Raw genomic sequence first — 72,089 nt, 5'->3', positions numbered from 1 at the left:
GTTCCCGGTGCCCGGTGGAGTCGGACTCATCGTCCGATGACTCTGAGGCGCACTCCTCCCACGAAGACGAGGAGGAGGAAAGAGAGGTTTCTTCCCCAGCAGGGGGAGAAAAGAAAAGGAAGGCCGCCCCAACTGGGGAGGTCGGAGGGTCCAAGAAAGGGAGGACCCTCCCTACGGACTACTCCACCAACGCCAACGATGGCGAAGAGGAGTGGCCGCTCAGGGCCAAGCCCCTGGCAAAATCGTAAGTATTCAGATACCTGAGTGACTCATGGCGTTCCTTTATTGCACAGCTTCTCCTGATGCCGAATATAATTATGCAGTCCTCCCAAAGCCCGACTCGACGTGTCGTCCAGCGGCTCCCTGGATTCATTGGATGTGAATAGTTTTTCACTTCCGACCGCTACCTCCCCCCGCCCTACGAACAACGCCGAGGTGTTGTCCCAAAAGGTCCCAAGCCAGGAGGAGGGGGTCCTGGAGGCGCCGCAAGGCGACCTCCCGGACTCCAGGCGCAAAGGGGAAAAACCCCCAAGGGCTCCAAGTCCGGCCCTGGGCCGGACACCGCACCGGAACCTTCAATGGTTCCGGAGTCCGGCAGGCAGCCCCCTAGTAAGAAGGGCAAGCCTACGACACCGGTGACCTCCGTCCAACCGGAGGCACCGGATAATTTGCTGGAGGTGCTTCACGGCGCCTCCATCGATGAGGAGCACCGCACTATTATGAGTGCGGTGATCCAGAAGGTTCAGTCCGCCAAAAGCAGGCTGACTGAAGCCTGTGCCAGCCTCCTAACGGGCTTTGAGGTATGTGAAAAATATGTGAAAATATTACCACATAGACAGTAGCCCCTGATGCTCTGTTTGGCGTTCGGAAAGAAAAGCCGAATAGAGGATCTAACAACATTCGCAGGAGTCTAACATAATTAAGTCAATATGCGTATGCAGGCTTCGCTGCTGGCCTCTGCCGCACTGACTGTGGAGGTGGATGCGCTGAAGCAGAGCCTCGAGCGGTCCGAGCAAGAGCTCGGCCTTGCTAAAAAGGAGCTCGAGGAAAAAGAAGGTAAGTAATACCTTGTGGAGTATATTTAAAAAGATGCAGTTGCAAAAAATGACAGGATCGCTATTGGTGTCCTAGGGGCCACGACTGAGGTGGCGACCCTTAAGCAAGCGCTTTCCAAGGCCGAAAAGAAGGCGGCCACGGAGCACACCGAGCGGGAGAAACATGAGGCGCGGGTTGGCGAGGTGCAGCAAGAGCTCCAGGCTCTCATGAAAAAACATGAGAGTTTGGAGTTTGACTCAAAGACGCGAGAGTCCGAGCTTGCGGCGGCCCTTGAAAGCGCCAAGTCTGCCAAGGCCGGAGCCCAGAAAGCCCTCCGGGAAGTTGAGGCGATGAAGAAGATAGCGGCGGGTAAGGCATTCTTTATGTAAAGTAAGCACGTGAAAGTGAATTACTTGTTACTTACCCGAATCCGGAGCTCTCCAGGAGCATTCGCAGATTTGTCCCGTAGCGTGTCAAATGCCGCCGCCTTCTACCGGGCCGAGGATGGCAGCTCGACGGAGAAGGTGTTCTGGTCTCAGTATACTGAGGCCGGACACTCGGTGCCCTTGAGCGACCAGCTGAAGCAACTGGTCGAGCTCCATAAGGTGGCCGAACAAGCCATGAAGGGCCTTATAGTTCGGTTGTGGCCTGGAGAGGCCCTGCCTTGGAGCTACTTCGGGCTGGTGAGGCGGCTGGTGGATGCCTGTCCGTGGCTTGAAGTCGTCAAGCGCTCCGTCTGCATCGAAGGTGCCCGTAGGGTGCTTGCCCGTGCTAAAGTGCACTGGGGCAAGATGGATGCGTAGAAGCTTGTGAAGGATGGGCCACCGCAGGGCAAGGAGCATCGCCACCCCGAGATGTATTATGAGGGCGTCCTGAAGGGTGCCCGCCTTGTGGCGGACGAATGTTCCAAAGATGTAAAATTTGAGTGAACTTGTTCGTTTTATCCTATGCGCTGAAAACTTGTTCATATGCGCTATGCAACACTTGTTTTAATTTAAAATATTACCTTCTATGCGGCCGTTTATCGAGTCCGAGAGATGGCGAGTCATCGGCTTCTGCCCCCATGCCACGAGTGCTGGGGTGTTCGGGATAAACCTAAGCACTCTTTTCCCCATTCTTGGGTCCTTCGAGGGAGGTGCTCAGCACAACGAACAAGGCAATCGGACTATAATGCGTTATCACTCTCACTTAGCCAGAGAATTCTATAATTTTAAATTTCGGCGAAGCCCCTAGTGTTTGGAAGACCAAGTTCGGGGCGCTATACACGCCTAGGCCGGACAAAGCCGACTCCTCGCTCTAAGAGGCATAAGTCTTTAGGGACTCAAAACCTCCCGAACAGCGACCAGCTCTCGCCCTATCATGACAGTCAGTTTTAGCTTTCTCTACTGAGGTGCTTAGCCCAGCTCAACCGGGGCACAATCACAGTAGTTCTCCCAGCGCTACCTTAGCCGATATAGCGGAACGTAAGGTACCAAAACATGGGAGCCGGGCAAACCCAACTATTGACCAAAGACATGATTCGGAGCTGGCGCATATAATGCTATAAGTTCGGAGGGCTGCACTTTGTGAAAGTGTTCGGACTTCTCACGCCGTATTATGGGGTGCTTGAGCCCCTGACGTATGGACCGTACCAAAGTGTACGGGTGCTAAATGCCATAACTGAACATATGTATTGAAAAAGAAATGAATAGAGAATGCAATAATAAGCTGAAGCTAAGCATTGTTTATTTTAAAAGGTTGTTGTGAAAGCAGAACGATACAAATAGTGTGATAATCAAGAGATGGGACTATTTGACATGTCCCCCTCCAGGGGCGAGCTGTGAGACGGTATGTAATACAGGTATTTTGCTCGTTATAGAGACCACCTGGGAATTCGACGTAGCTTTCTGCCTCCTTGGTTGTTGCATCGTGTGTTCGACGGTTGTACTGCCAGACAGGCCTTCCAAAGAGTGGAGTCCTGAAAGTAGGAAATAATGACAAAATCAGGAGCCCCTAGTGCGGTTGAGCCGCATTTTTGGGCGTGCCGTGGTCGTGCCCCTCCCCCTGTGCCCATGGTATTTTCAGAGCGTAGTTATGTACGCGTAGTACTGATTTCGCAGTTTCACGAGGGCTGGGGTTGGGGCCGTATTGCTATGCTTGCTCGGAACGTGCCAGGCGGTCTTGTTGTAGGTTACTCCGGACGCGCTTGATGTGTCCGGACGTTTAATAGCCGGACTGGAGAATTGCCTTGAGAGGCTGCTTTGTACTTCCGCTGCGAGGGCCGCCGTGTGCTCCTCCGTTCGGAGAGAGCGTTCGGTGTTTCCATTGACCGTAATGACTCCTCGAGGTCCTAGCATCTTGAGCTTGAGATATGCGTAGTGCAGCATCGCATTGAACTTTGCAAATGCGGTTCGTCCGAGCAGTGCGTGATAGCCACTGCGGAACGGGACTATGTCGAAGATTAACTCCTCGCTTCGGAAATTATCCGGGGATCCAAAGACCACTTCAAGTGCAACTGAGCCTGTACAGTTGGCCTCTACACCTGGTATGACCCCTTTAAAGGTTGTTTTTGTGGGTTTAATCCTTGAGGGATCTATGCCCATTTTCCGCACTGTATCCTGATAAAGCAGGTTCAGGCTGCTGCCACCGTCCATAAGGACTCTAGTGAGGTGAAATCCGTCAATGATTGGGTCTAGAACCAATGTGGCGAATCCGCCATGGTGGATGCTAGTGGGGTGGTCCCTTCGATCAAAAGTGAACGGGCAAGAGGACCATGGGTTGAACTTTGGGGTGACTGGCTCCAACGCATATACGTCCCTGAGTGCACGCTTCCGCTCCCTTTTGGGGATGTGGGTTGTGTATATCATGTTCACCGTCCATACTTGTGGGGGGAAGCCGTTCTGTCCACTATTGTTCGGCGGCCGGGGCTCTTCGTCCTCGTCACTGTGCAGCCCCTTGTCTCTATTTTCGGCATTTAACTTGCCGGCCTGCTTGAACACCCAACAATCCCTGTTGGTGTGATTGGCTGGTTTTTCGGGGGTGCCATGTATCTGGCACGAGCGATCGAGTATACGGTCCAAACTGGACGGGCCCGGAGTGTTCCTCTTAAATGGCTTTTTCCACTGACCGGGCTTAGAGCCTCTGAATCCGACATTAACTATTGTATCTTCAGCGTTGTCGCTGTTAATGCGGCGCTTGTGCTTGTTGCGATGCGACCTGCCATTGTTGTCCTTGGTATCCGAATTACCAGGGCTCTTGGTCATGTTATTGCTACGAGCCAGCCAGTTGTCTTCTCCCGCGCAAAAGCGGGTCATGAGTGTCGTGAGGGCTGCCATAGATTTCGGCTTTTCTTGTCCAAGGTGCCGGGCAAGCCACTCGTCATGGATGTTATGCTTGAAGGCTACTAGGGCCTCTGCGTCCTGACAGTCGATGATTTGATTTTTCTTGGTTAGGAACCGTGTGCAGAATTGTCTGGAAGATTCTTCTGGCTGCTGAATTATGTGGCTCGGGTCATCAGCGTCTGGTGGTCGCACATAAGTGCCCTGGAAATTGTCGAGGAATGCGGCTTCCAGGTCCTCCCAACAACCAATTGATTCTGTTGGCAGGCTGTTAAGCCAATGCCGAGCTGGTCCTTTAAGCTTGAGTGGGAGGTATTTGATGGCGTGTAGATCATCGCCACGGGCCATGTGGATATGAAGGAGATAGTCCTCGATCCATACCGCGGGATCTGTTGTGCCATCGTATGATTCAATGTTTACGGTTTTGAAACCCTCTGGGATTTGATGATCCATTACTTCATCTGTGAAGCATAGTGGGTGTGCGGCGCCTCTGTACTGGGCTATATCACGACGTAGCTCAAATGAGCTTTGTCTGCTGTGTTCGGCCCGGCCGGATTTACCGTATCCGGCGTGACGGTTATCGTCTCGTGTCGTGGGGCGCCCGCGTGATCCGTAGATCAATCTTGTTTGCCTTGCCCTGTCTTCCAACATGTCTTGCGGGTCTAGCGCATTTCCCCATGCCTTGGTATTTTTTGAGCGACGCCGGGGTGCGGCTTGAGTGGGGGGCCGGGAGGACTCTCTGTCGCGGCCGTGAGGTGGCCGGTCAGCCACATCATGCGCTGGTGATGTAGGCTTAAGTGCTTCCTCCTCTAAACGGGGTAGCAACCTGCACTTTGGGTAGCTCTTGGAGGGGCGTTCGAGTTCGTATTCCTCGGCCGCAAGGACTTCTGTCCATCTGTCGGCTAGCAAGTCTTGATCAGCTCTAAGCTGTTGCTGTTTTTTCTTAAGGCTACTCGCCGTGGCCATAAGCCTGCGCTAAAAGTGCTCTTGTTCGACGGGATCCTTAGGCACGACAAATTCGTCGTCGCCGAGGCTTGCCTCGTCTTCAGAGGGAGGCATGTAATTATCATCCTCTTCTTCTCTGTCTGCCGCTCTCTCAGGGGGGCTGGCTTCTCCATCCTCCTGCGCTGAATCTTGCTGGAGGGAATTGTCTTCGGCACTGTCCGGGGTGTTATTATCTCCCGTGCCGGCATCACCGTTTTTGCTTTGGCGGGACTTAGAGCGGCGCCGCTGACGCCGGCGCTTGGGTTGCTCCTTGGAGGGGTCATCCCCCGTTGTTCCGTCGCCATTGCTTTCTTTAGGTGTATCCACCATATATATGTCATATGACGAGGTGGCTTTCCAGTGCCCTATAGGCGCTGGTTCATGTTCGTCTCCTACATCGTCGTCCATACCGTCGATGTCTTCGGAGTCAAAGTCGAGCATGTCGGTTAAATCATCGACAGTGGCTATGAAGTGGGTGGTGGGTGGGCGTTGAATTTCTTCATCGTCCGCATCCCAATCATGTTGGCCATAGTCTGGCCAGGGCTCTCCTGACAAAGAGAGAGAGACCTTAGTGAATTCAGAATGTCGCCGAAGGGCGAGTGCTAAAAGATATCCGCGGCGGTGAATTCCATGATTGGCGCTCAATCGGATTCGATTGGTAGGGGCGCGGAAGGTTCGGAGTCCGGAAAAGAGTTCGGCACCTTGGAGTCACGGGCTTCGGAGGATGAGGCTGGTGTTCGGCTCGATCGCCGTTGAGACTGCAGCCCCCGAGGCGGTGTCTAGCCACCCGTCCTCGATCGGCGCAGTTGGCTCTGACCTAAGGGTCGGAGCTGATGCGGGCGCGGCCTCTAGGGTACTGTTTGGCGGCAGAGCTAGGTCATACCCACCGTGACAGTGCGGCGCGCCTGGCTGTGGCTCGAATCCGTCGAAGATCAAGTCTCCGCGGATGTCGGCTGTGTAGTTCAAACTTCCAAATCAGACCTGATGGCCAGGGGCGTAGCTTTCAGTCTGCTCCAGATGGCCAAGCGAATTAGCCCGCAATGCAAAGCCGCCGAACACGAAGATCTGTCTGGGGAGAAAGGTCTCACCCTGGACCGCATCGGTGTTGATGATCGGAGGAGCCATCGGGCCTAAAGGTGACGACACAGAGGAACTCTCAACGAAAGCAACAATGTCGGTGTCAAAACAGGCGGATCTCGGGTAGGGGGTCCCGAACTATGCGTCTAGGCGGATGGTAACAGGAGACAAGGGACACAATGTTTTCACCCAGGTTCGGGCCCTCTCGATGGAGGTAAAACCCTACTCCTGCTTGATTAATATTGATGATATGGGTAGTACAAGAGTAGATCTGCCACGAGATCAAAGAGGCTAAACCCTAGAAGCTAGCCTGTGGTATGATTGTTGTTCGTCCTATGGACTAAAACCCTCCGATTTATATAGACACCGGAGAGGGCTAGGGTTACACAGAGTCGGTTACAATGGGAGGAGATCTACATATCCGTATTGCCAAGCTTGCCTTCCACGCCAAGGAAAGTCCCATCCGGACACGGGACAAAGTCTTCAATCTTGTATCTTCATAGTCCGAGAGTCCAGCCAAAGGTTATAGTCCGGCTATCCGGACACCCCCTAATCCAGGACTCCCTCAACGAGTCTCGTGTCTCTTGGTTGAAGAAGGGTAGAAAGGCATGACAACGCAATAGAGAATGACCAGGTCGATCGGTTTGTTGTCCTCACATAGGAAAAAGGTGGCTAAAGAGAACAAAAATGGGACGTAGTCCACATATGCTGCCTGGATATTTGTTGCTCTGGGCAACCATACCTCCCTCACCACTCTATGCGTCCATGGAGGTACATCGTACTGGTGCGCCCACTGTCCGAATGGGTCTCCCATGCTCTTATTGCCACTTTTTTGCTGTTAGTATAACGCCACCGGTAAAGTCAACCAATGCTACTGCTAAAGTGATGCCACATTTAAATAATGTCGCACTCAGTCCAATGCCACCGATAAATTTAAGCAATGCCATTTAATGTCTCCGGACTATTTCAGGGTTAGCTATTGACTGTGGATGTATTAAAGATTTTTCAGCTAAGGCATTCTAATGTTGTTGCATAGCCAGTATACCAACGATGAAACTTGTTACTACCTTCAGATTTTTGCACTGTTAATGCTTATAGATTACATACCTCACTTTCATGAGATAAGTCAATTTTTTTGTATAGTGTCACCTAAATGCCAAGGTGCTAATGTCATTTTATTTTGGTTAAACTGCACACAAAATTATGAAGACAAGAGGAAAGGTCAAGAGTGCGAACCTCCTCCTTTGGCTATTATATTGATTCTTTCGATCAAGTTTTTATGTTTGATCGATTATCAAGATTGGGATAGCAATTTTTCATGTCCACTCAAATTCGAAATGATATTTACCTTGAAGGTACATGGTTTGTAATTTTTTAATACTGTCATTAGTTAATAATGCTAGTTACCATTAGACTTTTGTATTTGGTTTAATGCTCTTGCACAGCTAGTATACCAATGTTGAAACTTCTTACCTTTACATTTTGTATTTTTAATTCTTATAGAAATCTTCCAGTGCTAGAGCTTATGGAAATCTGTTCAGTAAAGCCATTGTACTGTACCCTGTAATAAAATAACTACTCTACTGTTTCACTAGCCACTGGATTAGTGTATATTTGTACTATTCGAATGGTGTTGCATTAGTATATGGACATATATAAAGTGTGGCAAGCTTTCCCAGATATGTGCTCAAGAAAACTACTACCTGTTTTTCTAAATACTGGACGTTTGGGTACTTTAAATTGAACTGCGAAAATGTATTATATAAACGAACAGAGGGTGTAGAGTTCACTCAAATTATCCCGGTAAAGCTAGTCACACCTTTGTTAAAATTAATGTTCATTATGTTATCGGAGGAGGTCTGTATGTTTGTCGCTAATGCTTGTCGACTACAAACCTGACATCACGATGTAATGTTAAGTCATTTCCTTTTGTACAGTGTCACTGAATTGTCAAGGCGGTGATGGCATTTTATTGTAGTTGAACTGCACAAAATATGCTTAAAAGAATAGGAAAGGTCAGGAATCGATCATTCTTTCAGAAATAACTATATATGCCTTTCTGACATCAGCCGTTGTTTCCTTATTTATTCCTTCAAACAGGTGGTTAGAAACAATCATGCTACCTTTTCCCATTAAGAAATTGGAATGCTTATATTTGTGAGTCTATGCTTCAACTAGTGCCACTTTTATAGTAATCACACTTTCAATATGTATGCAAACAGGGATGCTCGATTTTAGTGGAACTGCACAAAAAGTCCAACTGGTTCAACATTAGGAGCATGTTTTCTTCCAAACCTTTATATCCAATTGGTGGCACTATGAGCTGTTCATTATGAAGGTACATGGTTTGCTACTATCTTGCTACTCTTTTGTATTGTCATTAGATAGTAATACTAGTGGTTTGCATGTGAATTTATTGGCAGGGTGGACCTACATTGGAGGTGCAGGACAGGATTCAATGATTGGATGCTCAATTTCGGTTATATCAATTTCACCTCTTCCATCACTGCAAACATGGATATCCTTGGTTTGATGAAAAATAGGCGCTATATTTCTGCTCAGAACTAGCAAATCAATTCAGTATGAAATTGTCCAGGGCAAAACATGACTGTATCAAATTGTCCAGTGCAAAACATGATAGATGCTAAGCGGAAGAGACATGTTTAAACCGAAAATACAAGGTGGGTATATGTTTACTAGCTGCTTGATATTTGTGCAGACAGAGATGCCTGCCCGTTGCTATTTGGCAAACACACAAAGTGACCGCAATTTTGGTTGAACTGCACAAGAGAATAGTATAGTCACTGCATGTAGTGCCATTTGAAAATAGACACAGAAAGATTGGATAGTCACTTCATGGACTGCAGAAAAGTAGTACTATACTATTTATTGGCCAACACTAGGTGCTTTATTGCTTTGGTGTTATTATACAATGGGCATCATTTTGCCTAAGTTAAAGTTTGTATTCCGAAAATAGTCTCGCCGTGTGATCGAGAGAAGACCAAATCATATTGCAGTGGATGTTCCTCCATCATGTGTGGTTCATTCTCATGGTTCCAGCTATTGGTGAAACCACTTACGTTTGCAAGAGGAATTGTAGACTTCACAAAAAAATTTGTCTTTCGGTTTGTACTGAATGTTGGCCAAGAGAAGCATCCATGTTAGTAGGAAGAACAGATGTTTTTTCTAGATCATTGCTTTTGGAGCTACATATTTATATATGATCTGTGAATCATTGAGATGCATTAACATGTTGATCTTATGTATGGGAATCGTACTAGTTGGTTTTGAATTTGGGCTACTAATGTGAACATATTACAATGCCAGGCCTGTGAGTCTCGTGTGAACATTTTGAACGGATCGGCTCTTACTGTTGTGCACAGCATGATCCTTATTTCTGTGTTCTCGGTGTTTACAAGTTACTAGCAGTTCCTTATTTCTGTTCGCTCAATGTTTACAAGTTCCTAGTCGATCACTAGCTAGCCTACTAATGCACTCCTGGCAGTTTTAGTTCTGATGCAAGATCCGAAGTGGTAGTTTTTTGAATAAAAATGCCTACCTCTGAAGAAATTGACAAGCTAGTCTGAAGAAAATGCCATGCGAATCTGAAGAAATTGCCAGCAAAAACGTTCGCAAATGCCTTATCTCCCAGGAACGTTCATCGGCTAATGTGATCGTACATGTACACCATCCAACCTACTCGATCCTACATGTACACTATCCGACCTACTCGATCCTACACGGATAAATAGTGGATCACGCACGTACTACCTCCTTTCCGATTTGCAGAGCTCAATTCAAAAAACGACCTACTCGATCTTACACGAATAAATAGCGGATCACGCACGTACTACCTCCTTTCCGGTTTGCAGGGCTTAATTCAAAAATCTAACCAACCAAGGTAGATGATGAGTGGTGGAATCATTTTTGACAAGGAGGGAGTACCTCATCTGGATGATTCGAGTGCACTCGTTTCACCGTCATGCCGGCGTGTGACCCAGCACGGATGGGACGCACCACTGACGGGACAGGACGCACAGTCATAATTTCAGTTTTTCTAGTTTTCCACGGCAAGCTGGCGCGCTAAGCCATGCCTGCTTATGCATTGTATTCCGATGACCGCGATGACCGTCGCGTTTCCCGCGACACGCTGGTTTGCCTACCTTCCGCCTATAATTACTGTTTCCCGGACTTCTCCGGTGGCACCATCACCCAAATCACCCTATCCTCATAAGCCCCCACCGGCCCAATGTCACTCGCCACTTATCCTTGCTCTCGCCACGTCCGCCATGCCCCCGCCCGTCTGTGATAGGCGACACCTGAGGCGGTCACCGCCGGAACTAGTGTTCGGTTTTTCACCGGAAGGCAGACGGAGGGAGGAGGCATTCTATCAGTGTGATAGCCTGGCTTATTAGGGATGATAGACTACTCATATCAATAAGGAATTCCTTCTTTTCTGGGAGCCAGTTGGGACAACTTGTAACGCTCCGGACACACCCGCCGGTGGTCATTACTCCTGGAGGGATCTAGACTGGCCCCACAAATCAATACTAGTCTTTTCTGCGCACTTTTTCCTCACTCGTGCGCACCCGGGAGCTACTTCCCGGTCGGTCACCCATCCTGAAACTACTCCAAGCTGAGCATGCTTAACTTTGGAGTTCTATCCGAATGGGCTCCTAGAAAAGAAGGAATTCCTTATTGATATGAGTAGTCTATCATCCCTAATAAGCCAGGCTATCACATACACCCCACTCAGAGGAACCGACGTCCTCGTCGGGCCACAGGAACGTTCCCTCTTAGCACATACGTCTGTGCATCCAGTCCGGTACATGTGTCATGCCGTGTGCCATGATGGGTCACAAACGTCATGAACAACATGACTGCACACCTATCCGCAAACATCCATGTAACCATGAGAACCTGGCTCTGATACCAACTTGTAACGCCCCGGACACACCTACCGATGGTCGTTACTCCTGGCGGGATCTAGACTGGCCCCACAAATCAATACTAGTCTTTTCTATGCACTTTTTCCTCACTCGTGCGCACCCGGGAGCTACTTCCCGGTCGGTCACCCATCCTGAAACTACTCCAAGATGAGCATGCTTAACTTTGGAGTTCTATCCAAATGGGCTCCTAGAAAAGAAGGAATTCCTTATTGATATGAGTAGTCTATCATCCCTAATAAGCCAGGCTATCACATATACCAAGTATGTGTGATAGAACTCCAAAGTTAAGCATGCTCAGCTTGGAGTAGTTTCAGGATGGGTGACCGACCGGGAAGTAGCTCCCGGGTGCGCACGAGTGAGGAAAAAGTGCATAGAAAAGACTAGTATTGATTTGTGGGGCCAGTCTAGATCCCGCCAGGAGTAACGACCATCGGTAGGTGTGTCCGGGGCGTTACAAGTTGGTATCAGAGCCAGGTTCTCATGGTTACATGGATGTTTGCGGATAGGTGTGCAGTCATGTTGTTCATGACGTTTGTGACCCATCATGGCACACGGCATGACACATGTACCGGACTGGATGCACAGACGTATGTGCTAAGAGGGAACGTTCCTGTGGCCCGACGAGGACGTCGGTTCCTCTGAGTGGGGTGTATGTGATAGCCTGGCTTATTAGGGATGATAGACTACTCATATCAATAAGGAATTCCTTCTTTTCTAGGAGCCCATTCGGATAGAACTCCAAAGTTAAGCATGCTCAGCTTGGAGTAGTTTCAGGATGGGTGACCGACCGGGAAGTAGCTCCCGGGTGCGCACGAGTGAGGAAAAAGTGCGTAGAAAAGACTAATATTGATTTGTGGGGCCAGTCTAGATCCCGCCAGGAGTAACGACCACCGGCGGGTGTGTCCAGGGCGTTACAATCGGTCTTTAGATGGCAATGCGGACTATGAGGAGTTGTTGGAGCGCGACCGCCTGGCAGAGGAGCAGCGTATTGGATTTGCGCCACCAGCGGGACATGGAGCAGTAGCGCACCGACGCTCTGAGTCGTGAGCAGAGCGCCCGCAACTGGGCCGACTACGTGGAGGCTGGCGCCCGGCAAATAGCCCTGGAGGCTATCGGGCATGCACGCGTTCGCAACGCTGATTTTTTACTACCAGCTCGTCAAGTGGGTTTCCCTCTTAGAAGCCGAAGCTTCGGTGGACCACGCTGGCATGGAAAGGGCCAACGCACGCGAGCAACGCGCCCTATCGCACCTCTGGCAAGTCCGGTGAGGCGGAGGACGCCGGTGCCGGCGTTTAGCGTGTACCGCAGATGGCGGCCGGCATCGTCTAGTTAGCTAAGAGTAAGTTAGTACTTGTACGCTACTAGAGTATTAGTGGGAGTAGATAGTTAACTTGGGTATGATGGTTGTCAACGTGGAAGTTCAGTACTCTATATGTGGATCAGGCCTGTTACTTTGCTCTGAATGTTGAACTTTCCATTTGAATGTATGGAATGGGCTGTTATTTTTTTATATAAATGGGTTGTATTTGTCCTCCACGGGTTTAGAGGCTGACTTGTGGGCCTACCAAGTTGACGCGTACACAATTAGGAGATGATTATATGTGGAGAGGATGACAGCAGGGGCCCGTCAAGGTCATGGCAGTACGTAAGCAAGTGCCTCCTTATTTCAAGCCAATAAGAAAATGGCTCCTCCTAATAGATTTCTGACATCTGGGTCCCATGCCATTGTCAACGTAGTCAATAAACGAGAGAATTGCACAACGAGCGGCTGACACCAGGGACACAGTAGCTCACCCAGTTATTTTTGTTTTAGGTTAATTTGATAAATACCACTCCAAATCTGGTGTTTCCGAGAAATGCCACTGCAATTTCCAAACTTTGAAAAATGCCATTTCATGCCATTTCCAGTGGCATTTTTCGAAGTCTGGAGTGGCGTTTTCAAAGTTTGCAAATTACAGTGGCATTTTCCAAAGTTTGCAAAAATTGCAGTGGCATTTTTCAAAGTTTGGAAAATGCAGTGGCATTTTTATGAATCGCCATAATTGGAGTGGCATTTATCTAATTTGTTTTTGAGACGGAAGCAGGGTGTCAACTGGGCCGTGCGGGGCACTCTGGCCAGTCTAGACAGCCTTCTCTTTTATGTTTACCATAGACCAACCCAGTAGTTTTTTTCTTTCTGAAAATGGCTAGCCCGGGTTTTTTGTGATTTGCCAAGTAAGTCGCTTTGTCAGGCCTGTTGGGCTACAAATCTTTCAAGACGAGGAGAGCTTCATTCGGCTGGCCGAGAAAATTGCCTATCAGTAATGAGAAATGGGATGTACATTTTTAAAACACATCAAACCGGTAATTAGTTTCAAATTTCTTTTTTTCATCTCGATATTTTAAATTGCATTGATTTTTATGCGTGGACAATTTGTTGGATTTTATACTGATATACATTATTTTTTAAATCAGTTTGTATGTGACTCGAAATTTCGGGATTAAAAACAATTCGGACCGCACCAAAATATGCAAATTTTCGTATAATTTTTTAACCGTGGCCACAATATGGGTTGTAATGCTAACAAAAAGAATATGGGCTTCAAAAAAACCTTAAGAATTAGCAACTGAGCTGTAAATTATTAGAAATAATGGCAGATGGGTTGTATGTTGTTTTCCATAGATTTGAGGCTTTCCTAAAGAAAAGGTTGACACACAAGCACTAACTGTTGGATGTCCATCCAACGGCCGTCGTGCTTCTTCAATCTTTGCTCTTCCTGCTCCAGCCGCTCAAACAAGCGCCGGCGGGACTGCCTACTCCCTCCTCCCCGCGGTCGGCTGTGCTGTCCCGCAGGCCTCACCGCCCCACCGTACCCCCATCACTGACCTAGCCATCCCTCTACTCACCCACACCTGCTGTTATTCTTCGGCGACGACAGACGAACCAGTAAACCCTCGTACAGTCGTACTCCCCTCCGCGTGGGAAACAACTGCCGAGTCTTCCTTGGCTCCATGTTGTTCCCTTCCTAGGCCTCGCCGTCGTCCATCGCCCTGGTGCTCTCGGCGCGGTCTGGTCAACGTGGTCAGCGACCGACATGCATCTGAAGTGGACTGTACATGGAGAGGCTGATAGCTGGGTCCACGGCCGCACGCAAGGAAATGCCTCCTTATTACGCACAAAATAATGATTCCTCCACCTGACATCTGGGACCCACCAAAAGGGCCTTTGTATTTCACGAAAAAACTTTATCGCCGCTGACAGCTCGAACCCACCAGCTATATCTTCGCACGCAATGAAGTGCCTCCTTATTACACACAAAAAATGAATACTCCCCCTGCTAGCTGGGACCCAGTATAGTGGGAGGCTGACTTGTGGGCCTAGTAAGTTGACGGGTACGAAGGGCTTTGTCAACTTAGTCAATATGCATGATTCTAGCTCCAGTGACCGTACGATGTCCATCCAACGGCTGTAGTGCTTCTTCAACATCTGGTCTTCTTGCTCTAGCCGCCCAAACCAGCGCTGGTCGTGCCTCGTGCTCCTGCCTCCCGTGGTCGACTGCGATGCAGCGGAGGCCTCACCGCCCCCTACTACTCCCACGCTGGCCAGGCCATCACTCTACTCACCCACACCCCTTGTTATTCTGTGGCGACGACAGCCTCACACCGCAGCGAACCAGTGAACCCTCATACTCCTCTACGCATGGGCATCCACTACCGCGTCTTCCCTGGCTCCATGTCGTCCCCTTCCTAGGCCTCATTGTAAGCCACCGCCGTGGTGCTCTCGGCGCGGCGTGGTCAACGTGGTCAAGGAACGGCTTCCATCGGACGTGGACTGTATGTGGAGAGGCTGACAGCTGGGTCCACGGCCGAAGCAAGGAAGTGCCTCCTTATTACACAAAAATAATGATTCCTCCACCTGTCAGCAGGGACCCACCGGACGGGCAATCGTATTTCGCGAAAAAATGTTTCCCCCTGACTGCTGGGACCTACCAACGACATCTTCGCACGCAAGGAAGTGCGTCCGAGCAAAAAAACCGATTTGCCCCCCTGACTACTGGGACCCACCAGCTACATCTTCACACGCAAGGAAGTGCCTAACAGTCGGGACCCACTTGGTCGAAGCGTACGTAGCGTTGTCATTCTGGTCACGAACGTGTATGTACATACTGGTCCATGTAGAGGCGCGCACGTGTCGTAGTAGAGGCGCGCATGTAGTATGTACACGTACGTACAGCGGCCAGTGTGCAAGAAAGAAAATACGGCCACGTACGTACATACGGGCAGGGTCTCGAACGCCTACTCATGCATACGTACGGCCAGGGCTCGTTACATGGCTGGGCCGGAACGGAGAAACAGTGTCGTCGTCATGTTCATGGGGAGCCAACCGGCTGGGTCGGAACGGAATGCGTCGTCGTGTTCATCGGGAGGGCTTGGACGGAACAGCCGATGGAAACGAGGCCTGGCGTACCGTACAACGAAGGAAACGGCCTTGTGTTCGACCGGCCACGGTCGAAATGGGATCATGTTCATCGGGAGGGGTCTGGCGTACCGCAAAACGGAGGAAACGGACCTCCTATGGTCGAAACGGGGGTCCTGTTCATCAGGAATGGTGTGGAGTACCGCAAAATGGAGGAAACGGACTTGTGCTGGAGTGCTACGGTCGAAACGGGGGTCCTGTTCATCGGGAGGGGTGTGGCGTACCGCAAAACGGGACACCACGGGATACTGTTCATCTCCACCGTCGACCCCCTCCAGCCTCCACGGGCTACTGTTCATCCACCGTCGACCTCCTCCGGCCTCCACCTGCGACTGTTCATCCACGGGATCCTGTTCATCAAGCCTCCACCGCGCGCTACTCCACCGGCTACTGTTCAACCATCCCTCTCCATGGGCTCCTGTTCAACCACCCCTTCACGGGCTACTGTTCATCCAGCCCTCCGCCGTCTACTGTTCATCCAGCCCTCTACGGGGTGGTCCTGTTCATCCAGCCCTCCATGGGGTCCTGTTCATCCAGCCCCAACCGGCTCGATCGATCGGTGTCATGTTCATCCAGAGGCAACACCATGGGGTCCTGTTCATCCACCCCCACCGGGAACTGTTCATCCAAACCCCTCACTGTTCATCTAGAGGGAGCATCGATCGGCTTCAGTTAGCAGCAGTAGCGAAGGAATCGCTCGATCGGGTTCAGTTAATAGCCATCGATCGATCGCTCGGGTTCAGTAACGCGTAGCCTGCAGTGCAATCGCTCAGGTTCAGTAGGCGAACGCCTCGCTCGGTTCAGTTAGAGCCCAACGCCTCGCACCCACGCGCATGCTTGTACGAGAGAAACGCGCATCGCTCGGCCCCGGCCACCCACCGTAACCGGGAACACCCCGATATTTTCCTCACCCTCGCTTCTACCATGGTTTTTTCCGTCATGGACGGCCCAAAGAATGTCATGCAGCTGCGTCTCCGGCCCGCCCAGGACAAAAAGCCCATTTTCTGTCATAATTTTTTGTCATAGTAGGAGCCCACCACATCTATGATGATACCGGGTTTTGTCACAATTATCGTCATAGAAGTGTCATAAGTATGACAGAAAAAAATTTCGTTCGACCCAAAATGTCATGGATGTGTCTTTTTTTATAGTGTAACTAATGATAAAAGTGAGCACAAACGGTATTGCAATGCGTTGAAACAACGCCTAGGGTTCATACTTTCGCTAGTGCAAGTTCTCTCAACAAGGATAACATAATTAGATCATATAACAATCCCTCAACATGCAACAAAGAGTCACTCCAAAGTCACTAATAGCGGAGAACAAACGAAGAGATTATTGTAGGGTACGAAACCACCTCAAAGTTATTCTTTCCGATCAATCCATTGGGCTATTCCTATAAGTGTCACAAACAACCCTAGAGTTCATAGTAAAATAACACCTTAAGACACGAATCAACCAAAACCCTAATGTCACCTAGATACTCCAATGTCACAACAAGTATCCGTGGGTATGATTATACGATATGCATCACACAATCTCAGATTCATCTATTCAACCAACACAAAGAATTTCAAAGAGTGCCCCAAAGTTTCTACCAGAGAGTCAAGACGAAAACGTGTGCCAACCCCTATGCATAAGTTCACAAGGTCACGGAACTCACAAGTTGATCACCAAAACATACATCAAGTGGATCATGTGAATATCCCATTGTCATCACAGATAAGCACATGCAAGACATACATCAAGTGTTCTCAAATCCTTAAAGAATCAATCCGATAAGCTAACTTCAAAGGGAAAACTCAATCCATTACAAGAGAGTAGAGGGGGAGAAACATCATAAGATCCAACTATAATAGCAAAGCTCGCGATACATCAAGATCGTGTCATATTAAGAACACGAGAGAGAGAGAGAGAGATCAAACACATAGCTACTGGTACATACCCTCAGCCCTGAGGGTGAACTACTCCCTCCTCGTCATGGAGAGGGGCCGGGATGATGAAGATGGCCACCGGTGATGGATCCCCCCTCCGACAGGCTGCCGGAACAGGGTCCCAATTGGTTTTTGGTGGCTATAGAGGCTTGCGGCGGCAGAACTCCCGATCTAGGTTTCTTTTCGGGTTTTTTGTATTTATAGGAATTTTTGGCGTCGGTCTCATGTCAGGGGGGGTCTCCGAGTCATCCACGAGACAGGGGGCGAGCCCAGGGGGTAGGGCGCGCCCGCCACCCTCGTGAATGCCTCGGGACTCTTCTGGCCCAACTCTTTTACTTCGGGGGCTTCTTTTGGTCCATAAAAAATCATCAAAAATTGGCACATCAATTGGACTCCGTTTGGTATTCCTTTTCTGTAAAACTCAAAAACAAGGAAAAACAAAAATTGGCACTGGGCTCTAGGTTAATAGGTTAGTCCCAACAATCATATAAAATAGCATATAAATGCATATAAAACATCCAAGATGAATAATATAATAGCATGGAACAGTCAAAAATTATAGATACGTCGGAGACGTATCACTACTTGATGGTTTAGTGCACCATGCTTTACGGCTTAGAACCAGGACTTTAAAAACGTTTTGAAAGCCACGGAGCATATAAGATGTTCCAAGAGTTGAAATATGTATTTCAGACTCATGCCCATGTCAAGAGGTTTGAGACCTCTGACAAGTACTTTGCCTACAAGATGGAGGAGAATGGCTCAGCCGGTGAGCATATACTCAGAATGTCTGGGTAGTACAATCGCTTGAATCAAGTGGGAGTTAATCTTCCAGATAAGATAGTGATTGACAGAGTTCTCTAGTCACTATCACCAAGCTACTATAACTTCGTGGTAAACTACAATATGCAAGGGATGACGAAAATGATTCCCGAGCTCTTCGCGATGTTGAAATCAGCGAAGATAGAAATCAAGAAAAGGCATCAAGTGTTGATGGTTGACAAGACCACTAGTTTTAAGAAAAAGGGCAAAGGAAAAGAAAGGGAACTTCAAGAAGAATGATGAAAGTGCAACTATCCCTGGGTGGTTTTGGTAATTCCTAACAACATATAGCTCATTGAGCTAATGCTATTTCAAGATAAATATTTTAGGAAAGCTCAATGATTGGCATGGCATGGATTAGAAACTCGACCCCTCACAATGCTAAGCACAAAAGGATTGGCTCAAGCTCAAATCATAAGACTCTACATTTTTCATTTCAGTGATCCAAGATCACATTGAGTCCATAGGAAAAGCCAATACTATCAAGAGGGGGTGAGGTGTTTCTTAATGAGTTTCTTGCTCAAAATGCTTAGTGATATGCTTCAAAGCCCTCAACTACTTTCTAATATCCACATATGTCCCAAACCAAAAGTCAAACTCGGCCCTACCAAAACTTTCTATCTGGCGCCACCGAGTTATCTTGACATAGCCACTGCCAGAAACCCTAGTCTTTTCAGTCTCACCGATAGGGATCTCGGTCTCACCGAGATGGGATTGTAATCTCTCTGTCTCCCTTCGTAACGTTTCGGTCAAACTGAGATGAGCGATCATTCCCATCAAGATTGCAATGCAAACACTCTGTTTCCCTTTCATAACGTTTCGGTCCAACCGAGATGAGCGACTCGGTCCCACTGAGTTTGCCTGACCAACTCTCTGGTTAGTCTATTACCAAAATCGGTCTCACCAAGTTTGTGTAGTCGGTCTCACCGAGATTACGTTATGCCCTAACCATAAAGAAATCGGTCCCACCGAGTTGACATGTCGGTCCCACCGAAAATCCTAACGTTCACATTTTGAACTAAATCAGTCTGACCGAGTTTCATGATTCGGTCCTAGCGAGTTTGGTAAATTGTGTGTAACGGTTAGATTTTGTGTGGAGGCTATATATACCCCTCAACCCACTCTTCATTCATGGAGAGAGCCATCAGAACATGCCTACACTTCCAACATACATTTTCTGAGAGAGAACCACCTACATTTGTGTTGAGGTCAAGATATTCCATTCCTACCACATAAATCTTGATCTCTAGCCTTCCCCAAGTTGCTTTCCACTCAAATCTTCTTTCCACCAAATCCAATCCTATGAGAGAGAGTTGAGTGTTGGGGAGACTATCATTTGAAGAACAAGAGCAAGGAGTTCATCATCAACACACCATTTGTTACCTCTTGGAGAGTGGTGTCTCCTAGATTGGCTAGGTGTCACTTGGGAGCCTCCGTCAAGATTGTGGAGTTGAACCAAGGAGTTTGTAAGGGCAAGGAGATTGCCTACTTCATGAAGATCTACCTGAGTGAGGCAAGTCCTTCATGGGCGACGGCCATGGTGGGATAGACAAGGTTGCTTCTTCGTTGACCCTTCGTGGGTGGAGCCCTCCGTGGATTTGCGCAACCATTACCCTTCATGGATTGAAGTCTCCATCAACGTGGATGTACGATAGCACCACCTATCGGAACCACGGATAAAAAATCTCCGTGTCAACATTGTGTTTGCTCTCTCAAACTCCTCCCTTTACCTTCATATGCAATTGTTTTACTTTCCGCTGTTATACTCTTAGAATTGCATGTGTAGGTTGATTGCTTGACTTGTGCAAAGTTGCTAAAATTTGCCAAGAACTAAAATTGGGAAAAGGCTAGATTTTTATTTGGTCAAGTAGTCTAATCACCCCCCTCTAGACATACTTTCGATCCTACAAGTGGTATCAGAGCTTTGGTCTCCATTTGCTTTGATTTCCATAGCTTTTGGTGGTCATAGCCTTGGTTTCACAACCTAGGAGAGTATGGCGTCTAGCGAGGGAAATTACCACCATAGAGGTCCTTACTTTGATGGTACAAATTTTGCTAGTTGGAAGCATAAGATGAAAATGCATATTCCTGGAAATAACCCCGCCGTTTGGGCTATTGTGTGTATTGGCTTGCAAGGTGAATTCTTTGATGGGAGAGAACCAAACCGTGAAGCTACCGCGGAAGAGTTGAAGAGGCTGCAATACAATGCTCAAGCTTGTGATATTCTCTTCAACGGATTGTGCCCCGAAGAATTCAACAAAATCAGCCGTCTTGAGAATGCAAAGGAAATTTGGGATACTTTGATTGATATGCACGAAGGTACCGACTCCGTCAAGGAATCCAAATTGGATGTGCTTCAAAGTCAACTTGACAAGTTTAAAATGGAGGATGGTGAAGGCGTCGCTGAAATGTACTCTAGGCTTGCTCTCATCACAAATGAGATTGTCGGCTTAGGAAGTGAATATATGACCGATAGATTCATCATCAAGAAGATCTTAAGAGCCTTGGATGGAAAATATGATACCATGTGCACATTGATCCAAATGATGCCCAATTACAAAGATCTCAAGCCAACAGAAGCCATTGGAAGAATTGTTGCTCATGAGATTTCACTCAAGGATAAGGAAGAGCTCCACAACAAGTCAAGTGGTGCTTTACAAAGCCTCATGTGAAACTCCCACATCATCAAGTGAGAAGCAAACCTTCAATGAAGAATTGAGTCTAATGGTGAAGAACTTCAAAAAATTCTACAAGAGAAGGAGCAAGGAAAGAAGCTCCAAGTCAAGATCCTACAATGACAAGAGATCTTCAAGTCGCGAAAGAAATTGCTACAATTGTGGAAGACCCGGACACTACTCCAATGAGTGTATGGCTCCCTATAAAAGAAGAGAAGATTCTCCCAAAAGAAGGAGTAGAAGAGAAGAATCACCACCAAGAGAAAGAAGGAGTAGGGATGATCGTTATGAACGAAGGCCCTCTCGGAGAAGCAAGGATTCGGAAAGGAAGGATATGTCATCAAGGAGCTACACAAAAGGAAGACATCAAGCTCATGTTGGTGAATGGGTATCCGGTTCCGACTCTGATCATCTCTCCGAAATAAGTTATCACTCCGACTCTGAATATACTCAAGATGATGGTGTTGCCGGACTAGCACTTGTGACAACCAACTCCTACGACATATTTGACTCACCAAATGAAGGAATTGGAAGATGCTTCATGGCTAAAGGTCCAAAGGTAACACACCCCGAGTATGTTGATTTCAATAGTGATGAAGATGATTTGCTAGGAGATGATGATTTACTTGTTGACAACTCTAGTTATGAGAAGTATGAGGAACTTGCTATTAATCATGCTAATCAAGATAAAATGAATGACGATGATAAGAAGGAGATTGAGCGTCTAAATAAAGAACTAAACACTCTTAAGTTAGCTCATGAAACTACCTTGGAAGATCATCGAGAACTTTTAAAGACTCATGAGAAGCTACGCTTTGAAAAGCTTAACCTTGAGCAAGAGCATGAGTTTTTAAAGGCAATCAATGATGATCTTCGCAAGAAAAGTTCTTCTTACATTGCCAAGCATTTACTCTTGTCTACTTACATGCCACAAGTTAAATCTAGCAACAAGAACAAGAAAGATTCTTTGTCTAGTAGTAACAACAATCATGCTAAATCCAATGCTGTTGCTTCTAGAAGTTCTCTTGATTCCACTAATGATTCTCTTAGCCAAGTTACACTTGAGAAAGAAAATAGCTTATTGAAGGGAATTATAGAGAAAGGTGTGTACAAGAGCTTTGCCAGAAGTAAACAATTTGAGGAAATTGTATGCAAGCAAGGAAAGCACCGGAAGAATCAAGGTGTTCGTTTTGAACGAAAGTTCAATGCCAATGGAGTTGAGTGGGAAGAAGATCAATACCCCAAGACGAAGTTTGTTCCTCAACAAGAGAAGTAGGATCCTAATTCTTTCAAAGGAACACAAGCTCAAGATGATCTTCCACCACAAGACCACAAGAAAAAAGGCAGGGACAAGCTTCAAGAGGAGATTGATGCATTTGAAGAAGCACCTAAGGCCTTGGTCAAGTGGGTTCCCAAGACTACACCAAGTTCTACTTCATCAAGTACAACTAAAACTCCAAGGATTCCCATCAAGATGGTGTGAATCCCGAAGAAGAAGAACTAGAGAGTTCTTGAGGGTGACTCCGCCAACATACTTCACTCTTATCATTTTGGCGAGGACAAGTGCAAACAACTTCCATATCTTGCACTAGTTCAAGGAGTCACAAACCCTCTTGTTGGTAAGACAAGGGACAAGGTAACCTAATGCTTTCATGGACATCATCTTGTGTATACATCACTCTATGTCTATGGATATCCTTGCTTGTTCCTTGTGGGACTAACCCGTGTGGGTATTGAAAGTGCAACTCACTCCAAAGGATTGCTCCAAATGATCTACATCAACATTGAGCATCCACATCTTCATTACCTACATGAAGTCATCATTGACAAAACCCAAGGTTAGTTCATCCCTCTTAGGGGGACATCACATCTAGGGGGAGCTTTACTCTAAAATTGAGCTAAAGCAACTCTAATGGTGTGAGCACTACAATGCTTTATGTAAAAGTGGTAACCCCACTTGTGCTTAAACGATGAGTATGACCTATGATCAAATGTTCTCATTTGACTCCTAAGCCAATATACTCATATATAGATGACCTAGTCATCGCCAATTGCTTGATAGATGCTAGAGTGTCTGTGCATGCTTTGTCACATATTTCATTTGCCATTTTATTGTGTGAGCATGTTGGATGCATATTTCTCTCATTCGAGGACATCCATTTGTTGCTTTGATTGTTTGGCTTTTTCTCTTTTGCCAAATGGATGGACAAGAATGCCTAAGAACTCCCTCTAGCTATCTACGCTTTCCTCATCTCAAACTCTATTCATGCTACATCACAAAGTTTGATCAAGTCAGATTCGAACCACTCTGCGTGAGGAGCACTCGGAGTCCCTGATTCGTCATAGACTTAAACTTCCAAAACCTCTTTGTGCATTTCGGTTTGACCGATTCATCCTTTTCGGTCCTACTGAGATCGCTTAGTTGATCTAGGTTTTCAATCTCGGTGCAACCGATTAGAACCTTTCGGTCACACCGAGTTGCAGTAACTGCCTGCAGTTTTGCATCTCGGTGCCACCGAGTTGTTCCACTCGGTCACGCCTACAGGGTCAGGTTATATATACTGATGGGTCAAATTTTGGAATTTTTTCCAAAACCCTTCACCCGCGCGTAACCTGATCTGCCTATTCGGGTCTCCGGATCGTCCTCTCGGCGCCAGTGACCTCCCGCGCCGTCAACGGTAATCTGCCCCACAGTTGCCGCCGTAGCGAACACTCGCCGCTCTAGGGGTCTGCTGATAGTTTGCCTGAAGATGTCTGATCAAAGTGATAGTCAGAACAAGTCTGAAGAGCAGGTTCAGATGAGTAAGGGCACTAGTCCCTTAGGCAGCTATGATGAGGGCAGCAGGAGCACACCTAGTAACCTGCCAAAGGCAGCTACCAGGACAAGGAAGAAGAAAACCTCGGATTTTGAGGATGAGGATTATGTGGCTGTTGAGGATGAAGCCACTTCAAGAAAAAGGTGCTGAAAAGGAGTATGGCACAGCTGCTGCAAGTAAGCCAGGACTGAAAACAAAGGCTGCAGCAAGAAGAGTTCCAATGACAAAAGTCAGAGCCTCCACTCAAGAAACAATGGAGTTCACTCTTGAACCCAAAGAAGGAGGTGAAGGCAAGAAGAGGAAAGAAAGGGTCAAGAAGACCATTGCCAGAGTTATTGGCAAGCCATCAATGATGAGAGATGATGAAGAAGAGGAAGAGGATGCTGCTCCAGCACCCAAAGCTCAGAAGCTTATGGGAGATGCTATAAAGTCAGGGGCTGCTCCATCAAAGCCCAAGTCTGCTCCCAAAGCTCCAGCTCAGAAGTCTGCTCCAAAGAGAAGCACTAGAAACATTCCAGCTGCAGAAAAGAACAAGGCCCCAGTGCCTGAGACTGTTGATGAAGAAGATGATGAAGCCCAAGTGCTAAGGAAGCTCAAGCCCAAGATCCCTGACCACAATGATGCACACCCTGTTGCAGAAAATATGAAGATCAGGAAGGATTCAGGACTGAGATTATGGAGACAGTCTGATCGATATGCTGTCGGGAGGAGAACTGTTGTGGATTACAGGTTCCACACAAAGGAACAACAAGACTTTTATGAGACTGTCCTACTTGACAAGAAGCCCATAGGGTGTGACATGAGATGGGTTGACTGGGAGTACATCAAAGAGAATGAAGATCACTATCCAGGAGTATATGACAGCTTCAAAGCATGTGGAATTGATACATTTGTTGCCCAGAAGCTCACCAAGTGGAATGATGAGCTCATCATGCAGTTTTACTCCATAGCCCACTTCTATCCAGATGGAAGGATAGTTTGGATGTCTGAAGGTACTAGGTACCAATCCACTGCTGAAGAATGGGCTCAGTTGATCAATGTCCCAGAAGAACATGAGGATGACTTGGATGTTTATGCCGAGAAGAAGAAAGACCACAACAATATGGCACACATGTACAAAGAGATCCCAGATGATGCTTTAGAGACTCATAAGTTTGGATCTGTCCACTTCTTGTTGTCTGGTCTGCCTACCATCAACTGGATCCTAAGGCACACATTGCTACCCAAGTCAGGTGATCACAAGATGATCAGAGGACATGCTATCAATTTGCTACATTTGTTTGATGTGCCTCAAAAGTTCAAAGTCATGAGTCTAATTCTAGAGACAATCAAAAGGACAGCAGCTGATCAAAAGAGAAGATGTGGGTATGCCCCACAAATTCAGGAGCTCATCAACTCCAAGATGGGCACATGCAAATATCTATTGGATAAGGAGCACCTGGCCATATACCATGAATTTGAAGACAACACAGTTGTGATGGATGAGAATGAACCATCATCAGTTCAAGCACAGGAGAAGAAAGCCAAAGCTAAAGCTGAGAAAGCTGTAAGGATGCCAACTGTTGAAGAGGCATCTCAAGTGTACTTGAAGACCAAGAAAGATCAGCTTGGATATCCGATCCAATCCACTTTGAGGATTGAGAAGGGCTTGTCCACCCTGACTCAAAACCAGGAGAGTTTGGAGAGGATCATTGAGCAGAAATTCTATGATCTTGATGTCAAAGTAACTGAGATTCAGTCAGCAGTTGAGCAACTTCAGGAGGAAGTGGAGGAGAAGAAGGGCAAGTCACTACAGATGCTTTTGCTAGAGTGCCCCGAAGCCAGAGGTCTGCTGCAGTGCCAGTCACAGATACTAGAGCTACAGCATCAGCACCAGCAGCTACAGCTCCAGTTCCAGTTCCACCACCAGCATCCACTCCATCAGCTCCAGCTACTTTAATTGATGCCTTCGTCCTTGCAGTCCTCTCTACACCACCTCCCGAAGATCAAGCCTGAGAGACGTTTAGCACTATGCATTTTTGAACTTTTTGGTAACTTGTTGCCAAAGGGGGAGAAAAATGTATAGATCATAGGCTTCGAGAGAGAGTGTTGCTTTTTATCTCTCTTGTTTTTGGTTGAACTTCTTTATTGTGTGCTTGTGTGAGATACTTTATGTTCTTGTGAGATACTTGTTTGATCATGTGCTTGATCATATGCTACCCTTAATGCTTGTTGGATGATATTATCTCTTATATCCTATATGATCATTCACTTGCTTGGTGATGAGTGCATGCTTTTAATTTCTATCATTTTGAGCGCTCTACCAAAATGTATGTGACATGGAAGAGTAACCCATGATCCTAATCGATTGTGCATTTGCATTCAAAAGCAAATTTTAAATAATGCACAAATTTAGGGGGAGCTCTTGCTTATCACATACTTCTCAAAGCGGCGATGTTTTTCAATCTTATTATCATTTGTCGAAGCTTTGATCCATATGTTGTCATCAATTACCAAAAAGGGGGAGATTGAAAGTGCAACTATCCCTGGGTGGTTTTGGTAATTCCTAACAACATATAGCTCATTGAGCTAATCCTATTTCAAGATAAATATTTCAGGAAAGCTCAATGATTGGCATGGCATGGATTAGAAAGTGGACCCCTCACAATGCTAAGGACAAAAGGATTGGCTCAAGCTCAAAGCACAAGACTCTACATTTTTCATTTTAGTGATCCAAGATCACATTGAGTCCATATGAAAAGCCAATACTATCAAGAGGGGGTGAGGTGTTTCTTAATGAGTTTCTTGCTCAAAATGCTTAGTGATATGCTCCAAAGCCCTCAACTACTTTCTCATATCCACATATGTCCCAAACCAAAAGTCAAACTCGGCCGTACGGAAACTTTCTATCCGGAGCCACCGAGTTCTCTTGACATAGCCACTGCCAGAAACCCTAGTCTTTTCGGTCTCACCGATAGGGATCTCGGTCTCACCGAGATGGGATTGTAATCTCTATGTCTCCCTTCGTAATGTTTCGGTCAAACCGAGATGACCGATCGGTTCCAGCGAGATTGCAATGCAAACTCTCTGTTTCCCTTTCGTAACATTTTGGTCCAACCGAGATGAGCGAATCGGTCCCACTAAGTTTGCCTGACCAACTCTCTAGTTAGTCTATTACCAAAATCAGTCTCACCGAGTTTGTGTAATCGGTCTCACCGAGATTACGTTATGCCCTAACCCTAAAGAAATCGGGCCCACCGAGTTGACGTGTCGGTCCCATCGAAAATCCTAACGTTCACATTTTGAACTAAATCGTCCGACCGAGTTTCATGATTCAGTCCTACCGAGTTTGGTAAATTGTGTGTAACGGTTAGATTTTGTGTGGAGGCTATATATACCCCTCCACCCACTCTTCATTCGTGGAGAGAGCCATCAGAACATGCCTACACTTCCAACATACTTTTTCTGAGAGAGAACCACCTACACTTGTGTTGAGGTCAAGATATTCTATTCCTACCACATAAATCTTGATCTCTAGCCTTCCCCAAGTTGCTTTCCACTCAAATCTTCTTTCCACCAAATCCAATCCTATGAGAGAGATTTGAGTGTTGGGGAGACTATCATTTGAAGCATAAGAGCAAGGAGTTCATCATCAACACACCATTTGTTACCTCTTGGAGAGTGGTGTCTCCTAGATTGGCTAGGTGTCACTTGGGAGCCTCCGTCAAGATTGTGGAGTTGACCCAAGGAGTTTGTAAGGGCAAGGAGATCTCCTACTTCGTGAAGATCTACCCGAGTGAGGCAAGTCCTTCGTGGGCGACGGCCATGGTGGGATAGACAAGGTTGCTTTTTCGTGGACCCTTCATGGTGGAGCCCTCCATGGACTCGCGCAACCGTTAACCTTCATGGGTTGAAGTCTCCATCAACGTGGATGTATGATAGCACCACCTATCGGAACCACGGATAAAAAATCTCCGTGTCAACATTGTGTTTGCTCTCTCAAACTCCTCCCTTTACCTTCATATGCAATTGTTTTACTTTCCGCTACTATACTCTTAGAATTGCATGTGTAGGTTGATTGCTTGACTTGTGTGAAGTTGCTAAAATCTGCCAAGAACTAAAATTGGGAAAATGCTAGATTTTTATTTGGTCAAGCAGTCTAATCACCCCCCTCTAGACATACTTTCGATCCTACAAGTGACAAGCAAGTTGCCACTCCCGTGAAGAAGCCCAAAGCTAGACCTAAGCCTAAAACTGAGTGCTTCTACTGCAAAGGGAATGGTCACTGGAAGCAGAACTACCCCAAATACTTGGCGGATAAGAAGGATGGCAAAGTGAATAAAGGTATATTTTATATACATGTTATTGATGTGTATTTTACTAGTGTTCATAGTAACCCCAGGGTATTTGATACCGGTTCAGTTGCTAAGATTAGTAACTCAAAACAGGAGTTATAGAATGAACAAAGACTATTTAAGGGTGAGGTGACGATGTGTGTTGGAAGTGATTCCAAGGTTGATAAGATCACCATCGCACACTCCCTCTACCTTCGGGATTAGTGTTGGACCTAAATAAATGTTATTGGTGTTTGCATTGAGCATGAATATAATTGGATCATGTTTATTGCAATATGGTTATTCATTTAAGTCAGAGAATAATTGTTATTTTGTTTACATGAATAAAACCTTCTATGGTCATACACCCGATGTAAATGGTTTATTGAATCTCAATCGCAGTGATACACATATTCATAATATTGATGCCAAAAGATGCAAATTTGATAATGATAGTGCAACATAGTTGTGGCATTGCCATTTAGGTCATATTGGTGGAAAGCGCATGAAGAAACTCCATGCAGACGGGATTTTGGAATCACTTGATTATGAATCATTTGATACTTGTGAACCATGCCTCATGGGCAAGATTACTAAAACTCCGTTCTCCGTAACAAAGGAGCGAGCCAATGACTTATTGGAAATAATACATACCGATGTCACGCGGCGGGTATCGTTATTTTCTGACCTTCACAGATGATTTGAGCAGATATGACTATATCTACTTGATGAAACACAGGTCTGAAACATTTGAAAAGTTCAAAGAATTTCAGAGTGAAGTGGAGAATCATCGTAACAAGAAAATAAAGTTTCTACCATCTGATCGCGGAGGCAGATATTTGAGTTACGAGTTTGGCCTTCATTTAAACCAATGTGGAATAGTTTCACAACTCACGCCACCTGGAACGCCACAGCGTAATGCTGTGTCCGATCATCTTAACCGTACTTTATTAGATATGGTGCAATCTATGATGTCTCTTATTGATTTACCACTATCATTTTGGAGTTATGCATTAGAGATAGCTGCATTCACGTTAAATAGGGCACCATCTAAATCCGTTGAGATGACACCATATGAAATGTGGTTTCACAAGAAACACAAGCTGTCGTTTCTTAAAGTTTGGGGTTGCGATGCTTATGTGAAAAAGCTTCAGCCTGATAAGCTTGAACCCAAATCGGAGAAATGTGTCTTCATAGGATACCCAAAAGAAACTTTTGGGTACACCTTCTATCACAGATCCGAAGGCAAGATCTTTGTTGCTAAGAATGGATCCTTTCTTGAGAAGGAGTTTCTCTCGAAAGAAGTGAGTGGGAGGAAAGTAGAACTTGATGAGGTAATTGTACCTTCTCTCGAATTGGAAAGTAACTCATCAGAGAAATCCGTTCTCGTGATGCCTACACCAACTAGAGAGGAAGATAATGATGATGATCATGAAACTTCAGATCAAGTTACTAGTGGAACTCGTAGGTCGAACAGAGCATGTTCCACACCAGAGTGGTACGGTAATCATGTTCTGGAAGTCATGTTACTAGACCATGACAAACCTATGAACTATGAAGAAGCTATGATGAGCCCAGATTCTAATAAATGGCTTGAGGCCAAGAAATCTGAGATAGGATCCATGTATGAGAACAAAGTGTGGACTTTGGTGGACTTGCCCAATGATCGGCAAGACATTGAGAATAAATGGACCTTTGAGAGGAAGACGGACGCTTATGTTAGTGTTACTATCTACAAAGCTCGACTTGTCGCAAAAGGTTTTCGACAAGTTCAAGGTGTTGACTACTATGAGATTTTCTCACTCATAGTGGTGCTTAAGTCTGTCCGAATCATGTTAGCAATTGCCACATTTTATGAAATCTGGCAAACGGATGTCAAAACTGCATTCCTTAATGGATTTCTTAAAGAAGAGTTGTATATGATGCAACCAGAAGGTTTTGTCGATCCTAAAGGTGCTAACAAAGTGTGCAAACTCCAGCGATCCATCTATGGACTGGTGCAAGCATCTCAGAGTTGGAATTTACGCTTTGATGAGGTGATCAAAGCATATGGTTTTATACAGACTTATGGTGAAGCCTGTATTTACAAGAAAGTGAGTGGGAGCCCCGTAGGATTTCTGATATTATATGTGGATGCCATATTGTTGATCGGGAATGGTATAGAATTTCTGGATAGCATAAAAGGATACTTGAATAAGAAATTTTCAATGAAAGACCTCGGTGAAGCTGCTTATATATTGGGCATCAAGATCTATAGAGATAGATCAAGACACTTGATAGGACTTTCACAAAGCACATACCTTGATAAAGTTTTGAAGCAGTTCAAAATGGATCAGTCAAAGAAAGGGTTCTTGCCTGTGCAAGGTGTGAAGTTGAGTAAGACTCAAAACCTGACCACGGCAGAATATATAGAGAGAATGGAAGTCATTCCCTATGCCTCAGTCATAGGTTCTATAAAGTATGCCATGCTTTGTACCAGACCTGTTGTGTGCCTTGCCATGAGTATGTCCAGGAGTAGATCACTAGACAACGATCAAAATTATCCTTAGGTACCTAAAGAGGACTAAGGAAATGTTTCTCGGTTATGGAGGTGATAAAGAGTTCGTCGTAAAGAGTTATGTCGATGCAAGCTTTGACACCAATCTAGATGACTCTAAGTCTTGATCTGGATAAATATTGAAAGTGGGAGCAATTAGCTAGAGTAGCTCCATGCAGAGCATTGTAGATATAGAAATTTGCAAAATACATACGGATCTGAATGTGGCAGAATCGTTGACTAAACTTCTCTCACAAGCAAAACATGATCACACCTTAGTGCTCTTTGGGTGTTAATCACATAGCGTTGTGAACTAGATTATTGACTCTATTAAACCCTTTGGGTGTTGGTCACATTACAATGTCAACTATGAGTGTTAATCACATAAAGATGTGAACTATTGGTGTTAAATCACATGGCGATGTGAACTAGATTATTGACTCTAGTGCAAGTGAGAGACTGAAGGAAATATGCCCTAGAGGCAATAATAAAGTTGTTATTTTATATTTCCTTATATCATGATAAATGTTTATTATTCATGCTAGAATTGTATTAATTGGAAACTTGATACATGTGTGGATACATAGACAAAACACCGTGTCCCTAGTAAGCCTCTACTAGACTAGCTCGTTAATCAAAGATGGTTAAGTTTCCTAACCATAGACATGTGTTGTCATTTGATGAATGAGATCACATCATTAGGAGAATCATGTGGTGGAAAAGACCCATCCGTTAGCTTAGCATATTGATCGTTTAGTTTTATTGCTATTGCTTTCTTCATGTCATATACATATTCCTTCGACTATGAGATTATACAACTCCCGGATACCGGAGGAATACCTTGTATTGATCAGATCATCGATGCTACGGCGGGTTGCGCACGGTTGAGTTTCTTGGATGCTTATTCAGGTTATCATCAGATCAAGATGGCAGTCAAAGATCAGGAGAAGACGGCTTTTACCACTCCTTTTGGAGCTTTCTGCTATGTGTCTATGCCTTTTGGGCTTAAGAGTGCCCAGGCGACTTACCAACGGTGTGTGCAGAATTGTCTTCATGATCAGATTGGGTGTAATGTTCATGCTTATGTGGATGATATAGTGGTAAAATCCAGAAAAGAGGAAACCTTGGTCGCAGATCTGAAAGAGACCTTTGATAATCTCCGGGTCTACAAAATGATGCTCAACCCGACTAAGTGTGTTTTTGGAGTCCCAGTCGGCAAGCTCTTGGGTTTTCTGGTGTCCAACCGAGGTATTGAAGCTAACTCGGAGAAAATCAACGCAATTACATCCCTGGCCAAACCAACGTGCATCAATGGCGTTCAACGGCTGGCAGGTCGTGTTGCTGCTTTGAGCCGGTTCATAAGCCGGTTAGGGGAGAAGGCGATGCCTTTGTATCAGATGATGAATAAAACAGATGATTTTGTTTGGAGCGATGCTGCAAACTCTGCTTTTGAAGATCTGAAGACACAGCTTGCTGAGCCGCCGGTCCTTGCTGCTCCAGTTGAGAAAGAGCCGCTGTTATTATACGTAGCCACCAACTCACGAGTTGTTAGTGTGGCGATTGTGGTGGAGCGCAAGGAGGTTGGCAAGGAACACCTGTTTTACTATGTCAGTGAGGTGTTGATTGAATCCAAACAACGATATCCACATTGGCAGAAGCTTGTATATGGGGTGTTCATGGCGAGCCGGAAGCTTAAACATTATTTTCAGGGTCACCCAATCATTGTGGTTAGCTCCGCTCCTTTGGGAGACATCATTCAAAACAGAGAAGCCACTAGACGAGTCACCAAGTGGGCCATTGAGCTTGGGTCTTATGGGTTGAAGTATGTACCACGTACTGCGATCAAGTCTCAAGCAGTGGTTGATTTTATTAATGACTAGACAGAGATGTAGATGCCGGAAGAGAAACCAGACAACACATATTGGACTATTCACTTTGATGGATCCAGACAACTGGAAGGCTCGGGGGCTGGAGTTGTTTTAACCTTCCCTCGAGGTGACAAGTTTTGCTATGTGTTGCGGCTGATGTTTCCGTGCACTAACAACGCAGCGGAATATGAAGCTTTACTCCATGGTCTTCGGGTGGCCAGAGAGATGAGCCCGAGCCGGGTCCGGTGTCTTGGCGACTCAGATTTAGTGGCTCAACAAGTCTTAGGTAAGTGGGATTCCAAAGATCCTGTCATGGTAGCTTATCAACATGAAGTTGATGCTGTTGCAGGGCATTTTAAAGGTTATCAGGTGGAGCACATTGACCGTAGGAAGAATGAAGCACCTGATGCTTTAAGCCGGTTGGGATCTCAGCGTAAGCCGGTGCCACCTAACACCTTTTTGGATGTTTTGCATAACCCGTCTGTTAAGTTACCCACAGAAGAAGATCTAGCCGTTCCTGACCCGGAGGCACAGTTGGTGGCGGCTCTTCATGTCATCCTAGATTGGGCAGTGCCGTTCTTGGCTTACATGACCCGGGGAGAGTTGCCAGCGGATGAGACCCTAGCTCGACAGATAACCCGGCGGTCTAAGTCAATGACGATTTCTGATGGAGAATTATACCATCGCAACATTTCTGGAGCGTTTCAGCGGTGTGTTTCCCCTGAAGAAGGCCAAGAAATACTTCGTGAGATCCATGAAGGCGATTGTGGTCATCACGTCGGGTCAAAATCTCTGGTGGCCAAGGCTTTTCGTCACGGTTTTTACTGGTTGACGGCTCATGCCGATGCACAGGATCTGGTCAGCAGATGTGAGGGATGTCAAAAGTTTGCATGAAGAGCACATGTGCCGGCTCAAGAGCTCCGGATGATTCCAATCACTTGGCCGTTTGCGGTCTGAGGGCTTGACATGGTGGGACCTTTTAAAAGGTCTAAGGATAAAAAGACACCTCTTTTAGTGGCAGTTAATAAATTCACAAAGTGGGTTGAGGCAGAGCCGGTGAGTAAGTGTGATGCGGCCACGGCGGTTTAGTTCATGAAAAAGGTGATCTTCTGTTTTGGTTTTCCACACAGCATTATCACTGACAATGGCACTAATCTATCCCAAGGGGCTATGGAGGAGTTTTATCGACATGAGCATATTCGGCTTAATGTTTCTTCTGTAGCTCATCCTCAATCCAATGGTCAAGCTGAGAGAGCAAATCAGGAAATTTTAAAAGGTCTCAAACCCTAGCTTATGGTTCCTTTATAGCGAACGCCGGGTTGTTGGGTAGAGGAATTACCCTCGGTGCTGTGGAGTATGAACACCACACCTAACAGGTCTACAGGTTACACACCTTTCTTCATGGTGTATGGAGCAGAAGCAGTGTTGCCTAGTGACATCCGTCATGACTCGCCCCGTGTGGCGGCTTATGTTGAAGCTAATAATGAACAGGCTAGATAGGATGCACTTGACTTGTTAGATGAGGAAAGAGACTTAGCAGCGGCTAGATCAGCAATTTATCAACAGGACCTACGCCGTTATCACAGCCGCCGGGTTAAATCCAGGACTTTTTAGGAAGGTGACCTGGTGCTCCGGCTCATCCAGGATATGTCCGATGCACACAAGTTATCCCCACCTTGGGAAGGACCCTTTGTGGTCAGCAAGAACTTAAACAACGGGTCATATTACCTCATTGACGTTTGAGAGCACAAAGACTCACGTAAGTCGGAAGAGGAGACCCGCCGGCCGTGGAACATTGCTCAAATTCGGCCATACTACACCTGAGCCACCGGCTCTCATCATGTACATACTTTAACATTGTATATACCATGATAAGTAATAAAGCAGGACCATCGGTCTCTTTTTTTCAAAGATTGCGCATCTTTGTTATTTTCAAATGACTATTAAGGAGCTGATCATATTTGAATCAAGTCTAACCCTTTTTCAGTCCGGCTTATGATCGTATCCGAATCTAGCTACAACTATCATGGTCACTTGGGGGCTTCCTGTTCAAACATAGGTCGTATTCAAACCAAAGAGAACATAGCTGTCGTAACCCTCTTGATCGGCTCAAGGCCAAACTCACTAGGGGGCTTCTTGATCATATTCGAATCATAGCTTAACCCCTTTTGGGTCCGACTTGGATCGTATTCGAATCAGGGTCGTTAAAAACCTCTCAAGGTCATTTGGGGGCTTCCTGTTCAAACATAGGTCATATTCGAACCAAAGAGAACATAGCTGTCGGTACCCTCTTGATCGGCACAACGCCAAAGCCACTGGGGGCTATATGGTCGTACTCGAACCTTAGCTTAACCCCTTTGGTCTGGTTTACTGATCGTATTCGAATCAGAAACCCCCAACCTTCAAATACAAGGTTAAATCATATTTATTACCTATTATTTGCCTTTTAGTTCTTTGTTGTCTTAATTTCACAAATAATTAGCATGGTCTTTTCCGTCGGCTGGACTATTCGACAACGAAGCCACCAAGGTATGATGATCATTAAGTATTCAGAAGTATTGACTTCTCACAAAGATGGAGTTATCAACTTCATTACCCGGGTTATTTAAACCGGTGGTCTAAGGATCAAAGGTACAAGTATGACTATTGTTTATACGCAATTGCCTGCTGCGTTAACCAAAGGGTTAGCTTCGTCCTTGTTCTCTTTTTATATCTCTTTCTGTTTTCTGTTATGGTAAACATATTGGCTATAAGCCGGGTGTTTTAACTCGTTCGGTACTAAGCCGCCAAGCCAGTTTTTTCTCTTGTATTTATAGGAGCAGAGCTGAAGTATTACATGGACAACCATAAATATGATGCATATATTGACATCAGGAAACGCAGAATCACATACAAGTGTTTTATGCGCGATGGCATAAGCAAAGCATGCAGTGTTTTCATGGCTAAACTATTACAAGGCTTTTATAAGCCCATGAAGATGGTTATTGCTCCTCCCTCGCCGGTTCACCACCCTCTATTGACTGGAAGCTGGGTTTTGACCAGTCAAAACCATTCACGGCGACAAATTCTGCTTCTTCATCAATCAGGCCGACCGGGTCAACTTCCGGGCAAATGTATTTTCACGAACAGGCGGGATTAAATATGTCACCTTGTACGAGGGAGTTGCCATCCTCTTATTTTCAACATCAAAACCTGGCTGATACTTGTCGATGTTGGTTTCATCTCCAAGAATAGTCGCCTGAGGTCGCACCTCCCTCACGCAAGCAACGAAGTCGTCCTGTTCAAACAGTGACCCGTCTTCCTTTACCGTGGGGTACCCTCTGGCTACATCAGCCGGGTCTAGATCTGGCACCCAAGCCTTGGAGCGACTCAGGACAGTCAAAGCTCTGGCTCTGGCACAGGAGCGCTTAACCTCTTGGAACCTGGCGGGCATAATTGACAATTTCTTTAAAACATCGCTGAGCCGGTTGGGTCCTTGATTGGCAGGAGAGATGGCAGCAAGTGCCCGTTGTGCGCCAATATACAGTTGCTCCACTAAGGTATACACTGCCTTCAGTTTAATCACATGATCTTGGCTTAGATTCTTACTTCGTGGGCCTGCACATATTTTGTAAACAAAGTCAGCTGGCGGGTTATATTCTGGATCAGCAAACAGTACACAAGATTAAAGACAGACGGCTTACCAAAGATGGCAGCCACCATTTGAGACACCTGGCCCTTTAAACTGTTCAACTCTGTTGAAACTTCTTCAAGGGTTGCTTCGGCCTTCTCGGCGCGTTGTGTCAGAAGCGTTTTTTCCTTTGCCCATGTTTTCTTATTGGCAGTGAAGCTAGTCTTCAAATTTTCCGTCTCAGAGAGATTTATTTGCAATTTGGAGTTAGCAGACTGGATTTCTGCCTCCTGACCTGCTAGCCGGGTCTTCGCCTCAGTCAATTGTGAGTTCAGTTCAGATAAGGCATCCTACAAAAAATGTACCCGGATGAGTCAAGATTTCGCTTAAAGTTCAAAAATCAAGATTCAAGTCTCAAGTACTTTACAAAAAACCACTTGACACTTGGGGGCTAATGTATGCCAAAACAATTTATTATGACTCTAAAGACATACTTTAAGTCCCAAGTACTTTACAAAGTAACAACACTTGGCACTTGGGGGCTAATGTAAGCCAGCACAGTAAGCCGCCATGACTACAGATATTTGAGAAAAGCAAATTCAGCTAAGTGTTGAGACAAACAAATTTCCTAAACTGCTTGGTATTATTTCAGATCAAATGGCTATTCAAAAATGGGAAAAATTCTAGACCTAAAAAGTTTAGCGCAGATAAGTCTGTGAGTTCTAATGAGATCTTTGAACCAGAGAAAGGGATTTGTGGGCATCAAGAGTAGGCACAAAAACGCTACCGCACAAGCGTATATATCTTTTTTGGATCAAGAAAAGGCCTGCGGTGGAAGAACTACGAAGAACTGTGATGAACTATGAAGAACACGAAGAAGTCTGGAAATCCTAATGCGGATCTGAGAATTGAAAAGGAGAACACTTACAACCACGGATCTCCTGCGGAGGTCGCCGCCGTTCTCTAGACCGATTCGGGTTGATGCAGCGGCCAAGGTCGACGGAGACGGAGGAGAAGCGCGACGGCGGTGAGGCTCGAGCGGCAGGAGGGTTGCAAGAGGAAGAAGACGGAGAGAGAGAGAGAGAAGAATGAGGAAGGCCGAGGCGTGCCTATTTATAAGGAAAAATATGAACAGACGGGCACAAAAATCGAGGGGGAGTCGAATAATGGTTATCCAACTACACAGACGCCTCGATTCTCGAAAGACATTAAAGATGAAGATCCGTTGATGACGTCATGGTGGGTTACAAAAACTTCTGTGAGGATAAGAAGATGGACTTTGTCTAAGTGTTGAAGATTGACAAAGAACGAAGTTCAATGTCAACCTGGGGCCTAATGTTGGGGATGTAGCTATCAGTTATGACCCGCCCAGGAGGGGCCGGGTCAGCCCCAATGGCGGGTTACACAAGAAGCCCAGTAAACATTAAGATGATAGTTTATCAAATCTTATAGAAGGCCCAAAGGCCTAGAGGTGGCTTAAGGCCCAATATTGCAAACCATCGTATTTAAGGAAAGACTTGTAAAGAAAGGCATGTAAAGGAAGTCACCGAGCCGGACACGATTATGAGCCGGCTGGGACTCTGTAGGCTACCAAGCGTCAACCCGTGTATATAAGGGGATGACCCGGTGGCGGCTTAGGGCAAGAAACAAGAGATCGATAACCAAGCCGGCGAGTTAAGCCTCTTGGTGATCGAAACCCCTGAAGGAAATATGCCCTAGAGGCAATGATAAAGTTATTATTTATTTCCTTATATCATGATAAATGTTTATTATTCATGCTAGAATTGTATTAACCGGAAACATAATACATGTGTGAATACATAGACAAACAGAGTGTCACTAGTATGCCTTTACTTGACTAGCTCGTTGATCAAAGATGGTTATGTTTCCTAACCATAGACATGAGTTGTCATTTGATTAACGGGATCACATCATTAGGAGAATGATGTGATTGACTTGACTCATTCCGTTAGCATAGCACTTGATCGTTTAGTTTGTTGCTATTGCTTTCTTCATAACTTATACATGTTCCTATGACTATGAGATTATGCAACTCCCGTTTACCGGAGGAACACTTTGTGTGCTACCAAACGTCACAACGTAACTGGGTGATTATAAAGGTGCTCTACAGGTGTCTCCGAAGGTACTTGTTGGGTTGGCGTATTTCGAGATTAGGATTTGTCACTCCAACTGTCGGAGAGGTATCTCCAGGCCCTCTCGGTAATGCACATCACTTAAGCCTTGCAAGCATTGCAACTAATGAGTTAGTTGCGGGATGATGTATTACGGAACGAGTAAAGAGACTTGCCGGTAACGAGATTCAACTAGGTATTGAGATACCGACGATCAAATCTCGGGCAAGTAACATACCGATGACAAAGGGAACAACGTATGTTGTTATGCGGTCTGACTGATAAAGATCTTCGTAGAATATGTGGGAGCCAATATGAGCATCCAAGTTCTGTTATTGGTTATTGACCAGAGACGTGTCTCGGTCATGTCTACATTGTTCTCGAACCCGTAGGGTCCGCACACTTAAGGTTTCGATGACAGTTATATTATGAGTTTATGAGTTTTGATGTACCGAAGGAGTTCGGAGTCCCGGATGAGATCGGGGACATGACGAGGCATCTCGAAATAGTTGAGACGTAAAGATCGATATATTGGACGACTATATTCGGACATCGGAAAGGTTCCGAGTGATTCAGGTATTTTTCGGAGTACCGGAGAGTTACGGGAATTCGCCGGGGAGTATATGGGCCTTATTGGGTCATATGGGAATAGAGGAGAGAGGCCAAAAGGAAGGAGGCGCCCCCCCCCTCTGGTCCGAATTGGACAAGGGGTGCAACCCACTTTTCCTTGTTCCTCTCCCCCTCTTTCCTTCTCTCCTACTCCAACAAGGGAAGGAGGAGTCCTACTCCCGGTGGGAGTAGGACTCCCCCCTTGGCGCGCCCTCCTCCTAGGCCGGCCACCTCTCCCCTTGCTCCTTTATATACAGGGGCAGGGGGCACCTCTAGACACAAGTTGATCAAGTTGATCGTCTCTTAGCCGTGTGCGGTGCCCCCTCCACCATATTCCACCTCGATCATATCGTAGCGGTGCTTAGGCGAAGCCCTGCGTCGGTAGCAACATCATCACCATCATCATGCCGTCGTACTAACGGAACTCTCCCGTGAAGCTCTGTTCGATCGGAGTTCGCAGGACGTCATCGAGCTGAACGTGTGCTGAACTCGGAGGTACCGTGCGTTCGGTACTTGGATCGATCGGATCGTGAAGACGTACGACTACATCAACCGCGTTGTGCTAACGCTTCCGCTTTCGGTCTACGAGGGTACGTAGACAACACTCTCCCTCTCGTTGCTATGCATCACCATGATCTTGCGTGTGCATAGGATATTTTTTTGAAATTGCTACGTTCCCCAACAGTGGCATCCGAGCCTAGGTTTTATGCGTTGATGTTGTGCACGAGTAGAACACAAGTGAGTTGTGGGCGATATAAGTCATACTGCTTACTAGCATGTCATACTTTGGTTCGGCGGTATTGTTGGATGAAGCGGCCCGGACCGACATTACGCGTACGCTTACGCGAGACTGGTTCTACCGACGTGCTTTGCACACAGGTGGCTGGCGGGTGTCAGTTTCTCCAACTTTAGTTGAACCGAGTGTGGCTACGCCCGGTCCTTGCGAAGGTTAAAACAGCACAAACTTGACAAACTATCGTTGTGGTTTTGATGCGTAGGTAAGAACGGTTCTTGCTAAGCCCGTAGCAGCCACGTAAAACTTGCAACAACAAAGTAGAGGACGTCTAACTTGTTTTTGCAGGGCATGTTGTGATGTGATATGGTCAAGACATGATGCTAAATTTTATTGTATGAGATGATCATGTTTCGTAACCGAGTTATCGGCAACTGGCAGGAGCCATATGGTTGTCGCTTTATTGTATGCAATGCAATTGCGCTGTAATGCTTTACTTTATCACTAAGTGGTAGCTATAGTCGTGGAAGCATAAGATTGGCGAGACAACAACGATGCTACGATGGAGATCAAGGTGTCGCGCCGGTGACGATGGTGATCATGACGGTGCTTCGGAGATGGAGATCACAAGCACAAGATGATGATGGCCATACCATATCACTTATATTGAGTACATGTGATGTTTATCTTTTATGCATCTTATCTTGCTTTGTTTGATGGTAGCATTATAAGATGATCTCTCACTAAATTTCAAGATAAAAGTGTTCTCCCTGAGTATGCACCGTTGCCAAAGTTCGTCGTGCCCAGACACCACGTGATGATCGGGTGTGATAAGCTCTACGTCCATCTACAACGGGTGCAAGCCAGTTTTGCACACGCAGAATACTCAGGTTAAACTTGACGAGCCTAGCATATGCAGATATGGCCTCGGAACACTGAGACCGAAAGGTCGAGCATGAATCATATAGTAGATATGATCAACATAGTGATGTTCACCATTGAAAACTACTCCATTTCATGAGATGATCGGTTATGGTTTAGTTGATTTGGATCACGTAATCACTTAGAAGATTAGAGGGATGTCTTTCTAAGTGGGAGTTCTTAAGTAATATGATTAATTGAACTTTAGTTTATTATGAACTTAGTCCTGATAGTATTTACATATCTATGCTGTAGATCAATAGCTCGCGTTATTGCTTCCCTATGTTTTATATGTGTTCCTAGAGAAAACTAAGTTGAAAGATGATAGTAGCAATGATGCGGACTGGGTCTGTGATCTGAGGTTTATCCTCATTGCTGCACAGAAGAATTATGTCTTTGATGCACCGCTAGGTGACTGACCTATTGCAGGAGCAGATGCAGATGTTATGAACGTTTGGCTAGCTCAATATGATGACTACTTGATAGTTTAGTGCACCATGCTTAACATCTTAGAATCGGGATTTCAAAGACGTTTTGAACGTCATGGACCATATGAGATGTTCCAGGAGTTGAAGTTAATATTTCAAGTAAATACCCGAGTTGAGAGATATGAAGTCTCCAACAAGTTCTATAGCTAAAAGATGGAGGAGAATAGCTCAAGCAGTGAGCATGTGCTCAGATTGTCTGGGTACTACAATCGCTTGAATCAAGTGGGAGTTAATCTTTCAGATAAAATAGTGATTGACAGAATTCTCTAGTCACCATCACCAAGTTAGTAGAACTTCGTGATGAACTATAATATGCAAGGGATAACGGAAACGATTCCCAAGCTCTTTGTGATGCTGAAATCGACAAAGGTAGAAATCAAGAAAAGCATCAAGTGTTGATGGTAAACAAAACCACTAGTTTCAAGTAAAGGGACAAAGGGAAGAAAGGGGAACTTCAAGAAGAACAGCAAGCAAGTTGCTGCTCAAGTGAAAAAACCCAAGTCTGGACCTAAGCCTGAAACTGAGTGCTTCTACTGCAAAGGGACTGGTCACTGGAAGCGGAACTACCCCAAGTAATTGGCGGATAAGAAGGATGGCAAAGTGAACAAAGGTACATTTCATATACAGATTATTGATGTGTATATTACTAGTGTTCGTAGCAACCCCTCAGTATTTGATATTGGTTCAGTTGCTAAGAGTAGTAACTCGAAACGGGAGTTGCAGAATGACCAGAGACTAGTTAAGGGTGAAGTGACGATGTGTGTTGGAAGTAGTTCCAAGATTGATATGATCATCATCGCACACTCCCTATACTTTCGGGATTAGTGTTGAACCTAAATAAGTGTTATTTGGTGTTTGCGTTGAGCATGAATATGATTTGATCATGTTTATTGCAATATGGTTATTCATGTAAGTTAGAGAATAATTGTTGTTCTGTTTACATGAATAAAACCTTCTATGGTTGTACACCCAATGAAAATGGTTTGTTGGATCTCGATCGTGGTGATACACATTTTTATAATATTGAAGCCAAAAGATGCAAAGTTAATAATGATAGTGCAACTTATTTGTGGCACTCCCGGTTAGGTTATATTGGTGTAAAGCGCATGAAGAAAATCCATGCTGATGGGCTTTTGGAATCACTTGATTATGAATCAGTTGATGCTTGAGAACCATGCCTCATGGGCAAGATGACTAAGACTCCATTCTCCGGAACAATGGAGCGAGCAACAGATTTGTTGGAAATCATACATACTGATGTATGTGGTCCGATGAATATTGAGGCTCGCGGCAGGTATCATTATTTTCTGATCTTCACAGATGATTTGAGCAGATATGAGTATATCTACTTGATGAAACACAAATCTGAAACATTTGAAAAGTTTAAAGAATTTCAGAGTGAAGTGGAGAATCATCGTAACAAAAATAAAAATTTCTACGATATGATCGCAGAAGTAAAATATTTGAGTTATGAGTTTGGCCTTCAGTTAAAACAATGTGAAATAGTTTCACTACTCACGCCACCTGGAACACCACAGTGTAATTGTGTGTCCGAACGTCGTAACCGTGCTTTATTAGATATGGTGCGATCTATGATGTCTCTTACCAATTACCACTATCGTTTTGGGGTTATGCATTAGAGACAGCTACATTCACGTTAAATAGGGACCATCTAAATCCGTTAAGACGACGCCGTATGAACTGTGGTTTGGCGAGAAACATAAGCTGTCGTTTCTTAAAGTTTGGGACTGCGATGCTTATGTCAAAAAGTTTCAACTTGATAAGCTCGAACCCAAATCGGAGAAGTAAATCTTCATAGGATACCCAAAAGAAAATGTTGGGTACACCTTCTATCAAAGATCCGAAGGCAAGATATTCGTTGCTGAGAATGGATCCTTTCTAGAGAAGGAGTTTCTCTCGAAAGAAGTGAGTGGGAGGAAAGTAGAACTTGATGTGGTAACTGTACATGCTCCCTTATTGGAAAGTAGTTCATCACAGAAACCTGTTCCTGTGACTACTACACCAATTAGTGAAGCTAATGATGATGATCATGTAAACTTCAGATCAAGTTACTACCGAACCTTGTAGGTAAACCAGAGTGAGATCCGCACCAGAGTGGTACGGTAATCCTGTTCTGGAGGTCATGTTACTTGACCATGACGAGTCTATGAAGTATATATGAGGAAGCGATGATGAGCCCAGATTACGCGAAATGGCTTGAGGCCATAAAATTTGAGATGGGATCCATGTATGAGAACAAAGTGTGGACTTTGATTGACTTGCCCATTGATCGGCAAGCCATTGAGATTAAATGGATCTTCAAGAGGAAGACAGACGCTGATAGTAGTGTTACTATCTACAAAGCTAGAATTGTTGTAAAAATGTTTTCAATAAGTTCAAGGTGTTGACTACGATGAGAGTTTCTCACTCGTATCTATGCTTAAGTCTGTCCGAATCATGTTAGCAATTGCCACATTTTATGAAATCTGGCAAATGGATAAACAAAACTTCATTCCTTAATGGATTTATTAAAAAAGAGTTGTATACGATGCAACTAGAAGGTTTTGTCGATCCTAAAGGTGTTAACTAAATATGCAAGCTCCAACGATCCATCTATGGAATGGTGCAAGCATCTCGGAGTTGGAATATACGCTTTGATAAGTTGATCAAAGCATATAGTTTTATACAGACTTGCGGTGAAGCCTGTATTTATAAGAAAGTGAGTGGGAGCACTACAGCATTTCTGATAAGTATATGTATGACATATTGTTGATCGGAGATGATGTAGAATTATTCTGCAAAGCATAAAGGAATGTTTGAAAAGAGTTTTTTCAAAGAAAGACCTCGGTGAAGCTGCTTACATATTGAGCATCAAGATCTATATAGATAGATCAAGACGCTTGATAAGTTTTTCAATGAGTACATACCTTGACAAGATTTTGAAGTAGTTCAAAATGGAACAGTCAAAGAAGGAGTTCTTGCCTGTGTTGCAAGGTGTGAAGTTGAGTAAGACTCAAAAACCCGACCACGGCAGAAGATAGAGAGAGAATGAAAGTCATTCCCTATGCCTCAGCCATAGGTTCTATAAAGTATGCCATGCTGTGTACCATACCTATTGTATACCCTGCCCTGAGTTTGGCAAGGGAGTACAATAGTGATCTAGGAGTAGATCACTGGACATTGGTCAAAATTATCCTTAGTGGAATAAGGATATGTTTCTCAATTATGGAGGTGACAAAAGGTTCGTCGTAAAGGGTTACGTCGATGCAAGTTTTGACACTGATCCAGATGACTCTAAGTCTCAGTCTGGATACATATTGAAAGTGGGAGCAATTAGCTAGAGTAGCTCCGTGCAGAGCATTGTTGACATAGAAATTTGCAAAATACGTACAGATCTGAATATGGCAGACCCGTTGACTAAACTTCTCTCACAAGCAAAACATGATCACACCTTAGTACTCTTTGGGTGTTAATCACATAGCGATGTGAACTAGATTATTGACTCTACTAAACCCTTTGAGTGTTGGTCACATGTCGATGTGAACTATGGGTGTTAATCACATGGTGATGTGAACTATTGGTATTAAATCACATGGTGATGTGAACTAGATTATTGACTCTAGTGCAAGTGGGAGACTGAAGGAAATATGCCCTAGAGGCAATGACAAAGTTATTATTTATTTCCTTATATCATGATAAATGTTTATTATTCATGCTAGAATTATATTAACCGGAAACATAATACATGTGTGAATACATAGACAAACAGAGTGTCACTAGTATGCCTCTACTTGACTAGCTCGTTGATCAAAGATGGTTATGTTTCCTAACCATAGACATGAGTTGTCATTTGATTAATGGGATCACATCATTAGGAGAATGATGTGATTGACTTGACCCATTCCGTTAGCATAGCACTTGATCGTTTAGTTTGTTGCTATTGCTTTCTTCATAACTTATACATGTTCCTATGACTATGAGATTATGCAACTCCCGTTTACCGGAGGAACACTTTGTGTGCGACCAAACATCACAACGTAACTGGGTGATTATAAAGGTGCTCTACAGGTGTCTCCGAAGGTACTTGTTGGGTTGGCGTATTTCAAGATTAGGACTTGTCACTCCAACTGTCGGAGAGGTATCTCTGGGCCCTCTTGGTAATGCACATCACTTAAGCCTTGCAAGCATTGCAACTAATGAGTTAGTTGCAGGATGATGTATTACGGAACGAGTAAAGAGACTTGCCGGTAACGAGATTCAACTAGGTATTGAGATACCGACGATCAAATCTCGGGCAAGTAACATACCGATGACAAAGGGAACAGCGTATGTTGTTATGCGGTCTGACCGATAAAGATCTTCGTAGAATATGTGGAAGCCAATATGAGCATCCAGGTTCCGTTATTGGTTATTGACCAGAGACGTGTCTCGGTCATGTCTACATTGTTCTCGAACCCGTAGGGTCCGCACGCTTAAGGTTTCGATGACAGTTATATTATGAGTTTATGAGTTTTGATGTACCGAAGGAGTTTGGAGTCCCGGATGAGATCGGGGACATGACGAGGAGTCTCGAAATGGTTGAGACGTAAAGATCGATATATTGGACGACTATATTCGGACATCGGAAAGGTTCCGAGTGATTCGGGTATTTTTCGGAGTACCGGAGAGTTACGGGAATTCGCCGGGGAGTATATGGGCCTTATTGGGCCATACGGGAATAGAGGAGAGAGGCCAAAAGGAAGGAGTCGCGCGCCCCCCCTCTGGTCCGAATTGGACAAGGGGTGCAGCCCACTTTTCCTTGTTCCTCTCCCCCTCTTTCGTTCTCTCCTACTCCAACAAGGGAAGGAGGAGTCCTACTCCCGGTGGGAGTAGGACTCCCCCCTTGGCGCGCCCTCCTCCTAGGCCGGCCACCTCTCCCCTTGCTCCTTTATATACGGGGGCAGGGGGCACCTCTAGACACAAGTTGATCAAGTTGATCGTCTCTTAGCCGTGTGCGGTGCCCCCTCCACCATATTCCACCTCGGTCATATCGTAGTGGTGCTTAGGAGAAGCCCTGCATCGGTAGCAACATCATCACTCGTACTGACGGAACTTTCCTGTGAAGCTCTGCTGGATCGGAGTTCGCGGGACGTCGTCGAGGTGAACGTGTGCTGAACTCGGAGGTACCGTGCGTTCGGTACTTGGATCAGTCGGATCGTGAAGACGTACGACTACATCAACCGCGTTGTGCTAACGCTTCCGCTTTCGGTCTACGAGGGTACGTAGACAACACTCTCCCTCTAGTTGCTATGCATCACCATGATCTTGCGTGTGCGTAGGATATTTTTTTGAAATTGCTACGTTCCCCAACAACCCCAGCAATACCAACACAACTAGACGTAGGTTTTTACCTTCATCGTAAGGGGCCGAACTAGTATAAAACCTCTCGTGTCCTTTGTCCCGATTAACCCCTTTAAGCTTCCTAGTTGCGATGGCCCTACGACTAAGTCCTTTCGCTAGGACATCTGCCGTGACAATTCCACGACATGTGCTATCAAATGTCACAACGTAACTGGGTGATTATAAAGATGCTCTACAGGTATCTCCGAAGGTGTTTGTTGGGTTGGCATAGATCGAGATTATGATTTGTCACTCTGAGTATCAGAGAGGTATCTCTGAGCCCTCTCGGTAATGCACATTATAATAAGCCTTGCAAGCAATGTTACTAATGAGTTAGTTGCAGGATGATGTATTACGGAACGAGTAAAGAGACTTGCCGGTAACGAGATTGAACTATGTATGAAGATACCGACGATCGAATCTCGGGCAAGTAACATACCGATGACAAAGGGAATAATGTATGTTATCATTATGGTACGACCGATAAAGATCTTCATAGAATATGTGGGAACCAATATGAGCATCCAGGTTCCGTTGTTGGTTATTGACCAGCGAGGTGCCTCGGTCATGTCTATATAGTTCTCGAACCCGTAGGGTCCACACGCTTAACGTTTGATGACGATTTTGTATTATATGAGTTATGTGATTTGGTGACCGAATGTTGTTCGGAGTCCCGGATGAGATCATGGACATGAAGAGGAGTCTCTAAATGGTCGAGAGGTAAAGATTCATATATTTGACGATGGTATTCGGACACCGGAAGTGTTCCGGGGGTACCGTGTGCATATCGGGTCACCGGAAGGGGTTCCGGGCATCCCCCCGGCAACTACATGGGCCTTAATGGGCCAAGAGGGAGACAGACCAGCCCCTAAGGGGCTGGTGCGCCCCATGTAGGCCGAAATAAGGGGGAAGGAAAGAAGAGAAGGGAGAAAGGAAGGGGAGGGATTCGGCCTTCCCCTTCCTTCCCTCCTCCCTCCTCCTTCCTTCCCCCTCCGGATGGATATGGAAGGGGGGAGGCCGAATTGGGAGGCGCCCAAGTAGGATTCCTCCTACTTGGGGCGCCCCCTTGGCTGCCTCTCCTCCCTCTCCAACCTATATATATGAGGGGGGCATCGCTTGAACAGTCGTGTGCGGCGCCTCCCTCCATAGTTTACGCCTCCGATCATATTGTCATAGTGCTTAGGTGAAGCCCTGCGTGGATCACTTCACCATCACGTCACCACGCCGTCGTGCCGACGAAACTCTCCCTTGACACTTTGTTGGATCAAGAGTTCGAGGGACGTCATCGAGCTGAATGTGTGCAGAACTCGAAGGTATCGTACGTTCATTGCTTGATCGGTCGGAACGAGAAGAAGTTCGACTACATCAACCGTGTTGTCAAACGCTTCCGCTTTTGGTCTACGAGGATACGTGGACACACTCTCCCCCTCTCGTTGATATGCATCTCCTAGATAGATCTTGCGTGGGCGTAGGGAAATTTTTGAAATTGCATGCTACTTTCCCCAACAGTCCATGGACTAGCCGAATGTGGAGTTGTACTACACTCGTTGTTCGCAGCAAGTGGTAGTCGTCTTGTACTTGCAATTGTCTTCTTCTATAAAGCTATGGTGCGCAATTTGCGTACTCTCGAAAAAAGAGATAGTATTCCATTTCGTTGCTAACTCGTAGTCCTCAGAAACCGTCCTGACCCCGTCTCACTCTTGCTTCGGGCGACTCGAGGGAAACACATCTGCCATCGGGTAGTCCTCGCCAACCACCGCTTCCGCCGGCCGTTGTTGCGGTGGCGGCGGGCCCTCTTGCCGCCGAAGGTGCCGGGAGGGAAGGTCGTGGGGTCGTACGGTGGGGCGTGGCATGCAAGTCGTGGCTTCCGGGTTGCGGCAATGCGGGAGACCGTGGGCTGGACCAGCGACATGGGCGTCGCGGTGGAGTGGCTGGATTCTGATTATGCTCGATCTATGCTAGGTGCGAAGTGGTTGTATCTCGACTCTGCTCGATCTGCCAATGCCATCGGAGCTTACATCGGGCGTGGGCGCTGTCGCTGTATCCATAATGATTGGAGGCAGCTCGGCCATCGGGGAGCTGCTTCATGGGGCTCCAGTGTGATGACGGCGCCACCATGCCTTGGAGGTCAGGAGCGGATCCAATGTGGGACTGTTGATCCCTTGATGGTAGTGGCGTTCATCATCTTTGTTATGGAGCACTCAATCATCTACGCCACCTCAGCCTACGACACCAGACTCTTTGTAGATTGTTGTAGCCGCCTAAAGGTCTTCACGAGGTTCCTTCCTCTATATCTGGAGGTTGACTTCGGTGGAGAGTTGTAAACTATGGACAATTATTTGACGCACAGGGATGGTTGTGTAGCGGCGATGATCACACATTGCATGTACCTACTGGATCGTGGAAAAGCGTGGTGACAACACATAAGTGACGTTCACAGTGTTCTGCTCAAGCACCCGGTCTCAAGCTCTAGGTCGAAAGCCTAGGTCTGACATGTGTTTGTTATACCTGACGATGGCGATGTTCTATGTTGTTACCTTGTTGAAGGCATTGCTCAGATATGCTTAGACTAGTTCTTCGGGGTGAAAACCTAGATTCTAATTGGATCTAGTGACGACGACGATTGAGCACCGCTTCCTTTCTGAAGGCATTGTTGTTGAAAAACCTCGTCGTCTGCGTGATGACATGATCCTTTCTATATTTAATTCGGCAATCTAGATTCAAATCATGGACAAGTGGAAACTCCTTTTATTTGTATTGTTTTGTCATTTTAACAAAAAAGGGATTTGGGATGACTATTAAAAGTGAGATTTTTAATCTATTGTTGTCTGATCAATGAAAGCTATTTCATTATCACACACGGATATTAAGCTAGTACACTTGAAAAGCAACTACGAGTCGTTTGGTATATTGCATCTACCGCACGTTGGATGATAGTTTTTGGATTGTTTTGGATGCTTGGCCTGCATGAAGATCTTGGCCAAGACGGAACTTAAAGCGCCTCTAGGTCTGGCTATGGAGGAATGCTTGAATGGGCCATTTCTAGCAAGTCAGACCCAAGCGATGCAACCCAGGCCACATGGGTGGAGGCGGCTGCATGCGCGAGGCACACGTGAGACACCACATTGTTTTCCGAAGCCATATCGTAAACCACCTCACCCTTCTCTCACCACTTACTCTCGCCTCTCTCCACTCTCTCGTCGGCCACGACGAGCACAAGATCTGGACGACAGGCGGTGGCGGTGAGCATCAAAGGCAAGATCTGGACGATGACCACCGGGTTCATCATCCCTCAGGCACACATTCATCGATGGCGGCAAGGGCTCTGTTCCTGATGGCATCGATTTACGCATTGATTACCATTCTCGCAGTCGATTAACACATTGATTATACCATTCACACATTCAATTTAGTCATCGACTAGAGTTTTAGGCTTTGCTTTGGGACCTAAAAAAGCATATTTAGTTAGGATTTGAGGGGTGGAGCCTAGCCGCGGCCAGCTTGGAGGCGTTTGGAGCGGGGTAGCCGCATGGCTATCATGGTTTTAAGCTTTGGTTTGGAACCTAACAAAGCATATTTAGTTAAGATTTGAGAGATGGAGCCTAGCCGCGGTCAGCTTGGAGGCGCTTGGAGCGGGGTAGCCGCATGGCTATCATTGCTCCTTGCATTAAAGTCGATCGTATTTAGGAACCGAGGGAGTAAAAAGAAAGAAAGGGAGTAGTATGTTTTCTTCTTCTTGTTTTCCGAAGATCCCCAAACGCCGAGCATCCTGTGCACTGCACGGCCGCGAATGGGCAACAGCATCTCCCAGCAAGTTCGGCGCTAGTCGGTGTGGTCTATATAAAGCGGCCTCCCCCCTTCGCTCCTCCTTCCCCACCCTTTCGCCTAGTGCCCCTAGGCCGGCCTCCGGGCTCGAACCCACTGCTCTAACAAATAATAAATCCGCGTACAAATCTACCCCCACTGACCCAGATCATCCTCGTCCCCATCCGCCCCCGCCGCCGATCCGCGCCACAATTCACATCTGACTTCCCCCAATTTATCTTGCTTCGATTCGATTCTCTTGGTTCGTTCGTAGGGGCTAGGGTTGGGAGCCGATCGCGCGCCGCCGGAGCCGGTCGATAGGGTTAGGGTTAGAGTGGGGAGGGGCTGAGATGGAGAAGAAGAAGGCGGCGGTGCCGCTGGTCTGCCACGGCCACTCGCGGCCGGTCGTCGACCTGTTCTACAGCCCCGTCACGCCCGACGGCTACTTCCTCATCAGCGCCAGCAAGGGTAAGCCATCCGCCCTCTCGCCCGCTCTAGCCGTGGCTTGTGATGCGAGAACAGTTAGTTGTGCGATTCTATTGCGCAGTGGAATGGATGATGCGTTCGCTAGTGTGCTTGTGATGAGACGAATTCTGTTTTGGCGGATGAGTAATGGCCAGTGCCGTGGGTTCTATCGGGATTTAATGTTCCATTTAGTTATCTCATTGCGATTGATTGTCCAGTTAAAGGTGGTTTGTACCAATATGAATGGTAACTTTATCCAATGTATTGATATTCTATAGTTTGTAATTTGGGTGATAAGTAGGACGGCTACTGCTTTCCTTTATCATGTGAACTTGAAATGTTTGAGATAGGAAGGGTGGAAGCTAGTAGGGATTATGGTTACCTAATGTGTTGATATTTTGTAATTTTGGTAAGTAGGATGACTACTGTATCCCACAATCATGTGAACTTAGATATTTGAGATAGGAAGGGTGGAATGTTACGAGATATCTCAACAGTTTATTACCCCGATGGTGATGCTATATTTATTGCTTTCATTTAGTGCATCTTGCGTTTGTTTGTTGCCACGTAGCGCAGTTTTTACCATGTAGGTCAGATTTGGAGGACTAAGCGTCTCAATGTACTCATCATGTCACTGTTGTTCTAGTTGTGGCTAGGGCTGCAAACGAGTCGAGCTCGAGCGAGTTGGAGTTGGCTCAGCTCAACTCATATGAAAATTCGAGCGAGCTCAAACTGAGTGAAGCTCATGATCGAGCTGTAGAACATGACTCGTGCTCAGCTTGTAACGATCTCGAGTAGATCTCGAGCTAGTTTTGAGCTAAATGAGATGGTAAAAATTATAAATCTATCGATGAAAAACAAAAAATTAAGGTGAATATACTGGGAACCTTTGCCAAAAATATAGGATGTTCAACACACAGTCAACCACGTGCCATAATTAGGCTTAAATCTTCTCTGCATGTAATTAAGTTTCCATGTTCGTTGGTAAATAAAATGGAAAAAAATCATGGACAACATGTATGGTAATAAATTATCTTATTTCCATTTAATATATGGCATGCTCATATAACATAATGATATTTTGTCGAGCTATCGAGCTAAAATCGAACGAGCCAACATTGGCTCAAGATCGGCTCGTTTCTCGGCCGAGCTACATAAAGTGTCCAAACTCAGCTTGTTTCTTTTCGAGTCGATCTCGAGTCGAGTCAAAAAACGAATCGATCTCGAGCGGCTCACGAGCCTCGAGCTTTTCTTGCAGCCCTAGTTGTGGCCTCTTAGTTTGTGACTCGTCTCAAATTATTTGTATGTTTTTAAGTCTTATGGCCACACTGCTAGTCAAGATATCTATGAAGCAACGAATCCCCGCCCCACCAACCACACACAAGCTCACATGTGTACTCGTAGTCTCCAAGGCTAGATGCCAGCTCTAAAGAATTAGTTTGGATTGCCTACTTATTGATGGTTATTACGTTGGACAGAATTATTCTGTTCCTGAATTGTCCGGAAAGTAGTAAATTCAAGTCTGTTCAAACGAGGGTTTGTAATTGTGTGTTATACTCACCATTCATTTTTCGTACACGCCATTAAGCTGTCACAGTTGTGATGGAGTCAAACCATACAAGCATGAAAGCCATGTTTGTGTCCATAGCTACAAGCAATATAAGAACACTAATACTAAAAATGAACATGGACCTATGAGGACAGGTATAAAATACTAAGTTATGGATAACTATACATAGATTATTAAACATCTATTTTGTGCATTGTTCTGGTTGTGTATTTTGATGTCTCAAACTTGTACTGCTGCAAAATCTATATACACTGAACAGTGTTAGATTCAAAACAAATATTCCCATATTTGACAAAAGAGGGACTGGATCTGCATCTATTTGCATCTCTAGCAGATGTCATCCCATTTGTTTTTATGTAAATGCATGTATCTTCTAGATTTACATGAATTATTTTAATTTTGAATTAATAAGTGAATGTAAATGCATGTATCTTCTAGATTTACACGAGTTATTTTAATTTTGAATTAATAAGTGAATGATTAAAAGATGTTTTTGTCTTTGAGTTGAACAATAACCAATACATGTATTTTGTTATAAGTATTGGGATATTGTAACATGAATGATAGAAGATGTTTTGTTTCAATTTTTGCTTGATATTAATACTACAAATACTGGAAAAGAGAGAAACGTAAGCTTTAAAGCATATCACTTGAGATTCTACCCTGTAGTAAACTTAAATATGTGTTAGAGAAATGTACTGTCTTGTTTGATTGCTGGCTATCAAATATAGCTAATATTGTGTACTTCCTTTGCAGACTCAAATCCAATGCTTCGTAATGGTGAGACTGGAGATTGGATTGGGACTTTTGAAGGTCATAAAGGTGCTGTTTGGAGCTGTTGCCTTGACACAAATGCTCTGCGTGCTGCCTCTGGTTCAGCAGACTTTTCAGCGTATGATTTTCTTATACATTGTTTGGTTCCAGTTAGTTTACTCATAAGTGGAATATATCCTTATTACTGTATCAATTGATGCTTATTCTATGTATTGTGTCCTTTTATTTTCTGTGTAATGCTTCTGTGCTGGTGGTAGCATGTTCGCTCAGTCGTTTTGCCACCTCTCCGCTCCTTATCTTCTCCCGCAATGGCAGTGTTCTTCTTAGACAAAAGTTGCTGCTGGTGGCAGGGTTAGGATTGAGGTCCAATTTGATAGGGCTGGTTCACCAGGATCCTTGAGGCCTGGACTGTAATACTAAATTAGGGTGGGGGTGTTGATGGTGCTATCGGACGCGGGATTGAAGGGGGCATTGTGTGGTGGTGGCGGGTTGTATGTGAGCCAGTTAGGTTGTGGGGGGGGGGGGGTGGGAAAGAGGCTACGTCCGTGGACGAAACGTATGGATAGTGCACGTCTGGTACCGCAATAACTGCATGTTTTCTTGCATCTTGATTGGAATATTGCAAAGTTACTTAACCAAATTCCACTTATAGCCATTAAACTGCACATGGTATGCTAATTTGGTAGTCTTGTCCACTGTTGGCTGCATTTATGGTACAAAGGCCCAAAGAATCAAACAACATAGTAAAATATTGTAGTACTACTTAAGTCTACTTAGGAATTAATGGGCATTCATAAGTAGGTCAATGTGCATATACATAAATCACAGATTGTTCTCTCAAATTTCTTCCGTTGCAAGTATATATTCTAGATGCAAAACCAGGGCTTAGTACAAAATGGATTCAATGAAAGATCTGTTGCAAGTGTGTGCAGGACAATAAGACAAGCATGTTTGCAAGAAATAATGCAGCAAGCACCATAGTTCTCTAATGTTAATACTCATAGATTGCCCCATCTTCATATTCCTGAGTTTAGCTTGCTGTTTTCATTGACATATCCATTGACACCTTCTCCATTTTCTTTTCTTCTCAGTAAAGTATGGGATGCACTAACAGGTGATGAACTACATTCATTTGAACACAAGCATATAGTCCGTGCATGTGCCTTTTCTAAGGTATTGCTTGTTCAAACTGATGCCCTGCTGTATCCCTTTTTGTTCCTAATGTTGGTTGTTATAACACCTTTATGGTCTACTAAATTAGAGCCTGATCTAATCTAATTTTTCATTCCTGCCTAAAATATATTAGCTATCAAAAGTGAACATTGGTTTCTGAAATCTGGACCATTTTACATGTTTTACCCAATTGTTGTCTTCCATGAGCAGTTTTTAACCTAATTAAATTGCAAATGTCACTGCAGGATACCCACCTGTTGCTTACTGGAGGTATGGAAAAGATTTTGCGTGTATACGATTTGAACAAACCAGATGTTGCTCCGAAAGAACTTGACAAATCACCTGGTTCTGTCCGAACTGTTGCTTGGCTTCATAATGACCAAACTATACTGAGTTCCTGCACTGATACGGGTGGAGTAAGGTGTGTTTGTGTGTCTGTGGAGGAAATGCCTCTATTTTGGTATCCTAAACATGTACTGGTTGGCTATGTAGCATTGTCCGTCTCGAATAACTACTATTGGGTTTTGACAGGTTATGGGATGTGAGGAGTGAAAAAATTGTCCAAACTCTTGAAACCAAGGGACCTGTTACCAGTGCAGAAGTAAGCCAGGATGGCAGGTTCATCACCACAGCTGATGGCTCAAGTGTAAAATTTTGGGATGCTAATCAGTAAGTCTTTTTCTGTTGACATTTTTCTGCATCATATGAATAGACCGATTCCTTACGTACAAACCTTTTGGTGGTTACCCTGCAGCTTTGGGCTTGTTAAAAGCTATGATATGTCGTTTATTGTGGAGTCAGCTTCACTTGAACCAAAGTCTGGGAGCAAATTCATTGCTGGAGGAGAAGATATGTGGGTTCATGTATTTGATTTCCTTACCGGTGAAGAAATAAGTAAGTCAATCTATTTGAACATTTAATCGTCCATTCTTTTCAATCAGCGTGGTTTGCAACTTTGCATTATCCAAACAGAAACACCAGAACCACATGTTACTTTGGTTTCATCTTATCTGTAGCTTCCGCACATGAAATCTGCTGTCAGTTACAATTAAGACCATGAAACTGAAATTCTGCGTTCAGAAGTTAATCTCCTTGAATGGCGAGCTGGTCATTCTTGTTTCACTTGTCATTAACTCTGAAAAGGAATTCATGCAGTACAATTTGTTGCACCTTGTAGTTATTGCTGCGATATCTGTATTATAGATAAAGCAGTTGAAAAGGAACATTGGAAATGGATCAAAGATGTTGTTCTATATTTCAATGATGTGATTCATCAATATGTTGGAGTACTATTTTCACTCATCATTATTTCATGTGTTTTTTGATATTCTGCATCGACTATTTGATGGTATTTATGTTGCAGTATTGTCATGTTACTGGTTTGATTGTGCTTCAATTGTATACTTTTCAGAAGTTATTATTGGTTCCTTTTTCTATCAATTACACTTTGCCATGCTGACATAGCCGAGTATTGTTGTATTGTGCAGCTTGTAACAAAGGGCATCATGGTCCAGTTCACTGCGTCCGGTTTGCACCTGGTGGTGAATCATACGCCTCAGGGTCGGAAGATGGTACTATTCGGATCTGGCAGCTGAGCCCACCTAACGCGGATGCTGAGGAGGCGATCGATACAAATGGTAAGCCCAAGGCTGGAGCAGAGGAGATTGCGTGTAAGATTGAAGGCTTCCACATTGCCAAGGAGGAGAAGGCCGGGGAGTAGGATTACATCGTTGGATGAGATGCTGTTGTTATCCTCAAAGCTGCTCTTTCCGTCTTGCCTTGCGTCTGTTCGTCAAAGCCGGTGTCCGACGCAAGTGTGGCTGGCTTGTATGAGTAGTTAACTGCGCCGTGGGAAAAATCTTGCCCTTCATCGAGCAAATGCTAGGGATTTTTTGGTACACCGAAAATAAGCCAAGAGTAGAACATTTTGTGGATGAGGTGTTGATCAGGATTAGATTGAGATGCCATTGTGTATTTTGTGTTGACACATTTTTGTCCCACCCTTTTGTGTTGACGATGATAGACGAAATGGTGTTGTTTTGGTTGATATTCGCTGGAGAACATGGCAGAAAAACAAAATGACATTTCCAGCGCCACTGCCTCGTGTTGCTGGCAACTAGTAGTAGTAAACTGCATTACAGTGGTAACATCGCCTGTTTGTGGCGTTACTTTGTTGCCGACCGTGTTTAGATACCCTAGAAGTGCGCATATCAATGCCTTTGTGCAGCAGGTGAATTAAACAACGGCTACATTCTTACTGAGCTCGCCGTCACACGAGATAAGTACTCCCTCCGTAAACTATCAACCAACTGCTCCCTCCTTCCAGGTTTAACTAGGCCCCTCGACACATGGGTAGTTGAAGTCAGTCAGTAAAGAAATTACTGCCCGAGGCTACTCGTTGATTTACTAGCAGGTCTTCCATATTCCAATGTGAGGGTGGTGCCCGGAGATACTGTGCGACGGCACCGCTCACCCCATCCCGTGAGGGGTAAAACCGGGAGATCCGTGGACAAGCACGCGCGCACTGGACCAGACTCCAGGCAGGCAGGCAGTCAGTCAGGCCCGTCGGCGCCGTGGACACAAAGGACGGACAGGCACTGGGGCGGGGGGTCCTCCCTGCTCGCAACTTGCAGCTTTGCAGCGCCGGTACACGCCGCGCTGATAATTTCATTTCATCATAGGCCCCGCCTCCCCCTTCCTTTCCTCCCCCCACACTCTCCCCCCCCAAAATCAAATCAAACCGGAGCCAAATCAACCAGCTCCTCCCCGGAACACCGGCCAGGAACCCCTCCCCGCCGGATCCGCCCCCGCCCGCGGTTCGATCCGGCGCGGCCGCCTCCCGGCCTGCATTCGAGGGGCCCCGGTCGCCGGCGCCGGGTCGTCCCCTCTTCGGTCCGTTCTCTTCCCTCCCCCCTGCCTGCCTGCCTTCAGTGCCGCTCTTCTCCGCGCCGTGTTGCAGTTCTGGGCGTTCCTGGGGCGCTCCTTGCTTGGTTCGCGCTGGGGGCGAGAGCGCGGGGCTGACGCGGTAGGGTTTGGGCTCCGGAAGTCGCGTCCCCTCGGTCTCGGTCCTTGGTGGTGATGAGCGGGGAGGTGACGCAATGCTGCTGTTTCACTGGGGTTTAGTGTGCCAATTTTGTTGTATTTTTTTTCTTGTCATGGTGGTTCCATATTGTTTCCCTGCTGTGAGATTCCAACGGTAGCTAGGTCGTCACATCTAGTGCATTCTGTACCCTTTTGGAAGATTCCGGAGTAGCTCTAGGGGTTATAACAGGAATGTGGGATTATTAGGTTAGATAGATAAGCCCCAGAAGATGCTTTCCATTATTTATCACATATATATGAGCTCAGTTCTGCGGGTTAAATTTACTCACTACTTGGACGTCCTTATCAGTTTACTGTACATTTCTCTAATTGGATGTAATTTTGCTAGAGATTATAGGAAGTAGGCTATATATCTCTAATTGGACTCCGGAAGTCGTGTCCTCTCTTCCCGGGGGTCTCGCCCGTTGGCGGTGATGAGCGGGGAGGCGGCGGAATGGTGCTGTTTGATGTTTATTGTGCCAATTTTGTTGTTTTTTGTTGTTGTTATGGTGTTTCCTTTTTGGAAGATTCCGGAGTAGGTCTTGGGGGGGGGGGGGGGGGGGGGGGGGGGGGGGGGTATAACAGGAATGTTGGGTTATTAGGGGCCAGTTCTTTTCGGCGATTCTCCCAGAATCGCCACTACATATTTTTTTTACAATCCTATCTAGTTAAGGTCTAATTAGCTAGGATTGTAAAAAACATGTGGAGTGATGATTCTGGGAGAAGCTGGGGAGGGGGGCGATTCTGGTAGAATCGCCCAAAAGAACTGGCCCTAGGTTAGATAAATGAGCCCGAGAAGATGGTTTGCATTATCACATAAATATGAACTCAGTGCTGTAGGTTAAATTTACTCACTGCTTGGACGTCCTTGTCACTTTAGTGTACATTTATACTCGTTAGATGGAATTTTGCTAGTGATTATAAGAAGTAGGCTATATATCTATCACCCATGCTCGAACCAAATGCACAGTTCCCTTGCACCTCTTTGCTAGATTTTGCAAATAAATAGAACATGTCCTGTATAACATCAACAAGTTTGGGTGAATCTCACTTTCCGTTGGCGGAGTTGCCAGTATGTGTTGTGTTGGTAATTTTTGCCCTTTTTTGGTAGTGAATATTTTTTGCCAGTTAACTTCACGTAGTTATAACTTGTTCAATACCCAAACTTAAGGAGTGGTGGGAGGGGAGATAAAAGATAAGCTATCAAGCATGCTATATTAATTTGCTAATTCAAATTATTTTTATATGCTGACCGTGGATTAAATGATCTGGTGGACTATGCTAATTCAAATAATTTTTATATGCTTTATTCCTGGGAGTTTTTTTTTTCCTTTCGTTTTGCTGATACTATGGTTGAATGATGCAGTTTGAAGTATAATTTGGGAGGATCTGACTAAGGAAGCACATAAGATCGACCTGTTCTTAATGGATAAAATACCTGCTGATTGCCCTTATCCTGGATGTTTCTTCTGTGTTATGAAGGAAGCAAACCCTAGCAAAAGAAGAGCAAGTGTGCTGAAATTCTTTAGAGAACTTCCTTCCCAAGATGATGATGGCCAAGTTCTCCCTATTAGTGGCCTTTGGAACACTGCCATGGCACACCCAAATGACCCTGAATTCATCAACTTGGGAATATTTGAGTGCATGGCAGCTCTAATATGGAAGGGCCTGAAAAACAGGCGTTGGCTTTCACATGATCAGAATATTTACATCCCATATTATGCAGCACATGTTATTGGATCCTATACGATGAATATGGAGGAGTTTGCAGAACGCGCTGTTCGTGCCGGAGTAATACCTCCATTAGTTGAACTCTTAAGAGGTAGGCTCACCTGGGTGGAGCAAAGAGTTGCTGTCAGAGCTTTGGGGCATTTGGCTACATACCCTAGTACATTCCCTGCTGTTGCTGATCATGGAGAAGTGCTTGAACTTGCAATTCAACTTGCCTCAAGCTCTCTAGAAATTGTGTACTCTCATTTTTACCAATTCGTAGATCGAAGACTTGGCTACCACTGTGATCTTCTTACACGTGGTATGGGTGGTGCTGAAATGGAATCTCGTAAAGCTGAGGAATGGGCTAGCCAACTGCAGTGCTGGTCTTTGCAGCTCATAAACTGCTTTGCATTTAAGCCTGAGTTTCTTCATGATATCTGCAAGCCTGAGTTTCTAGCTAAGTTACCTGGTATGTGGGGTGGACTTGTGAATGAGAACTCACCTGCTGGTGTTGGTTTACTAAGAACAATCTGCCAGAGCAAGCTTGGCCGAGGTCATGTTGCTAATATTTCTGGTGTCATCGAAGCTTTATGCAACATTGCTCGCTCTTCAGATGACTGGCAATACATGGCCATTGATTGTTTACTCTGGTTAGTGCAGGATCCTAGCACATATCATAAGGTAAGACATTCCAAATTTTGCACAATGCTTGAAGGGATGCTTAAACATGATCAAGAATTCTAATTTAGCGTCTTGTCGCTTGGTGCCCATTCCCATGTCCTAATTGAAATAGCCTGGATTATATTTGTTGAATTGCTTGAGCTTTAAAGATATTGACAAGCATCTGTTATCCTTTGGACTTGATAACAAGAAAATTTGTACAGTTTAAATGTAAATTACGTAATTTCTGATAAACATTAGGAAATGAAGGGTTGAACGAGTACTTTGAGCTAACAATTTTTGAGAACTGATATTAAACTTCACTTTCTATATTGGAATTGTAACATTAAATTTCTCTGGAGATAATTGCAAATTACATAACTCTTCGTAAACCTTTGGAAATGAAGAGCTGAGTATTTTGAGCTATCCATTTCTGGTTATTTCTATTATTTTAAATACTATTGTTAAGCTTAGGATGCTGCATCTATTGTCTGTTTAGCATTTCAGATATTGTTTGGTGCAAGCTGCGTTGTCTGCTTTCTTTTTGTTAATGCTAGTTCAGAATGGTTACTCTTGCTGATTATTAGCAAAAAAAAGCTATCATTACTGTGGTCCTGTCGGGATGCAACCTATAATTGTTTGTTAAGCTTTGGTTTTTACAACTTTAGTTGCTTTTCCCATGTGTACAGGTTATAGATAAAATTGCCCCGACACTGATAGATTTAGCGGATATTTCCACACTCGGTGATTACAAAAGGCTGGGTGACACTATTGTCACAGTCCTCCAAGAGTGTATGCAACAAAATGGGAATTCACGGAATTCAATTAGTAGTCACACCAAAGAAGAAATTGATGAACTCTTGAGCTTCAAGCAGAAGCTGAAATCGGAAAAGAATATGCCAAAGGAGGATCTTCATATAAAACAAGCTGCAGCATTGGTTGTAAAATTGGAAGGAAATTCCCTGTTCTCCTCAGGAAATATTGAAGGAGCTGCAGCGAAGTACTCTGAAGCACTCGCATTGTGTCCAATGAAGTCCAAGAAAGAAAGAGTGGTGCTTCATAGCAACCGAGCTCAGTGTTATCTTCTCCTGCAGCAACCTTTGGCTGCCATCAGTGATGCTACCCGTGCATTGTGCCTTCATAGTCCGTTGAATCGACACGCCAAAAGTTTGTGGAGAAGAGCCCAAGCATATGATATGCTTGGTTTAGCAAAAGAGAGCCTGCTGGATGCAATTCTGTTTATAAATGAATGCTCTCAGTCCAGTGATCCTGACCTATCCTTGAGGCAAAACAAGGTTCCTGATTACGCTGAGCGATTGGTGAAGAAGCAGATGCGTGCTGCTTGGTTATTCAGGGAATCATCCCTAAAACATGGTGGAATCCATTGTGAGGGAGATGCTAGTGATGCATTTGGTCAAGAGGCTGATGACTCTGAGTGGGAGACAGTGAGTGAAAGCGATGGTGAGGATGATGAAAGGAGAGAAGCAGATGATGAAACTGAATGGAAGAGTGGTGGTCACAGGGAAGATGCATACGAAAAAAGCTGAGAAACAGGTTTGCAGACAAAAAATGCTTTTCCTTTTATTTATTTAATTTATTTAAGCTGTGGTTTCCTTCTAATAAGTGTAGTGTAATGCATGTAAGAACATTTGAATTTTTGAAGAATAGCTACGATGTGAAAATTAAACAACTTTTCTCACCATCGCCTAATTATCCTACAAACAGGAGTGGTGTAGTGGGCAAATAGTGATAGGAGAACAGTTTTTAAACAAAATTATGACTAAAGGTTGTATGTACCGTAGCCACCCCCAAGATATTCTTTAAGAAAATAAATTAGAAATTCTCCTGCCTCAGTGCTCAATCTATATTATGGTACACATGTAATCATTAGCAATCGGTGATTTGTTTACCTTTTCCTGACTTTAGAAAGGTGATGTTTCACTATGGCTGGTACAAACAACTGGCAACTATGGCGCCTTCCTAATCCAGGCATCTGTTGTCTTTCAGGTTTTGGTGCTATTGATTGTTATTTGGTAAGCTTGCTCTCATTGTGCTTGTCGTCGGAAGCAGCAACAACAACAGAAGCAGCCGCTTGCCTGCTGCCCTACCAAAGCTAAATTAAGTTGTGGAAACTATGTGAGTCTGCTACTGAAAGCTCATAAAAATGCAGCTTTCAAAAGTATGTCTGGTGTCACCGTATTGTCCGCATGGAGGGCAAGGCCAAAATTTAGCCGTTGCCCTCGCCATGTTCTTTGATCTGTGTGAGTTGCTGTGACAGACTATTGAGAATGTTGTCTTGCTCTTGATTGGTGTTGTAAATTGAACAGAACAGTACCTTAGTTCTATCTTAAACATCATCAATTTGTGAATGAGCTTTACCTTGAAGACACAATGCAAGTGATATACTTATGTGCGTCTTGAAATTTCCATTCGTGTGGCACAGATGATCAAGTGCTCGATCACAACAGGAAACCTTTTTCCAGTTTACTCTTTGAGATATCTTTGCTCTATTTGCAGTGCAGTGGAATAGTTTGATGAATGGGCACGAACAGATGATATAGGGTAAAAACCATGATAAAGAACAGAAAAAATCAGCCTGTTCAAACTGTGATGTTGCTGGCCACCTAGTGCACTGTTGAAGATCTCACTGCACCAATGTTTTGGTGACTGTCGAAAGACATGTTTTTCTACTTTCTTCTTGAATTTGATCTGTTTATGCGTAATCTTTGCATCCATGCGGTTGTCTGGTCTTAGATGTTTCAACCTCCAAATTCATGCATAAACTTTCCGCCCTAGACTTTTGAACCTGAAAAGTCACATAAAAACATTCTAACATCCTAGCCTAGCCGTCTTAGTCCACTATTTTGAAAATAAGGTGTAAGTGAAAATTCTACAAATATAGGAGCTCACGCTTTCCCTCTCAACCATTATGTTGCTTGGATTGTGTCTTCATGGTAGTGCCGACCCGGTGGAAAGAGGAAGGCAGGAGCCAACTATGGCGGAATTTGTGACACCGTGCATGACAGATCCGACAGTGGTTGGCGACCATTCGACGTAGCATCCATGCAGATGATTAATGGAGTTTGTGACACCGACGGTTATGCCGGACTCGGTAGTGGTTCGGGACCATCTACGACACTAATATAGCGCGCATGCAGACGACGACGAGTATGAGAGTGTCTTGGATCGTGCAACTGCAGTTGTGTGTGTGTGTGTGTGTGTGTGTGAGAGAGAGAGAGAGAGAGAGAGAGAGAGATAAATGGACAACCACGACCTAAAGTTGCACATAGGTTTTCCCCGACCATTGAATCCTAGAAATAGTAAGTCAGTTCAATTTGTAAATCATCTTTCCTCTTACAAAAACTGACACTGCACTGTCTTAGGGCAGATAGAACCACATGGCATACATTATTAAGAACTCTCTCAATTTATAAAAGATATCTCTTTTGCTAGGAGTGTAGTTTCTAAGATGCAATTTTGACGATTGATTCTATATGTCTCCAGTTACAAAAAAAAAACACAACCAATTTTTTAATGACAAATCTATAACATTAGTTTCATCTAATTCAATCATGATATATTGTTGCGTATTGCAAGTTAAAATTAGAGAATTTCGACTACATGGTTCATAATGTTGCCTATTAGGAATGGAGTTAGTTAACAATATAACTCTCACCAACCGATACCCTATAAATCAGGGGTTCGCTAAGCACCAACCTTATCTTCTGGAACAATACAAAGTTTATGGTGGGTGTTGGAATGTCCACTATAATGTTGGTAGGCATGTCTTTTGATGATGTGTTATAGGTCAAGGACTAAACAAGTATTTTAGAGGCACAGACGATAACATGTAAGGAGGAAACAAAAAAAGTTTTCTAAGCATCTAAAAGCATGGCGGTAGGTTTTTGACACTATTTGCAAATATTGAAAGTCAATATTGGCGATAGAAACCTTCCAAAAGCTTCAAAATTGAGTAGTCTAGCACCTCTTCAAGTCTATAGACAAAGTTGTTCACGTAGATTTCCCTCGCCTTACGCCTCCACTATTGTGCATTTTGTTCCATTCCTACCCAACCAAGATGTTTTGAAAAGGTGCTTTCATTTTATCCCTATAACCAAAATTAACGTAGACTTACATATCAATGACAAGTAATATTTTTTATTTCTGAAAAATTAGGTATTTTGGTTAGTATTAATTAACCACGCAACTGCACACATATACCTCCAAAAGAATAACGAGGACAATAACGACGCTTCGCCTCCAGGGAATAACGAGGACAATGACGACGCTTCGCCTCCAGGGAATAACGAGGACAATAACGACGCTTCGCCTTTAGGGTTCATTACTCCTCCTGCCTCATATTCTTGGGCGGCAAGAAAAATCAATGATGTGTAACGACATGGTATAATGGAGTTGTTTGCATGAATTGATTTTCATATAGGGAATAAGAGCCTTGAGATGAGGCGATGAAACATGGTAAGAAGGAATACATTAGTGGCTACTTTCATTAGCGATTTACTTACCATTCGTCTTATATTCTTGAATGACATCGAAGACATTTAATACCGGTGATAGGCGGTGGCACAAAGACGCCGACTAATTGAAATTAATAGGTTGTGAGTGAGATAAGGATGAAACACGTAAGGTCAATGATACTGCAGATTACATCTTAAGATCGTCAACAATAATGTCAAAGTAAGAAAATGAAGACTATAACACATGAGATGATTGATAAAACCATGTACATAGGAATTCTCGCCTCTTCACTGTAACTCTATTATTTTGGAATAAAAATCCCTTTCACCCCGCAAAAAAAGATATGATTGATAAGACAAATTGATTTTGAGGGCTTTGTAAGACAAATTGATAAGGAATAAAGTCAGTGGCAACAGCGGTGAACATTGTACAAGGCCTCTCAAATAGGATTGTGCAAAAGCCCTAAAAACCCATAGACAACCCAAGGCAGGGCCCCACGAAGCCCAGAAGCAAAGCCATTCCCCTCCGTTGTTTCCTCTTCCGTTACCACTCCACCCCAGACCCGGTCACCATTTAGGCACACCCATAGACGTGGTATCTGGCTATCCGCACCGCCCATCCACCCTAACTCCGATCCCATCACCGATTGCCTTGGCCTCACCCTAAAACCTTCGGACGTCGTCGCCCCTTCAACGGCCGGCCAGCCCCGCGAACACGGGTCCCGCGCCACGCGCAAGGGCTGGCCCATCCGCACGCCAGCAACCCTGCTCGCCCTAAACCCCACCCCCGATCCCGATTTGTCCGCGCAGGCCTAATGCACTTGCTTACTAGACTCACAAACCTTGGTGCAAAGCCAAGTTGCCTCATCACTTTCTACAAAAAAAACCCACTCCACCTATTTGTAGGCTTACTCATGTCTAGTTTTAACGCATCATAATTAGCACTTCCGGACCTCTTCCTCTTCAAGAAATGTGTCATCTCATAAGCCAGGATGGTGTTGTCAGAAATGAGCCTCCCCGGCACAAAAGCACTTTGATTCGGTGATATAATCTCCCCTAAGATGCACTTGAGTCTGTTTGCGAGGACCTTGAACATGAGTTTGTACACCACTTTGCATAGGCTAATAGGGCATAAGTATTTTAGAGTCTCGGGGTTCTAAACCTTTGGAATTAGTACTGTAGGGAATGTAGTAATTTCAAAAAAATTCCTACGCACACGCAAGATCATGGTGATGCATAGCAACGAGAGGGGAGAGTACTGTCTACGTACCCTCGTAGACCGGCAACGAAAGCGTTGACACAACATAGAGGAAGTAGTCGTACGTCTTCCCGATTCGAACGATCCAAGTACCGAACGTACGGCACCTCCGAGTTCTGCACACGTTCAACTCGGTGACGTCCCTCGAGCTCTGATCCAGCCGAGTGTTGAGGGAGAGTTTCGTCAGCACGAAGGCGTGATGACGGTGATGATGTTCTACCGACGCAGGGCTTCGCCTAAGCACCGCTACGATATGACCGAGGTGGAATATGGTGGAAGGGGGCACCGCACACGGCTAAGGAACGATCACGAAGATCAACTTCTATGTCATGGGGTGCCCCCTTGCCCCCGTATATAAAGGAGGGAGGGGGGAGATGCGGCCGGCCCCTAGGGGTGCGCCTGGAGGAGTCCTACTCCCACCAGGAGTAGGACTCCCCCCTCTTGCCTTGTTGGAGAAGGAAAGGGGAAGGGGGAAAGAGGAAAGGGGGGCGCCGCCCCCCCTTCCTTGTCCTATTCGGACTAGGGGGGAGGGGGCGCGCGGCCTGCCCTGGCCGGCCCTCCTCTTCTCCCTTAGGGGCCATGTAGGCCCATTAACCCCCGGGGGGGTTCCGGTAACCCCCCGATACTTTGGTAAAATCCCGATTTCACCCGGAACGATTCCGATATCCAAATATAGGCTTCCAACATATCAATCTTTATGTCTCGACCATTTCGAGACTCCTCGTCATGTCCGTGATCACATCCGGGACTCCGAACAACCTTCGGTACATCAAAACACAAAAACCCTAATTACGATTGTCACCGAACTTTAAGCGTGCGGACCCTACAGGTTCGAGAACTATGTAGACATGACCGAGACACGTCTCCGGTCAATAACCAATAGCGGAACCTGGATGCTCATATTGGCTCCTACATATTCTACGAAGATCTTTATCGGTCAGACCGCATAACAACATACGTTGTTCCCGTTGTCATCGGTATGTTACTTGCCCGAGATTCGATCGTCGGTATCTCAATACCTAGTTCAATCTCGTTACGGGCAAGTCTCTTTACTCGTTCCGTAATACATCATCCCGCAACTAACTCATTAGCTGCAATGCTTGCAAGGCTTAAGTGATGTGTATTACCGAGAGTGCCCAGAGATACCTCTTCGACAATCAAAGTGACAAATCCTAATCTCTAAATACGCCAACCCAACATGTACCTTCGGAGACACCTGTAGAGAACCTTTATAATCACCCAGTTACGTTGTGACGTTTGGTAGCACACAAAGTGTTCCTCCGGTAAACGGGAGTTGCATAATCTCATAGTCATAGGAACATGTATAAGTCATGAAGAAAGCAATAGCAACATACTAAACGATCGGGTGCTAAGCTAATGGAATGGGTCATGTCAATCAGATCATTCAACTAATGATGTGACCATCACGTTAATCAAATGACAACTCATGTCTATGGTTAGGAAACATAACCATCTTTGATCAACGAGCTAGTCAAGTAGAGGCATACTAGTGACATTCTGTTTGTCTATGTATTCACACATGTATTATGTTTCCGGTTAATACAATTCTAGCATGAATAATAAACATTTATCATGATATAAGGAAATAAATAATAACTTTATTATTGCCTCTAGGGCATATTTCCTTCAAGTACTACAAGAGTATTGTTCCATCCCTTCGGTATATTGCCGCCACGCAACACATGTAGCACCTCCCGTACCACATCATCGCCAACCAAGTGCCAGTAGTGCTTATAGAAGATGGCCGGCAGACCGCCCATCCCCGGCGCCTTAAGATCACCAATGTCATCTAAAGCAGATTTGACCTCCTCAGGGGTGAACTCCGCACCCAGGAAGTCATCCATTTGCGGTGTGACCTTGGGAGAAATGTGATTTAGGATATTACTTGCATCAACACCTACCACGAGGGTAAAGAGAGAGGTAACGTAGTTAGTAATAAGATTTTGTATGCCCTCTTCATCCTCCACTACCACTCCATCCTCCCTTTTTAGTTTCTGAATGGTATTTCACTTCTTTCTCTACGAGGCATAAGCTTGGAAGTAGCGTGTACGATCACCCTTGGTCAGCCAATTAACATGAGCTCACTGCCTCCAAACAAGGTCTTCATGTTCTTCTAGCCTCTCAATCCTAAAACTAATTGTTTGTTCCTTTCGAACTTGACTATCTGAGATTGGTTCCCTCCCGACTTTCTCCAGCTTCGCCTTTAATTTTTTATTCTCTTCCGCAGATCTCCAAGCACCTCTCTACTCCAAGTATTCAGAGCCTTAACAACATCACCCAACCTTTGCCGAACAGTAGGACCAGTCGCTCCATCCCAGGCCTCCTAGACTATTCCATCACAACCCTCCTCTAGCATCCAATTTGCGTCAAAGCGTAGCAGGCGTTCACCCCCAGCTGGGTGCTGCACATGAGGGCTCCCATCCCGCAACAGCATCACAGGGCGGTGATCAGAGTGGCGAGGGTCCCCATTCATTATTTTGTACGCTAGAAAATGAGCACATCACTCCAGAGTTGCAACAACATGATCTAAACACTCACGAATATAGCCCTGAACACGATAGTTTTTATCCCTCCATGTAAAAACATCTCCCTCAAAACCGAGGTCATGCAAATTACAATAGTCAAGAGCAACACGAAAATTCTGCATTTATCCATGGGCTCGAGGGACACCTCCTTGCTTCTCATGGTTGAACATGATCTCGTTGAAATCACCCAAGCATACCCGCGGGAGTTGAATTTGGTGGTGCAGAGTACGCAACAACCACCATGTTTCCACTTCTTCTCCATCTGTGACTCCCCGTAGATGCCATTCAGACGTCATTTGTACCCATCCTCCCCCTCAACGATCGCATCAATATGCATCCTTCCCATCCATCTAACAGTGACATTTATTCCACGCCTCGAAAAGAGCGCCAAACCACTACTCATTCCGACATTATTCTTCACTTCCATGTGGTATAAACCTAATTTATCCCTAAACTTACTCATCCTCCCCCTATCAGGCTTTGTCTCTGACAAAAGAATGATGTCGGGGTCCTCCTCCTTCTGTAATTTCATAAGGCCTCGAACTGCCGGGTCATTCCCCAAGCCCCAGCTGTTCCATGCAATTAAGATGCAATTTTGGACATTAGTTTTCTACGTCTCCGGTAAAAAAAGAGATAAACAACTACATACCGATTTTTAATGACAAATATATAACATTATTTCCATCTAATTCAATCACGATATATTGTTGCGTGTTGCAAGTTAAAACTAGAGAATTTCGACTGCATGATTCACTATGTTACATATTAGGAATTCGGTACCTATTAGGCATGGAGTTAGATCACAATGGAACTACTCACCAACCGATACCCTAGAAATCAGGGGTTCGCTAAGCACCGACCTTATCTTCTAGAACAATACAAAGTTTGTGACGGGTGGTGGAAAGTCCACTATGATGTTGCTAGGCATGTCATAGCGGAAATGCAATGTAAGAAAAGGACTAAACAAGTAAGATTTTAGAGGCAAAGACCATAATATTTAAGGTGGAAATTGTTGGGTTTCGTAGTAATTTCAAAAAATTTCCTACGCACACGCAAGATCATGGTGATGCATAGCAACGAGAGGGGAGAGTGCTGTCTACGTACCCACGCAGACCACTGCGGAAGAGTTGACACAACATAGAGGAAGTAGTCGTACATCTTCGCGATCCAACCGATCAAGCACCGAAACTACGACACCTCCGAGTTCGAGCACACGTTCAGCTCGATGACGATCCCCGGACTCCGATCCAGCAAAGTGTCGGGGAAGAGTTCCGTCAGCACGACGCGTGGTGACGATCTTGATGCACTACAGCAGCAGGGCTTCGCCTAAACTCCGCTACAGTATTATCGAGGAATATGGTGGCTGGGGGCACCGCACACGGCTAAGGAATAGATCACGTGGATCAACTTGTGTGTTCTAGGGTGCCTCTGCCTCAGTATATAAAGGACTAGAGGGGGGAAGGCTGGCCGGCCAAGGGAGGGCGCGCCAGGGGAGTCCTACTCCCTCTAGGAGTAGGATCCCCCCCCCAATCCTAGTTGGAATAGGATTCCTTGAGGGGGGAAAGAGAGAGAGAGGGGGCCGGCCACCTCTCCTAGTCCTAATAGGACTAGGGGGGCGCGCGGCCCACCTTGGGCTGCCCCTTTCTCCTTTCCACTAAAGCCCACTAAGGCCCATATAGCTCCCGGGGGGTTCCGGTAACCTCCCGGTACTCCGGTAAAATCCCGATTTCACCCGGAACACTTCCGATATCCAAACATAGGCTTCCAATATATCAATCTTTATGTCTCGACCATTTCGAGACTCCTCGTCATGTCCGTGATCACATCCGGAACTCCGAACTAACTTCGGTACATCAATATGCATAAACTCATAATATAACTGTCATCGTAACCTTAAGCGTGCGGACCCTACGGGTTCGAGAACAATGTAGACATGACCGAGACACGTCTCCGGTCAATAACCAATAGCGGGACCTGGATGCCCATATTGGCTCCTACATATTCTACGAAGATCTTTATCGGTCAGACCGCATAACAACATACGTTGTTCCCTTTGTCATCGGTATGTTACTTGCCCGAGATTCGATCGTCGGTATCCAATACCTAGTTCAATCTCGTTACCGGCAAGTCTCTTTACTCGTTCTGTAATACATCATCTCGCAACTAACTCATTAGTTGCAATGCTTGCAAGGCTTATGTGATGTGCATTACCGAGAGGGCCCAGAGATACCTCTCCGACAATCGGAGTGACAAATCCTAATCTCGAAATACGCCAACCCAACATCTACCTTTGGAGACACCTTTAATGCTCCTTTATAATCACCCAGTTACGTTGTGACGTTTGGTAGCACCCAAAGTGTTCCTCCGGCAAACGGGGGTTGCATAATCTCATAGTTATAGGAACATGTATAAGTCATGAAGAAAGCAATAGCAACATACTAAATGATCGGGTGCTAAGCTAATGGAATGGGTCATGTCAATCAGATCATTCAACTAATGATGTGACCTCGTTAATCAAATAACAACTCATTGTTCATGGTTAGGAAACATAACCATCTTTGATTAACGAGCTAGTCAAGTAGAGGCATACTAGTGACACTTTGTTTGTCTATGTATTCACACATGTATTATGTTTCTGGTTAATACAATTCTAGCATGAATAATAAACATTTATCATGATTATAAGGAAATAAATAATAACTTTATTATTGCCTCTAGGGCATATTTCCTTCAGTCTCCCACTTGCACTAGAGTCAATAATCTAGTTCACATCGCTATGTAATTAACACCAATAGTTCACATCTTTATGTGATTGGTTCACATCTTCATGTGACTAACACCCAAAGGGTTTACTAGATTCAATAATCTAGTTCACATCGCTATGTGATTAACACCCAAAGAGTGATCATGTTTTGCTTGTGAGAGAAATTTAGTCTACGGGCCTGCCAAATTCAGATCCGTATGTATTTTGCAAAATTCTATGTCTATAATGCTCTGCACGGAGCTACTCTAGCTTATTGCTCCCACTTTCAATATGTATCTAGATCGAGACTTAGAGTCATCCAGATCTGTGTCAAAACTTGCATCGACGTAACCTTTTACGACGAACCTTTTTGTCACCTCCATAATTGAGAAATATTTCCTTATTCCACTAAGGATAATTTTGACCGCTGTCCAGTGATCTACTCTTAGATCACTATTGTACTCCCTTGCTTAACACAATGTAGGGTATACAATAGATCTGGTACACAGCATGGCATACTTTATAGAACCTATGGCCAAGGCATAGGGAATGACTTTCATTCTCTTTCTATCTTCTGCCGTGGTCGGGCTTTGAGTCTTACTCAACTTCACACCTTGTAATACAGGTAAGAACTCTTTCTTTGACTGCTCTATTTTGAACTACTTCAAAATCTTGTCAAGGTATGTACTCATTGAAAAAACTTATCAATCGTCTTGATCTATCTTTATAGATCTTGAAGCTCAATATGTAAGCAGCTTCACTGAAGTCTTTCTTTGAAAAAACTCCTTTCAAATACTCCTTTATGCTTTACAGAATAATTCTACATTATTTCCGATCAACAATATGTCATTCACATATACTTATCAGAAATGCTGTAGTGCTCCCACTCACTTTCTTGTAAATACAGGCTTCACCGTAAGTCTGTATAAAACTATATGCTTTGATCAACTCATCAAAGCGTATATTCCAACTCCGAGATGCTTGTACCAGTCCATAGATGGATTGCTGGAGCTTGCATATTTTGTTAACACCTTTAGGATCGACAAAACCTTCTAGTTGCATCGTATACAACTCTTCTTTAATAAATCCATTAAGGAATGCAGTTTTGTTTATTCATTTGCCAGATTTCATAAAATGTGGCAATTGCTAACATGATTCGAACAGACTTAAGCA

At 45.0% G+C, this 72,089-nt stretch overlaps 2 protein-coding genes across 4 annotated transcripts; both read left to right on the top strand.

Moving 5' to 3' along the window:
• The first annotated feature begins 50,514 nt into the window (after window positions 1-50,514).
• LOC125509215 (serine-threonine kinase receptor-associated protein-like) lies at window positions 50,515-56,489 on the top strand. The gene is made up of 7 exons (XM_048674128.1): window positions 50,515-50,926; window positions 53,250-53,385; window positions 54,359-54,440; window positions 54,686-54,861; window positions 54,972-55,109; window positions 55,195-55,334; window positions 55,928-56,489. Exons 1-7 carry the CDS (start codon window positions 50,809-50,811, stop codon window positions 56,158-56,160), a joined length of 1,023 nt encoding a protein of 340 aa, XP_048530085.1. The 5' UTR covers window positions 50,515-50,808; the 3' UTR covers window positions 56,161-56,489.
• Window positions 56,490-56,989: 500 nt separating this feature from the next.
• On the top strand, window positions 56,990-62,263 carry LOC125509213. 3 transcript variants are annotated; one of them, XM_048674127.1, is made up of 4 exons: window positions 56,990-57,086; window positions 58,888-59,915; window positions 60,584-61,448; window positions 61,902-62,263. In XM_048674127.1, exons 2-3 carry the CDS (start codon window positions 58,947-58,949, stop codon window positions 61,439-61,441), a joined length of 1,827 nt encoding a protein of 608 aa, XP_048530084.1. In that variant the 5' UTR covers window positions 56,990-57,086; window positions 58,888-58,946; the 3' UTR covers window positions 61,442-61,448; window positions 61,902-62,263. The 3 variants fall into 3 exon arrangements, with proteins under 3 accessions (XP_048530084.1, XP_048530083.1, XP_048530082.1); XM_048674126.1 differs by lacking the exon at window positions 56,990-57,086 and adding an exon at window positions 57,141-57,332; XM_048674125.1 differs by lacking the exon at window positions 56,990-57,086 and adding an exon at window positions 57,339-57,530.
• The last annotated feature ends 9,826 nt before the right edge of the window (window positions 62,264-72,089 follow it).

Source organism: Triticum urartu, chromosome 5 (genome assembly GCF_003073215.2).
Source record: "Triticum urartu cultivar G1812 chromosome 5, Tu2.1, whole genome shotgun sequence".
NCBI classification, from domain to species: domain Eukaryota; kingdom Viridiplantae; phylum Streptophyta; class Magnoliopsida; order Poales; family Poaceae; genus Triticum; species Triticum urartu.
The sequence above is the reverse complement of the archived record's forward strand: the minus strand, read 5'-3'. Positions and strand labels throughout refer to the sequence as shown.

Coding starts and splice junctions, on each gene's coding strand:
- LOC125509215 (XM_048674128.1), top strand. CDS start 50,809: ATGGAGAAGAAGAAGGCGGCGGTGCCGCTGGTCTGCCACGGCCACTCG. Junction 50,927..53,249: donor CCTCATCAGCGCCAGCAAGG/GTAAGCCATCCG, acceptor CTTCCTTTGCAG/ACTCAAATCCAATGCTTCGT. Junction 54,441..54,685: donor GTGCATGTGCCTTTTCTAAG/GTATTGCTTGTT, acceptor ATGTCACTGCAG/GATACCCACCTGTTGCTTAC.
- LOC125509213 (XM_048674127.1), top strand. CDS start 58,947: ATGGATAAAATACCTGCTGATTGCCCTTATCCTGGATGTTTCTTCTGT. Junction 59,916..60,583: donor ATCCTAGCACATATCATAAG/GTAAGACATTCC, acceptor CCATGTGTACAG/GTTATAGATAAAATTGCCCC.